At 42.7% G+C, this 56,686-nt stretch overlaps 6 protein-coding genes and 1 long non-coding RNA gene across 9 annotated transcripts; 5 read left to right on the forward strand and 2 right to left on the reverse strand.

Moving 5' to 3' along the window:
• The first annotated feature begins 3,467 nt into the window (after positions 1-3,467).
• On the forward strand, positions 3,468-8,580 carry LOC119361899. 2 transcript variants are annotated; one of them, XR_005173013.1, is made up of 4 exons: positions 3,468-3,628; positions 7,515-7,706; positions 7,843-8,092; positions 8,197-8,580. It is a non-coding gene; the product is annotated as an uncharacterized LOC119361899 (long non-coding RNA). The 2 variants fall into 2 exon arrangements; XR_005173012.1 differs by lacking the exon at positions 8,197-8,580 and having other exon boundaries at positions 7,843-8,179.
• Positions 4,407-7,310, reverse strand: LOC119361898 (L-type lectin-domain containing receptor kinase SIT2-like). The gene has a single exon (XM_037627068.1). The coding sequence runs from the start codon at positions 7,000-7,002 to the stop codon at positions 5,044-5,046; it is 1,959 nt and encodes a 652-aa protein (XP_037482965.1). The 5' UTR covers positions 7,003-7,310; the 3' UTR covers positions 4,407-5,043.
• Positions 8,581-10,643: 2,063 nt separating the features above from the next.
• Positions 10,644-15,472, reverse strand: LOC119361900 (dihydrolipoyllysine-residue succinyltransferase component of 2-oxoglutarate dehydrogenase complex 1, mitochondrial-like). Its single transcript, XM_037627069.1, has 13 exons — positions 15,322-15,472; positions 13,719-13,776; positions 13,597-13,636; positions 13,388-13,455; positions 13,208-13,282; positions 13,077-13,132; positions 12,930-12,974; positions 12,557-12,823; positions 12,369-12,463; positions 11,702-11,792; positions 11,515-11,625; positions 11,230-11,424; positions 10,644-11,129 (listed from the first exon to the last, which is right to left on the reverse strand). Exons 1-13 carry the CDS (start codon positions 15,364-15,366, stop codon positions 10,938-10,940), a joined length of 1,338 nt encoding a protein of 445 aa, XP_037482966.1. The 5' UTR covers positions 15,367-15,472; the 3' UTR covers positions 10,644-10,937.
• Positions 15,473-23,080: 7,608 nt separating this feature from the next.
• Positions 23,081-32,045, forward strand: LOC119361901 (fatty acid amide hydrolase-like). Of its 2 annotated transcripts, XM_037627071.1 has the most exons (19): positions 23,083-23,453; positions 23,544-23,604; positions 24,103-24,296; positions 24,389-24,518; positions 24,639-24,716; positions 24,801-24,948; positions 25,443-25,555; positions 25,641-25,716; positions 26,800-26,871; positions 27,118-27,169; positions 27,562-27,642; positions 27,714-27,797; positions 28,226-28,329; positions 28,534-28,626; positions 29,498-29,566; positions 30,029-30,090; positions 30,724-30,785; positions 31,028-31,123; positions 31,614-32,045. In XM_037627071.1, exons 1-19 carry the CDS (start codon positions 23,241-23,243, stop codon positions 31,671-31,673), a joined length of 1,848 nt encoding a protein of 615 aa, XP_037482968.1. In that variant the 5' UTR covers positions 23,083-23,240; the 3' UTR covers positions 31,674-32,045. The 2 variants fall into 2 exon arrangements, with proteins under 2 accessions (XP_037482967.1, XP_037482968.1); XM_037627070.1 differs by having other exon boundaries at positions 23,081-23,604.
• A 1,132-nt stretch (positions 32,046-33,177) lies between these two features.
• LOC119361902 (fatty acid amide hydrolase-like) lies at positions 33,178-44,306 on the forward strand. Its single transcript, XM_037627072.1, has 19 exons — positions 33,178-33,517; positions 33,616-33,676; positions 34,081-34,277; positions 34,366-34,495; positions 34,616-34,693; positions 34,777-34,924; positions 35,427-35,539; positions 35,625-35,700; positions 37,125-37,196; positions 37,443-37,494; positions 37,870-37,950; positions 38,021-38,104; positions 38,565-38,668; positions 38,862-38,954; positions 39,861-39,929; positions 42,255-42,316; positions 43,073-43,134; positions 43,469-43,564; positions 44,055-44,306. The coding sequence occupies exons 1-19, from the start codon at positions 33,326-33,328 to the stop codon at positions 44,112-44,114; spliced, it is 1,830 nt and encodes a 609-aa protein (XP_037482969.1). The 5' UTR covers positions 33,178-33,325; the 3' UTR covers positions 44,115-44,306.
• Positions 44,307-45,723: 1,417 nt separating this feature from the next.
• Positions 45,724-46,393, forward strand: LOC119366903 (ethylene-responsive transcription factor 15-like). The gene has a single exon (XM_037632586.1). It carries the CDS (start codon positions 45,724-45,726, stop codon positions 46,321-46,323), a length of 600 nt encoding a protein of 199 aa, XP_037488483.1. The 3' UTR covers positions 46,324-46,393.
• Positions 46,394-46,814: 421 nt separating this feature from the next.
• LOC119360292 (ethylene-response factor C3-like) lies at positions 46,815-48,275 on the forward strand. Its single transcript, XM_037625994.1, has 2 exons — positions 46,815-46,818; positions 47,428-48,275. The coding sequence occupies exons 1-2, from the start codon at positions 46,815-46,817 to the stop codon at positions 48,273-48,275; spliced, it is 852 nt and encodes a 283-aa protein (XP_037481891.1).
• Positions 48,276-56,686: the final 8,411 nt, after the last annotated feature.

Here is a 56,686-nt window from a genome sequence, read left to right on the forward strand (position 1 = left end):
TAGCCATTTTTCTCCCCTCTCTTCTCCCTCGTCTGTGCGGGGCCTCCCCTAGCTCCACTGCCACAACACTGCTCCCCTGCATTCTCGCCGCCATGGACACTGTCACGGCACGAACGCCGTTGTGGTACGTCCGGCTCCTCTGGGACTGCATCTTGCCCTCTATTGATGCTCTTATTTTGTGTGTTATTTTTGCAAGGAGTTGAACCTTATCCAATGATGTGTACGGTATGGTGACAACCGTATGAAGATCCACACAAGCTACTTGGTTGCTTTCATTCGATAACTTTCAACTTCGAGTGTCCTGTAATGTTTTCTAATTTGAATCTTGCTCAAATAAAAATTGTTTAGTAGTAAGTTTCTCACTTTAAGTGATAACCCTCTTTTAAATTACGCACCTAGAAGCTGCACACTTGTGTTTCATATTTTGTCTCTCATACACCTCACTTATTATCTAGGAGGTTTGAAACTTCTAGACTTAGTTTTTCAACTTGAGTGTGGTGCTTAGGTAGATAAACCAATCTTATTGAGACAGATGTTTTCACTTGTGTTGTTAATCCTTTGTGCCAAAAAAAAGATAAATGATAAAAACACGAGAATATTTTGTTTTCCTTTTAGTTCGTTTTCAAAAGGTTCTAGCTGGAGGGCAACCACCAGACCACAACAAGGAAATCAGAGAAGCAAGGTCCATGTCCATTCAAGGAGAGGTTATTTGAACTTCAACGGTAAAAGTGTCTAACCCTTGCTTTAACTTAAGCTTGGTGAGGCTCCACGCACTCACCCTGCACGATTTGAGCCAACCCATTGTGGGGTGCGGGCACCTTTTTTCCGTTTTTTTCTATTTTTTCATTTCCTTTTTTGTTCTCTACTTTTACGATTTAATTTTATAAAAACAAAAAAAATCCCAGGTTTTAACTTTCGTTTAGAAATTTAAAAAATGTTCGTCAATTCAAAAAATGAATTTTGAAAAAAATTAATGAATTCAAAAAATGATGGCCAAATTAAAAAAATAAAAAATTATTTAGGAATTTCATTTTTTTCCAAAATCAACAAATGTTGCGGAATTTCAAAAATGTTCACGATGAAAATAAATGTTCTTGAATTTAAAAACTGTTGACGAATTCATATAAATGGTCATGAATTCATAGCGTTCATGGTTTAAAAAATGTTTTTGGAATCTAAAAAATATTCATGAATTGGAAAATTGTTCTGTGGTCTCAAAAGAATGTTGACGAATTCATGAACTATTCACAAGTTTGAGAAATGTTAGCAAATTTCAAAAGACGTTCACGAATTTAAAAATTATTCCATATTTTAGAAAAGTTTCACAAATTTAAGAACTTCTTGCGTATTTTAGAAAAGTACACGAAATTAGAAAAAAGAAAAATTAGAAATAAAAAAAAGAAGGAAAGAAAAACGAAAAAAGCCGACAGACAAAACACAAAAACGTAACGATTCAGGAAACTGATTTTTTTAGGGGGGGGGGGAGCTCAGGAAACCGATGGGAGGGAACATAGTAGAGAGGAAAAATACTACAGAACTGACAAAATGGGCCGGCTCACTACCGTGGGCAAGGGTGTGCCTTTGGTTGCTATCCCTCGACCCGCGTGCGGAATAGGATACTCTAGACGTAACGCCATCAACCCTCAAAAGAAAAAAAACTGAACGCCATCAGCACCGGGGCTCGCACTCGTGCCCCAACCACCATCGTCCGTCCCCCAGCCTGACGCCGCCCCAGATCCTCGTCCCGCTCTCCATCCTCGGGGTCCTTAGCTCCGACACTACCGCCTGCGGCCAGCGCCCCCTTCTCCAGCTCCGCCGTCCGCCCGTGTCTTCCCCTGCATTGCATACAAGGTAACATTTACTCTGGAATGGGAAAACTCAGAGTATGGATTCGTTCCTGCCCTCCTTGATGCGGCGAGCTAGCCCGCCAACAACGGTCATATGCAAAAACTTGCATTTGGATACGGATTGTCTGGATACGACACTACTCTATATACAGTTAATGAGCATAAGTTGATTAAGGTTTTAGTATTATGCTTGTTTTTCACCCCCGAGGATTGGAGATAGGTCGAGACACAAAAGGAAAAGCTATGGTCGACAAGCTGAAAAGACCCCGATGCAACTTATGTGTTTGTTGGAGATCCTTATTGTCTGTGTGTTATTGTCAATAGTCTGTTTATAACAAGTCGCATCATTTTGCTCTTGCGCAGTTTCTCCAGATATTTTTTTGAGTTTTTCCAGATGTTCGTTTTTTATACAATTTTCCATATGTTGGTGGTATTGTCGTGTGTGGATCCAATTGGCCGACTAAGCCCAAGAGCAATTCTCCCTAGTGTCACACTAGTAAGGATTTGTTTCGGCAATAATATCGGACCGAGCAGAAAATTTTGCCCCAAAATACGGCCAGAGAAAGCCGCTCCGGCTAGAGCGTCTCCGCCAACACTAAAAGGGACATCCTAATCCACGCACGGGTCTGAGGATACCCTTCAAATGCACACCCCTTGCACGGTTTGAGCCAACCCATTGTGGGGCGCGGGCACCTTTTTTTAGGGTTTTTTTTCTTTTTGTTCTCTGTTTTTTACTGTTTAATTTTATAAAACCAGAAAATCCCCAGGTTTTTTCATAAATTTAAAAAATGTTCATGAATTCCAAAAATTGAATTTTAAAAAACTGTTAATGAATTCAATTTTTTGGTGAAATCAAGAAAATAAAAATTATACATGAATTTCAAAAATTGATTCCAAAATCAACAAATGTTGGGGAATTTCAAAAAAATGTTCAGGGTATCAATAAATGTTCTTAAATTTAAAAATCGTTGATTTTTTAAACAAATGTTCATGAATTCAGAAGCGTTCACCATTTCAAAAATGTTTTGGAATCTCAAAAAATATTCATGAATCTGAAAATTGTTGTTTGGTCTCAAAAGAATGTTCACGAATTCATGAACTATTCACAAGTTTGAGAAGTGTTATCAAATTTCAAAAGACGTTCATGAATTTAAGAAATATTCCCATATTTTAGAAAAGTTTCACAAAATTAAGAACTAGTCCCTCCGTCCCGTAAAATAAAAACATTTTTCAAGCTATGTCCGCTTAAAAAACGTTCTTATATTATGGGACGGAGGGAGTACTTATGCATTTTAAAAATGTTCATGAAATTAAGAAAAGGAAAATTTATTAAATAAAAGAAGAAGAAGAAGAAGAAGAAGAAGAAGAAGAAGAAGAAGAAAAGATAACCGAAAAAAGCCAATAGATAAAACACAGAAAAATGAAAAAAGAAACGGTTCAGGAAACCGATTTTTTTTAAGGGGGAGTTCAGGGTAGAGAGAAAAATACTACAGGACTGACAAAATGGACCGGCACACGACCACGGGCGTGCGCGTTTGTTCGCTATCCCCCGACCCGCGCGCGGAATAGGAGACTCCATCCAGACAGAACGCCATCAGCACCGGCGCCCGCACCCCTGCGGCCGTGCCCCAACCACCGCCGTCCGTCCCCCAGCCCGACGCCGCCCCATCTCCTCGTCCCATTCTCCAGCCTCGGGGTCCTTAGCTCCGGCGCCACCGTCCAGCCCCAGCGCCCCCTTCTCCAGCTCCGCCGTCCGTCCCTGTCTTCCCCTGCATACCAAGGTAATATTTTCTCCTGGAATGGGAAAACTCAGGGTACGGATTCGTTCCTCCCCTCCTTCATGCGGTGAGCTAGCCCGCCAGCAACGGTTATATGCAGAAACTTGCATTTGGATACGAATTGTGTGGATACGACAGTACACTATATACAGTCAGTTAGCACTTGGATGGTGGATACACCAGATGACTAGAACAGTAGAACTGGACACAGTTAGTTTTTTTTCTTTTTGAAACATATATACAGTTAGTTGGTAGTTGGAAGAACTGGATAGTCTATTATCCAGTGCTCCAGTAGTTGCTACACAAAAACTAGGACACTTAGTCAGATCTGGTGTTGAGCTGACACGAACCGTCTGAACTCTCATTGTTTTCTTAAATTGACTCCTAACTTTCGCAATTTGTTTTGTAATTTTTCAGTATGGTCTTGGCTGCTACTCCCTCCGTTCCAAAATAGATGACTCAACTTTGTTTTAACTTTAGAACAAAGTTGAGTCATCTATTTTGGAACGGAGGGAGTAAATGTCAGGTGTTAATCAAGCATGGGGGAACGCTTAGATTTTCAATTGCTTGCGGTGTCGTGGGTCGAGCCGATGATGCATGATGCCTGCTTTCAGGGCTTGCAATGTCAGTAACTAGAATGCAATGAACCCACTTATCACAGATAGATGGGCACCCTAGTGGTTTGCTCTAATTAAGAAATGGTCTTAAATAGGTCTTGGAGTGACGATTTAAGAATTCTTACAAGACATGATTGACCAGCCTACGGTGCAGAAAAGAAAAACCGACTCGGCCCTGCAGTGCAGTTAGTACAGTCTTGCAGAAGTTTTTATAAGTTTTCATCTGAATGTCATTTATTAGTTGTCCCTCTGATTGCATTAAAGCTTTGTTGTTTAAACCTAGAGAAACTAGTACAAATAGCATTAGTATGACAGGGAGGATAATTTATATCCTTATCTAACCGGGGGTACACCCATCGTGGTGGTTTCATCATCAAAATCATACTAGTGTATCCCAGATGGGAACTAAAACCGTGTAGCACAACTACAAAACCATCAAATAGACGACACAGAGGGCAGATTGCTTTAGTCATGCAAGAAACTTTAACCAAGAAGGCATCATATCTATTGATCCTGCACTGAAAATTAAAGCAAATAGTTTAGGGGACTACACCACGGAGCACAAGTTTAACACATAACTGCATCTGCAAAAGGATAAGCACAAAAGTATAACAAATATCCGCATCCACAAAAGGATATCAAATGAGAGGCATACAGAAAAGAAACTTTTATATGTACCCTTAGTTCATACAGCACTATACATGGTTTTCAGGCGTGTAACTAATCCTTTATGTGAAATTCTACTACATAGTAATATATTTCTAGTGAACACAGATTATTGCAAGCATAACTAAATATGCATCATCTTCCTCCAGAAAGTCCTGTTATGGTCGTCGCTACAGAAGGGCATGACAGGATATGCTGCCCAAATTCTTCATCCCTGCTAGTAAGGCTCAAAAAACTTGGTTGGAAATCCGGGAGTAGCACATCCTTTACAAGGTATTGCATCACTAGGCGCATGCATGGCCTAGCACTTTGTACTGGGTGTGAGCAGAGCAAGCCAAGCTTTAGTACCAACTCTGCTTCCTCACTGACATAATCTTCTAATTTTGGGTCTACTGTTCTGAGGATCGAACCACTCTCCCATGCATCGACCACCCAGTCTGTCAGCAGCACTGGCTCACCAGCAGAATCATTCACCTGTATTGGACGCCTCCCACAAGCAACCTCCAACATGAAGACACCAAATGCAAAGACGTCAGTTGCCTTGGTTGCCCTTCCTAGCCTAGCCAGCTCGGGAGCAATGTACCCCCAGGTGCCAGCCAAATGCGTGGTGTGGGCATCTGTGCCATGGTTGTGTAATCTTGCCAGACCAAAATCACCCAGTCTACCGTTCATTTCATTGTCGAGGAGCACGTTGCTCGCTTTGATGTCTCGATGGATGACCACCTTCTCCCAGTCCTCATGGAGGTAGCAAAGACCAGATGCAATGCCTTTTATGATGTTGAATCTCTGAACCCAGTCTATAGTCTGCTTACGTTGACCGTGCAGAACTCTGTCGAGACTACCATTTGGCATGTAATCGTAAACCAGAAGGAGCTCGCTCTTGTGTCGAGAATAACCGAGCAACTGCACAAGGTTGCGATGGCGGAGATGGCCTAGGATGGTTATCTCAGCTATGAATTCCTTCATCCCCTGCTTTGACTCTGGTGAAACCCGCTTGATGGCAACATTTTGCTTCGAGGTTTGTAGCACCCCCTTGTACACCTTTCCAAATCCTCCTCTCCCAAGAAGCATCCTGTCACTGAAATTATTGGTTGCAGCGGCAAGATCTTTATATGTGAAGGATGATGACCCACAATCGATTTCCCAATCACTACTTTTCCTTGCCTTTTTCATATAAACATAAAGAGCAATGATAATGACAATTGTGATGAACACTGACAGAATAACAACTGGTACAAGAACACCCTTAGGGATATGGGAGCGACTTTGACCATCGCGTCGAACATCCTGTATAACTTCAGACAGCACTGAGTAGTTAAGTGGCTTAGCCTCCCCATTTGGATTGAAACTCCAGCCGATAATGCGGTGTATGGACCTTAAAGTGCCGGTTGCAGAGGCAAAGCCAACATATACTGAGCTTGGTAAAACAGATGTAAGATTGACAGTGCTGGATAGCAGTGGGTGCTGAGGCTTGTGCTCTAAGTAAGGTGCTAAACTGACATTCACTTGGTGCGAACTGTCATCATAATCCACCCATACTTGCATCGGCTTTCCACTAATAAGTAGCAAATCAGAGAACGTGCCATCTGGTTTGTAGTACCCAGCAGGGGTGGAATTGATAGACACCAAGGTGTTTACATCGATTCCAACATGGTTATCATTAATATCCCCGAACTCTGTACTTTGGCTGGTATCAAGCTCAAGAGCAAAGAGTCGATTTGTGACATTACCTACATTTTCACGGTTGAACATGCCCATGTACTGAGACGGGAGGGCATCCAACAAAGAATCCGTCGTGGCGGAAATCGTAAAGGCGAGCCCGTATGCGCTCAAATCAGAGTAAGGAGGAGTGATGACGAACACAAAGGTTGTTGAGAATGAGGAAATAGAGTCGAACCGGCCTCCGAAGAAAGCGCGTCCTACACTCCGGGCAACACCATCGGTTAGCATGAGAGCTCTGCTTGCGATTGAAGCTACACCATCAAGCCGGAGCACGCCATTAGAGAAACCGTCGTAGGTGAAGCCGTCTTTGGTGTAGGAGGCGGAGGCTGGGGTGAGGAAGAGGAGGCAGAGTAATAGGGAGTGAGGCGGCATGGTGGAGGCACCTTTCTCTTAGGGATGGCCGGGTGGGTTATGAAATGTGAATAATTGAAGCAAGTGCCAATGAACTTAAGAGCAAATGGTCCTAGGGTCTTTTTCATGTTTGGTTTTTGGTCAATATGGTGGGTCCTACCGAAGAAAGGTGAGGCCAGTTGATTGGTACACAACTACACATCCAGCACATCAAAAGGGACACTGTATATTGTTGACTGACTTTTCCACTAAAGCACAAGGGAAAAGGATTACTTTCAGGAACGAATCAAGCTGCATTTTGTTTGTCTCAATGCACCAAATTTAAAGAATTTCACTTCGTTTCCAGAGATAGCTCAATATGTTTTTGGTCAGGAACACAGAAATAACTGCTTTTCCTGATGAAAAAGAAAGCCTTCAGCACATGATCAATCGGAGCAAAATAAACATGTTCTTCAACCAATTGCACATTTGTTTGCTTTTCTGCTCCTTAACTTCTTATATACTCCTGGCACAAATGACTTGTTCGCTGTCAGTCCTGGTATACATCTCCGGCTGTGTTGCGTCTCTGGTGTCTGTCCCCTGCTCTTGATGTCCTGAGATGTGGCGCTTCCGTCGGCCGCCACCAACCAACCACCATGTAGTACGCTGAGCCGCTGGACTGCACCATTGGCCGTCGCCACCGCCCACCAGTGTGTCTAATTTGGTGACATCGCAAAGCACAGCAGGTCAAATTTGGTAGACAACTCCTTAATTTATTCGAATTTGTTATTCAGCGAGTCAAAATTTGTTGGAAGTTGGTTGTCTTTGTTTCTGACGTGAACTGGAGTCAGATTGACATTTTTCCCCCCTTCCATGACGCAGAGCCGGAACTGAACCTGGAACCTGAAGCCCTTCTTCACACTTCAAATACGGAGTCCTTTATAGTCTTGTTCGAGCGAACTGAACTTGGTGTCGAAACCCGAAGCTTTCTCAGTATACAGTTTGATTTCTTTTGTGCATTTTCTGGGATATGGAGCCGTGTAACTCGAGCCTTCTGATCCAAGAGAAGAGACACTCAGGCTGGTCCAAACTCTGTTAATCATTTCAAGTCTTCGTTGTGTGCATTGGAGAGGTAAAACTGTTGGGCCGAAAATTTGTTTGAAAAGCCAACCTACTATTGCAGCCATTCAGGCCACAGATCGCATGCATATCAGCAATATAAGACGTTTTTTGCAGTTCAATTTGATCCGGAGAGAGTATTGTTCATCCGTCGGGTTGCTTTTGCCCAGGTGCGATACAGAAAGTAGAGATCAGAACTGAAGTTGGTCCCTGGAAAGCTCTGAATCCTGAGTGCCATGGAAGAAGAACGGAATGGGTTTGCAGCAAACTGAGACAAGCCTCCCCCTGTCCTCTGGAAAAACAGCCAACCTTCGTTTCAAAACAGAGAAAAGTTGAGGAGAATATCATGAAGTTAGCATCTGTAATTCTAGACAGCTCGAGAAAACAGGAGGCGGGAAAAAAGACACCAACAATGGGCCGAATTACCAACGCGATTTAAAATGTTGTGAGATACTCCTATATTGTGAGTAGTATATAGGATTACCAATAGTTTGATTTTTTTTCCTAGTTTCTTAGTAGCAACTTCCGGAGAGGAAAAAAAAAAGTTCGGGCGCACCCAAAATACGACGAAAGCAAGATAACTTTTTCACTTGGTGCACACTCTGCGCACGTGTAGCATTGATGGGTGCAATTCCCCGTCCAGAATTATTTGTCACAAAAATGGATATATCTAAAATTAAAATACATCTACAACAAGTAATTTTGGACGGAGCGAGTACAAGCAGTAGGGCCGGAATTGTTGAGCTGGGCGCCCTAATGCACTGCTCAAATTAAGAAACGGTCTTAAAAGAGATGAGACCACTGGATGCAGATGTACTGTTGTTGCTGGACCCGTCTTATCCTAATGTGGGCATCCTTGACCCTGCCACTTTGGTAGAACGGTTCATGAAGATAAGACACTGGTAGTACTATGTGATAAGCATTAATATAGTCGGGCCTCGCAGTCGTGAATTAAGAATTATTGCAAGTGTAAGACACGGTTGACCAGTCTACAGTGCAGCTGTGCAGAATAGAAAAACGACTGGGCCTACACTGGAGATTGCTATTGTTAGAGTATCTACAGCCGGACTTGGCAAATTCGGGCCCTCAAACGACCGCGAACGCGTCCGCGGGCAGTGACCGGGAACTCTTCAAATCGCGTCGTTCACATCCGCATCTCTTATATCCAAACCCCTATATCCATACTATATCATGCAACGTCGATGAAACTACGTAGACCAGCTTCGGACATAGAAATAGCACAATATTTCACTAAAAGATCCACCAAAGTTCACATAAACAACGGACAACTTTATACTACATCTAAAACTTGAAACTAAAATCAACTTCACCACTTCCGGGGCGGCCCTTTCCCCTTCTGGTCGCTGGCGTAGCTGTACCCGTTGGCGGCTGGTGGAGGATCATCCGATTCGTCGGAGGAGGAGCTGTGGTCGTCGGAGGAGGAGGAGTCGACGATGACGAGGCCCTTGAGGCGCTGGACGGCCCGGTCCTGATGGCGCCTGAGCTTGGCCAGCCGAACCGCCTCCTTCGCTTCTCCAACGCCTCCCGCTCGGACTGCTCTATGGCAAGCCGAAGAGCCTTGGCGTTCTTCCGGCGGAGCCGCCGAGCGTCCGTCTCTGCCACCGGAAGCAACCGGCGATAGACCCACGCGAGGAGCCGCTGGTCCTCGTCGGGCTCCGCTGGTAACCCACGCCGGCAGAGGACAGAGCTTTCCACAACCTCCCTCTCCCTTGCCCGCTGCCCAAGAGGGGGAGCAGCAGCCGGTGGGGCGAGGGGACGGTGTAGGGGAGGCGCCGATTGCGCTGGCCTCCTGTCGGAGATGCCCTTGGGCCGGGAGGGACCAGCGCCGGCGTCAGAGATGCGCCGATGGGGAAGTTGCGACTACGGCGAGGCTGCAGATCCGGAGCTGCCCCCGGTCTCCACCTTGGACCATTCCAAGGCAATGCGGAGGGCAAGCTCATACTCTGGATCCACCTCGTCGTCGGAGCGGCTGTCGGAGCTCGACATTGCGCCGAATTCGACCTAAATCGGTGAGGGGAGAGAAGATGACGGAGCGAGAAGAGAGTGAGTGAACTAGCGTTTCGGACCAACGAGGCCGATGGGGTTTTTTATGGGACATCTATGGAGTCGATGTGGTGGGCGGGCTTGTCAGGCGGACGGGCCCAGGCCGCCCCATATTTGAGCTGGATATGTGGGTGCCTATCACTCTGTCAGTCCGGACATTTGAGACTCGTTGGAAGCATCCTGTCTACAGTCTTAAAAACTTGACCGGACAGCCTATCCGGGTGTATGAGACGGCTTTGTGAGGTCCGGCTGGAGATGCTCTTAAAGTTGCAAGTTAACGTCTGCATCGTTTTTTTTTTTTGACATCAATCTTTATCGATTGTTTACTGTACCCAAGGCTCCGTCTTACAAAACCGACTGGATGAATGTCAGTAGTTCATTATATACCCAAGGCTCCGATTGCGTCAGGGCCTTGTTTACATCGACTAAACATTCAAACCTAGAGAAACTACATCCTAGTGTTTTCACGGGAAAGAACCATACTGGTTATTCATCTCACATGGAACTAAAACACCATTAAACAGATGCAGAGGGCACAATCCATTCGACAAACATTAACCAAAAGGGCACCATATATCTATTGCTCTTGCGTTGAAAATTAAAGCAAATTTTTTGTTTAGGGAACTACACCCCGAAGCTCTGAACAGAAACGGGACAAACGCGTTATCATATCCTCAACTCAAATCTTCGCCCTTCCCAGGACGCAACTCGTTGTATCAGTCAAAAATTTGCACGGTATTATTTTCCAGACAAGCACGAGGCACTTGGCAGCGAAGGAGATCAGCGCATGGGGCTTATATGTCGAGGAGCAGCCTCCGGGGGTCCTCGACGACGTCCTTGATGCGGCGCAGGAAGTAGACGGCCTCTCTGCCGTCGATCAGCCTGTGGTCGTATGTCAGCGCGAGGTACATCATGGGCCTGGCGAGGATGCTGCCGTCCACGACCACGGGGCGCTGCACGATGGAGTGCATCCCAAGAATCGCTGACTGCAAAAATAGACAAGGAGTTGTGTTTCGGATGAATATCTGCTATGGAATGCTGTTTCAAGAGATTCAGTTGAGCACCAGAAAAAAAAGGCAGCAGTACCTGTGGGGGGTTGATGATGGGCGTGCTGATAAGGCTTCCGTAGACACCACCGTTGGAGATGGTGAATGTTCCTCCCGCCATCTCGTCAATTGACAGCGCCCCCTCAGTAGCCTTCTTTGCAAGGTTGTTTATCCCTTTCTCGATGTCAGCAAAGTTCATTGTATCAGCATCTCGGATAACCGGCACCACAAGACCCTGAAATATATGAGATTTGCATTGTCAGTGAGATAATAGCCCTAAAACCAAGGAATGCAGCATGCTGGCAACTATACGTTATTCTAGTACCTTGGAAGTGCCAACAGCAACACTAACGTCGACATAGTCTCTGTATATGATGTCATCACCGTCAATGACAGCATTGACAATTGGCTGGTTCTGCAGCCCAGAAACAGCAGCCTGCGAAAGCCAAACAGAATCAGCATAATTGAACAAAATCAGCAATAGTTAGGCGATGCATGACATTGGACATTACCTTGACAAAGCAAGACATCAGACCCAGTTTGACACCATGCTTCTTGACAAATTCATCCTTGTAGTCCGACCGCAGCTTCATCAAATTGGTCCTGCATCACAATATCAATATTAAAGTGATAAACAGTATCTACAAATGTGAGTTATTTTAAATAACAGTTGATGGTGGAAAAAATATGATTGATTAAGTTCTTACACACGAAAAGATGAGCATATGCTGAATCACATACTGATACCCATTATTAACTACTACAAGAAAATAGTATTAATGTTTTGGTCAGGAAACAAGCAGACTTTTCTGTGAGCACTCTTGTATAAATCATTATATACTACAAGTGTACTGTTATATTGTTAGTGGATGGCAACCGGTAATATAGTGACATGCACCCTAACATGGTGTAGTTAAAAGTCCTCGTGATATGCTAGATGGGACCAGATGTCACCATCTCACCATGTTCAACAACTGTACAGTGAAGCATTCATACCACAAGAGTAACGACAAAAGATAAGATAAAAGTGAAAACTACCATGATAGCACACCACAAGAACAAATGTTACAATAAGAAAAGAGATTAGCAACATGCTTACATATCAACTTCAGTGAATGTGGTCAGCACCACACGAACTAATGTTAAATAAGAAAAAAAAAAGAGTATCAACACACTTACATGTCAACTTCATTGAATGTGGTCAGCATTGCAAATGTGTTCTGGGAATCCTTCAAACGGTTGGCAATGCGTTTCCTAAGCCTGGGCATTGGCACCTGCAGTTACCATTGTAAAAGATTACAGACAAATCCCTTTAAAACTGATTCCATGCAACTTTACAACTTTAAGTCATTGAAGATTAGCCTTACCCGTCGCTCTCGCTCTTTTGGAGGGAGCTGTGGTTCTGTAGGGGAGGTTTTCGAAGGAGTTGGCTTTGGTGCCTGCTTCTTGGGAGGTTCTACTTTTGTTGGTTTCTCTTCTGCTTTTGGTGATTTCTCTTCAGCTTTTGCTGGAGGTGATTCTTTTTGGGGCGCCTCCTCAGATGGGGCAACATGTGTTTCAGCGGGTGCTGCAGACTTTGATACGATAGCAACTATGGTGCCTGGAGTAACCGTATCACCTTCACTAGCAATAAACTGCGAAGCAATGGCATTAAGAAAATTAGCAATTTCGCTACAGCTCAGGTAGAGGCAGACCATGATAAGAAGCACAAGTGGAAGCTAAAAGAGAAAAATTATTCACCTTTTCAATAACACCAGCTTCAGGACTAGAAACATCTATTGTCACCTGGATTATGAAGGAAAGATATGTTTTGTGTTACAAATCATATGGACTAGATTCGGCACTTATTTAGAGTGAAATTCAAAATGATTAAGAGTGATGCCAAACCTTATCAGTTTCAATCTGGGCTATGGCCTCATCAGCCTCAACTCTATCGCCAGGTTCTGTATTGAAGAAGGGTTAATAGGAGAATATGAATGGCCTTCACTCAGAGAGAGAGAGAGAGAGAGCATGCATACTCTTTAAGAAGTTAGCAAGAGTTCCATCAGTTACAGATTCACCCATGAAAGGAACAACAGCTTCAAACTTGTCTCCTACAGAAGAAACAACAAGAATCGATTAGCACATCTCCGGCAGCAATTCAACAGTGGTTGCAATTCAACGATGTTGAACATAACCAAAAAAGCAGCTGCCATTACCACTGTCTGATGCAAATGACCTACTCCAGAGTTGGTAAGGAGAGGCATTTGGGAAGTAATAGTTCCTTCTGAAATTTAAAAGCAACAACCATTAGTAACTAGTTCATGTCTCAACAGGACAATATATCTAACAACATCTGCAATGAAGATAATAAACAATGAAGTCGTCAGAAATGCCTCTACAGAATACAACTAAATACAAAGGTTACCTTGTCAGCTTTGAGCTTTGGGGACCAGCTGGAATAAGACCTGGAAAGAGTACAAAGGTATTAGAGTCATCGGTAGTGAACCAGTTATCAATATCCAAATAGCAGCTGTTCAGCTAAATAACCTGAAAGTTGACTGCTGTAGTTTCTGACATGTGTATAGCTCCTCAGGAGGCCTAATGTCTGCAAGTAAATGGAAACAGTGAGCACGAAAAGAAAACATAAGAAAAGAATCCATGTACTCGTATACTCTGCGAACACATGTTGCATGAAGTATAACATCTTGTATCTGCTGTATTGCTACAAATGATCAAAAGAAGATAAAGTAAAGTAGTAAACCAATGTGACCAACAGTAGCAAGCAGGATTACCGCCAATATGAACATTACAACTTAAGAGTCTAGATCTTGTCAAATGCACACCAAAATGCCCTAGTTATTAGCAAAACACGGAATGGGGCAGGGACAAATCAAACTTTATGACAACAGATTGCATTTAACAAGTAGTGTAGGGTATGAAAAATGCAACAAAAGCATAAATCATATACTATGTAACTAGCAGCCAATCAGACATATCCAGCGTTTGTTAATTGCATGCCTTGATGAAACACAAATGAATTCATATCTACTGGCAAGAACTAGACAAAGCAAACAATCCTACCCCAGATATTCAAGCATGTGCAACCTATTCTAGATTCTCCGTTCCACACAAGCACGGAAATGGGGGTAAAAACAGCAGGGTGCTTACATACTCTGCGAAGATATGTAGTATAAAATATAGCATCTTACATATGATGTATTGCTACAATTGATCACATTAACATAAAGTAAGGTAGTAAACCAATGAGACCAATAGTGGCAATCAGGATTGGTGCCAATATGAACATTACAAGTTAGAGCCTAGGTCCTGTCAAAAGCACACCAAAATGCCCTAATTATTAGCACAACATGAAATGGGAAAGTGACAAGTCACGGTTGATGACAGCAGAGCAGATTGCACTTGACAGGTCGAGTAGGGTGTGAAAATTGCAACATAAGCATGAACGATAAACTACCTAACCAGCAGCCAATCCAACACATGAGATGGGACAAGGACAGGTCACATACATTTTATCACAACAGATTGCACTTAACAGGTAGGGCAGGGCACAAAAAAATGCAGCATAACCATGAACAATATAGTATGTAACTAGCAGCCAATCAGACGTATCCAGCGCTTGTCAATTGCATGCCTCCTGATAAAACACAGACGAATTCCTATCTGCTGCCACGGACTAGACAAAGCGAACGATCCTACCCCAGATATTCAGGCCTGTCTGCTGCGCAGCCGGTTCTAGGTTGACCGTTCAACGCAAGCACAAAAACGGGGGGAAACAGCGAGAGCACGAACTGGAACCCTAATCTGCGGGGAGACGCCGAATCACGCCGAGCGAGGCGCGTCCCGGTGTTCTCGCCGAGCGCCCATCAGCCCGACCTTACCAAACGGCAACCATCAATTCCCCACCCCAACCCGACCAGAGATCCCCAATCGCCCGCGGAGACCAGCCCGCGGAACCACGTCGAGCGAACCGGGCCCGTCGCATCGAGGCGCGGAACCGCCGCGCAAACCCTAAATCCCTTTCCCCCGCGCGAAATCCCAAAATCGCACGGGCGGCCGCGGCGAATCGATCGGGGCCCCGTGGCGCGGGTGCGCGGGGAGGAGGGAGGAGGGAGAGGGCGCGGGGACTTACGGGGCTGGAGCGTCGGAGGAGGCGGGAGGCGATGCGGGACGCCATTTCGCCGGCGGCGGTGGCGGCGGCGTCGGGAGGGCGGGCTGTCGTGCGGGAGAAGAAAGGCTGGCTGGCTGGCTGGCCGAGAGAGAATGAGGGATTTGGTCCTCCTCCTCTGTCTGACTTGCGGATCGGGCGCAGGAAGGATGGAAGGCGCCGTGCAATAATGAGATCTGGAAAATGAGAAAGGGGAATGGGAGACGCTTCTCCCGGCCCCACCCGTCGGTGGCCGCGGGGGGCGCTCCTCCCGGTCTGGCCCGCGAATGGAAATGTCGGTGCTTCCAAAATTCCAATCCTCGGTTCGGCCCACATTTGTTTCCTCTTTTTCCTGTCACTACCTTTTTTTTCTCGCGAATATGCAAATCACGTAACATTCCATTTATTTTCCAAAATTTTTTTGGAAGTATATAGTGAGGGTAGAGGTCTTTTAGAAGTCATGATATCTAGTACTTATTATTTCTTTACTTGCAATTTTCTTATTGGTAGCTTACCAAGCTGGCCGCTTGGTTTACGGTCATTATTTTTGCCACCCTCGATAAATAACCGAAGACATTACAGATATTTCAATTATTTTTATTGTCTGAGTGCAAAATAAAGTATTGTCAAATTATTGCTATTAGAGCTTCATTAGCCATACTGTATACTTTATTTTACAAAAATGTTAAAATTAAGCTTTAAAGGTATAGTTGATGTTAATAATTTGTTTTCCCCTAAAATTCAGGTCAGCTTATACTTTGATTGATCGCTTTACAATTAATTGATCCTTAAATATGTCATAAACATGGTTTCAATGTATCCTAAAAACTTTTTAATTTCCGAGATTGTATGATTCAGTTTGCTTTATAGTTGACTAGACTATACATGGGCACGGCTACGTTTCACAACATGTTTTTTCCTAGAATACGCATAAGCATGTGTATATATTGATAGGAGAAGAGGGTACAAAAACCCACCCACCAAGTTACAAGCAAGGTTCAAAGGCCTTGTTACAAGAAAGCTTGCATGTCCCGCTTGAACAACCTAGCCGTTTGCCAAACTTTGCCCTCCTCGATGATCCTCATGGCAACGGTTTGGATCCGCGGCGATTTGTTGGTGAAGACAATGTCATTACGGTGTTTCCATATCTCCCAAACAACCAAGAGCTTAAGTGTGTTCAAGTCCTTCCTATACGGCTGCCATGCTACATGTGTTGTGCTCCATGGAAGCAACCGATCCACGTTTGTGGGTGTCTAATTGTCATGACCCCAAGCCCCCATTACAACACTACATTTCATAATTGATTCCACATTCTTACGACACTACAAGAAATCTGTTAATCCATGAGGATTTCGGATGACGTTCTTGAAAATGTCATGGAAACCGTCATGGATCAGTAAGATGGAGACGATCCCCAAAATGGTAGCCCCCGGATGACGGACATTGGGGGATCGTCACGGAAACCGTCACGTATCGACCAACTACCTCCCATTTTTGCTTCTTTATATGCAATCTGAACCGTCATGAATGGCCTCTGCTGATGTGTCGGTTGTGCCCATTTATCTGACCCATTTGTCAGTCAGTCATTTCAACGATATATAGAGATTGTAAAGAAAAGGGCGCGCCTGAAGTTTGAGAGAGGGCGCGAAGATGCAAAATTTTAAGTGGCCAACGCGCCAGGGTGGCAAAATTTTGAGCCAGTCCATTTAATTCCACAACACACACACACACACACACACACACACACACACACACACACACACACACACACCTAACCCTAATTCCCCATTCTCTCCTCCCCTCCCCTCAGCCGCCATCACTCAACCAATCTCCCTCCGCCTGCTCCACGCCGGTGCCGCCACAGAACAGGCCTTACCTGTCCCGATCCGTCGATGCCCTTTCTTCTCCACTCTATATGTGTTGCCCCATCCCCATCTTTCCCATCGCTACGGCCACCAGCACGTACCTCCCACCCCATTCCAGATCACACCCTTGAGCTGCGGCGACAGTGGTGGCGGCGGGTCCAACTGCTGTGGCTGGACGACGGTCGACCCCGTCTGCGCAGATCAGTTCGCCTTCCTGGGTCGCAGTCAAGCAGAGCACGTGCCACGACGATCTACACTGGCCATCTCAACCAGATCGACGCCGATGAGAGGTCTCTAATGTCCCTTGCGGTGGCCACGGGTCCATCTTCGGTCCACGGCGAACTATGGTGAGGTACACATGGCACTGATGGATGCAGTGTACAGCGGCGCCACCGCCACACAGCTGGCCACCGGCTTCTGCCTGCTGCGGTACCGCGACGGGCACTGCCTTCTCGGCTTTGCCAGGGCCCTCCTGCCCCGTGTTTATGTGCTGCTCCTCGTCATCATCTTCGTCGGTGGGTTCCTCCCCTGTAAGCTCTGATCCCAGTTGTTATCTGTTTAGTTATTTATGGGTACATCTGCACTAGATAGATTATGTTTCTTGGTACTCTGTAACTCAGAAGATATGTCATGTTAGAGAATGCAAGTCCGTAAGTCATGGTCGTGTCCTCAATCTGCAAACAAGTAAATCCTTATCATATATTTTGTCCATGTGTCCCATGTATCAACTCTTCTTCCATGCATACGAGGAGGGTTCATGAGTATGAATTTCATATTTGGCTCTGCTTAGATTCCGATTGGCCTAGTACTGGATACATGTTTTGAGTACATTAATTGGTCTGGTATTGGATTTGAGTGCATTAAAAGTGACCTGATATTGAATTCAGATTTTTGAGTACACATTATTTGGCCTCGTATTTAGATTCAGATCTCATGTGTATGTGTTGAGTAATGCTACTGTCCCAAGGGACGACTGAACAAGCAACCCATGCTCTTATGCATGTGAATTTTGACATATGCCATGGTTAGTAATCTTCCTCATGTATTATGGTGTAGTCTATGGTGTAATCTTCCTCAGATTATGTAACCCCTGCAAAAAAAAAAAAACAGACTATAAGTATTCATCGCATTTTAGTAGTATATATTTTCTACTAACCTCTATCATTACTTTTCTCCTTCCTCAGTCAACGGATGATGGAGATCCTTTTTCCTCCATTTATTTAGAAAAGGAAAGGGACTACAATTAACCATACAAGAAGCAGGTGGACAAATTGCACCGCGTCTAGTAACCACGCACTCTTAATTACGATGTCAAACTTTTGAGAGGAAGTGTTGAAGGGAGGAGTGATAACACGTCTACAAGAGGCAAAGAGAGCCGCATGCAACGGAGGTTTGGTCATGGTGCAATCGCGACTGAGGAACCTTTGCTTCTAGAACGAGAATGGCTTGCCAAGGCGGGTCGGAAAATAATAAAAACCATATATTTACGGATGCTCCAACAAGATGTGTCATGCTGATCCTCGTTGGTGTGCGTGCGTGCGTGCGTGCTTGGTTCTAGAAGGACGCAAAAGTCCAGAGGATAGGGCCTAGTTGAGTGCCAGCTCGCTCCTTTTCTCACGAATCGAGTCGAGTCTGCCGCCGAGTCTGTCCCGTGTGTCCACCGAATTGGGAAGACTCGACGAAACTTTTCTTTACGGCTGCAGTCCTTGTCACGGACAACGTACGGGGAGGTGCTGGGTCGAGCCAGACGAAAGCTTTCCCGGTTTCTTGCTAGCTAGCGTCCCGTTTATTTTTTCCCTCGCTGGCTTGGCCCCGTTGGAGTCCATACTCGTCGCCGCCCTCCTCATCTCGCTACCACGTGTCCCCTCAAAAAAAAAAAATGTCGCTACCACGTGGATTTTTTTAACCGTCAGTTGATTTTATGTTCGTCCCTTAACTTTTGACGGAGTCTAGATTTGATCCCTTACCTTTGAAACCGGACAACTTGCACCCCCAACGACTGAAACCTGACAAGATTCATCCCAGGTCTCGATTTTGAGCGGTTTTGGTGCTGGCTCACCCCGGTTTTGAATGGTGCTACTTAAATACATGTACTTTTTCCAAATGTCTACTTTTCAAGTTCGCGCGCCTTTTTGAAATCCGCACTATTTTCAAATCCACGTACTTTTTCAAGTTCACATAATTTCCCAAATTCGCAGTCTTTTTTCATGTTCGTGTACTGCTTTCAAACCGCGTACTTTTTCAAATTCATGAACTTTTATAGAAAGTACGCGGATTTGAAAAAAAAAACACTTGAACTTGAAAATGGTATGCAGACCTGAATGAAATAAACGGATTTAAAGAAAGTACGCGAATTTGAGTCAAAACCGGCAAAAGCCAGCACAAAAAACCGGTCAAAACCGTGTCCAGTGATGAACCTTGTCCGGTTTTAGTAGTTCCGGGTGCAAGTTGTCCGATTTCGGAGTTGAGGGACCAAATCTAGACTCTGCCAAGAGTTGAGGGGCGAGAAGTATACTTTTCTCTTTTATGGGCCGTCCCATCCAAATCCAATGGCCACTGTGCGCCACTGTTCTTCTTCCTCCGCCCGCGCAGTGGTTCATTCTCCTCACTCTCGACCTATCCAGCCTTAGCCACGTACCTCCGTCCCATGCGACTGGGCGGGTGCTGCCGTGCGCCGCCCCCACTTACGTGCTTGTTTGTCACCCAAGGCCATCCGTCCAAGCCCCACCGCCCTCCTGGTCCGACGTAGACAGTAATCGCACCCGTCAGCCTGCTTCCTCGTCTCCGCATGAGACAACGCAAATCGCAACATCGTCCCGTCTCTAGCATGTCGTGGCTTGGCCTCGTTGGAGTTGAAAATTGATGCCGCCCTCTCCTCTTGTCTCCCCCACCTATGGCCTCATTCGAAATCGACCGACGCGACATTTAGCAAAAGGGAATTTAACATGGTTTCCTCAGGCTATACAGACTAGCAGTATCATGTAGCAATTCAGAAATTCATTTATGAGCCCGAGCTCAGATGCTCCTGTAATCAGGGTGTTCCATTTACCCCGAGATGGGCGTCGCAGCTCGTATTCACTGCCGTATATTCTCTATGCTCCTAAATAAGTGTAATTGATTTAATAAAAAAATTATGCTAGATCAGCAACGCTTATTTTATGACAGAGGAATCAGTACTTTGTAACGATAGTGCTTATCATTGCACACATGCTGCCTACACCAACGCTTTTTAGGCCCCGCATAGGAAACACCAACGACGCGATGACCACGTATTGACGGCGGCGCGCCACCTTGTTGATGCAACAGCAACAACAACAGCAACATCATCCGCGTTGCTATCTCCGCCCGCGTTGCGCGACGTCATGCAAGCCTCCATTTGTGCCCGTCTCCGTTCTCCCGGCGATAGATCGATGCAACCAACGCCTACGTCAGTTAACAGACGCCCCTCTAGAAGTTGGATGACGATCGATTGTGGAATATATACACGGAGTATACTATATTCTTCCTTCATGCATATCTTCTCTTCTTTTTCTTTTCAATCGATCCATCGACCAGTTTACATTTTTTTTAGCATGCGTATGCGTCAGATGCCGATTTTTTTCCGGCCCACGGCGGGGTACGTACGTGACCAGGAGAACCTCATCAGCAAGGAAAATCCCAAATTTCTTCTAGAACATGTGACGCATGCATCTTGTCCATTCGTTTTGAAAACCAGGCGTCGTGTTAGATTTGGGCATAAGAAAATGAAGCCTTCGTGCGCGTTCCCGCTTGGCGTGTACCCATGCGTGGTCACCGGAACACGATAGACGGCTTCTATTATGGAGCCGGTGGCTGTGGGCGGTTCAGGAGGAAAAGAGGCAGGAGGTAGAAGACGACACAACAGCCGTCCGATGAAGATCAAACGGCCAAAAGATTTGGCTTATATCATGTTCTTCTCAAATGGCTTACAAATAGTCCGTCCTTATCTACTGACCTATGTTTTTCAATGTTCAAAATATCACCCGATTCAGCAATTTGTCAGCCGATTAATCGCTTATCAATAGGTGACCGTTAAGATCATATCTTATCTTTGCTATTTATCATTTGGATTGATTTATCGCCCTGACAAGCAAGTAATCTAGAATCTAGTGATTAATTGGGTCGGCCCCCTGCGGTCAAAAACCCAAAACATGGCCTCTCTTCAACAGCCTCCCGCACATCACACTTCACCCTCCCGTTCCATAGGACATGTGTTGTCGTGTTGTCCTTTATTTGTCATTAACTTATTGTTTGACATATAATATGTAGTTATGTATTTTTTGTAATATTTTCCTATTTAAAGGCTGATAACAAACTGATGGTTCTTTCCAGTTTTACCTTATCAGTGCTTGGATCCTGAGAATTGCAAGCAAAAACTATTCGATTAACAGTAGGCCAATAAAATCGATTAATCAATTGATTTTTGATTAATCTCTAATCCCTAGCTGACCGAAACGCTAATGATAAGTGATACCTTGAGCATTTTTTCCTTCGCCTACTTTGCGGGTGAATGAGAAGGAATTGACCTGATAGTGGTTTCAAGTTTAATTCGAGAAAGACAATGCAATTAGACCTTAAGTCATGTGACTTTGACGTCACTGACACATGGGTCTACACATTAGTGACCGCTAACTCACCTGACTTAACTCATGGAACAAGAGTCCTCCGAGTATCATTGTGGTGTCATGGAATTCTCTTACATATACACTAGAATAGCGTTATATTTCAGTAGCCTAGAATTCCCCCTAATCTAAAGAGGCGTTCATACTTTATTAAAACGTTTGAAATTAAACTCTTGACGGTGGATTTCAATTTTAAAGCCATCCATGTAGAAACTATTGATATGGTTCAAACCTAGCCCTATGTTTGCCTTTTCCCTCTCGGGTTCAATTGGACTCTCTTTATCCTTCTCATGTTGACCTGTCGCGTCCATGTGTAGCTAACTTTCTCCCATCTTCCGCCATACACCACTCTCCCTATTGAAATCGATGGATCATGTGTATTAGGACTGCCATTGACTTGAAATATGTAGAGGATTAGGTGTTGGTGTTAAACACATATAACTCCAACCTAACATATAAATGTACAACGGGGTAGCTGAAAATAGGCTAGACAGAGCGAGTAGGCTACACATGAGACCATGAAATGGAACAATCGGGTTGCCCGTGGCAGGGTGACCGAACCGACCATGACGCAATGGTCAAGATGTTTGTCTTGACCCAGAAGGTTTTGTCGTGGTTGTAATACGTCGACTTAGTAGATGGGTGGAGCGAACATTGTGATGCCTTATAGATGTTGGTGTTGATAAGTGAATCTTGTTAACAAATATTTTCTACCCTAAGGTGGGGCTGGAGTGGCCTACTTTAGCGGCGCCAACAAATGTAAGATCGAAGGGTGCATCAACAAAGAAGACGTTTTTGAGCATGGCTAGTCAAAACACGACCCTATGGCAACGACGTCACCGACGATCGATGGCGACCAGATTGTTCCTGTGATGACTCCATCAATCGCAAGATATTATGCCGGCCCAGTCTCTGGGCTGTGCTCATCGGAGCAGGGGTGTGCGTGCGTCCGATCATAGTGATGATTGTCTTTGATTGTATTGCGTTTAGAAAAAAAAATATCTGTAAGTTTTCTTATACCTAGCTGATGCCACGAGCTTGGGTGGTCCTAGAGGCGAATTGATCGCCTTGTCGTGGAGTCAGACTGGGTCGCTGGTACATTTACATGTGCGTGCACCACCCTAATTCTGGCCGGACAAAGCTGTACGTAATTTTTAGTCCGCAGCACCGCTACTCCTACCTCGGCTGCAAGTGGCAGCTGCAACGGCCATTATTTCCTCGCCATCCATCCAATCCATCCCCCCTTCATTCCCCCCGTCCCCGGTCATCGTCTCCCCTCCCCCATAAAACCCCACTCGCCGGAGCCCGCGGCCGCGCATTACTTCCCGCCGCGCGCTCGCAGCTCCGCATTCACTCCGCCCGCGGAGAGCGGCCAAGAAAACGACCCGGGATCGATCGGATGGGCGGCGGATCCGGCGGCAGGGGGAAGGGGCCGCGGGCGATGGCGCCGGCGGAGGAGGTGGACGTGGCCGCCGTGCGGTACAGGCCGGCGGAGCTGCAGGCGCCGCACCTCACGGGCTTCCCGCTCCGGGCCTTCGTCTGGCTCCTCGAGTCCCCGCTCCTCGGGCCCCTCGTCACCTCCCTCCTCAAGAAGCAGAACAACATGACGCAGGTCCGTCACCTCCTTGCCCAATTTTCGTTTTTTACCCGGCGTTTCCGTCGCGCTCATCGCGGTTTTCGGTCTTGCTCGGGGGCGGCGCAGATGCTGCAGCACACGGTGATCCCGGAGCGGCCCATGTTCTACCCGGAGTACCCGCCGCAGGGTACGTTCTCTTCTCTGGTCCTATCCCCTGTCTCTGTCTGTTCCTTTGAAATTGTCGACGGTCGTTGTTCAGCTCCACAAGCAAGCAAACAATAATTGTTTTTTTATAATATAAATGTTCTAGTACTACTTTTGATTCAGTCAAGTTCAGCTGGAGCTCTCGGCGGAAAAAATAAGCTCTGCTGCTGGAACTGAATAAGCCACAGAAAGATATATGTTTCCTGCAGAAACGCACCTGAATAGTTTGCTCGATTTTGTCTACACAAATAATCTGCCCAATTCAGTTATTCAGATTTTTTTGAGCAAAATTCAGTTATTCAGATGTCGCAGCGATATTTTGAAGCACCCCTGTTTTTGGGCCTCTTGCATCTTTTTTTGACTGGAAACAGAGAAAAAATTCCCTATTGCAGCTTTTTTAATCATCATGTGAAAGTTATATGTAGTATAAGGTAAAAAATGGGTATGCTGTTGTTAATTGCTGTTGCTCCCAATTTACCAGAGCCTGAACAAGGGGTTCTGACCCTCGAGGAAGACAGGGGCCCTGTGGACAGAGTTGAGGAGGCACTGAGTTGCCTCGCTCCGTATGACCCGTCGGGGCGTTTCACATCGACCGATGAGAAAAACCCCTTCCTCTACTGGAAGATCCGCGACTTTGCGTATGCGTACCGGTCTGGGATCACGACGCCGTCAGCTGTGAGTAGCTCACTGGAATGTATTGTATTTGTACAGAACAACGCTGCTTGCTCTCCTTGCGTTTGTGGTGTTAAACCTTGACCGCTGCGTAGGTTGCAGAGCTTGTCATAGCAGGCGTGGAGGAGTGGAACAATAAGAAGCCTCCGATGCCAATGCTGATCCATTTTAACGCCAACGACCTGAGGAAGCAAGCCGTTGCTTCTACAAAGAGATTTGAGCAAGGTCTACACCCAACCCAACCCTGCTGCTTTTGTTCATCATTGTTGAAACGAACAGACATCAGGTGGTAGGTCCATTTACCTCAATCGTGTTTTCTTGATATGTGTTGTTTCTTGTGCCCAGGAAGCCCGATTTCCGTTCTGGATGGGATCTTTTTCGCCGTTAAGGATGACATTGACTGCTTGCCATATCCATCAAAGAGTTAGTTCACTCGACTGTACTAGCCATTTTTTTTACTGTGTCCGAGATGTACATTCTATATTATGTTCCTCTATTTGAATTCAGGTGCCACCACATTTTTTGACGAAATCCGCCCTGTGGAGAAAGACGCTGTCTCTGTTTCTCGTTTACGGAAATGTGGAGTGATCTTTATTGGGAAAGCAAATATGCACGAGCTAGGCCTTGGGGTCACTGGAAACAATCCAAACTATGGGTACGGTTAATAATTGAGCTTCTGCTGATTCTGTCTGAAATGCTGACTTAAATGGAATCTACAGTCTAGGGACACATGAGTTCTATTGAAGGTGTTAAAACTTATCATGTTCTCATCTATGTTGAACTGGTGGAATGTTACCTGGTTAACATTTCGTACTCCTTTTTTTTGACACGCTGCAAACATGAATGTCTAGAAACATCTAGATCATTCTTTTGCCCTGCCTAAAGTCTTGCAATGGAAAAGGGGAACATTTTTGTTAGCTATTTACTAGAAGCAAACTCAGCTGAGTAATTGTAAAGCTTGACAATGAATCAGAACTCTCGATGCCTACAAACATTATGCTCTAGCAGTATCATCGGAAACGATCGCATTATGAAAAGGAAATGGAAAATGAATTTGCAATTTGAAGTCATCCTATATTGTTTATCTAGTCTACTTATTTTCTGATGTTTGTCATTTTATCTTAATATTTTCATAATTATTTATTGCAGGACAGTAAGAAACCCACATTCAATCGATAGATATACTGGTGGTTCTTCATCTGGTCCAGCTGCACTTGTCTCATCAGGGTTATGCTCAGGAGCGATTGGAACAGACGGCGGAGGTTTGTACATATAAAGCTGTGACATTCATTGACACTACATTCTTTTCAGTACTAGTCTCTAATTGGGACCTTTTCTTTCTTACAGGCTCGGTTCGAATACCATCCTCCCTATGTGGCGTTGTTGGTTTGAAGACAACATTCGGGCGCACAGATATGACTGGGTAACTAAGAGAAGTTCCTGCATTTGCTTTGCTACAGATAAAAGTATATATCCGATCAAGTCACTGTCACTGTCACCATCTAAGGCTGCTCTGCACCTCAGCTATGCCTTCACGCTCATCCGAGTCCCACATAGGCCAGTGTCACTCGATTAACGCCTCTGCACTCTTATTCCTGTGATGCTCCATTTTCGTTAAGTCAGTTTGTGGGGGAGATTCGTGTCTTTCAGTTAGTTTATTTGTTTTTTAAGAGACTTTTAGCAAGGTGATAAACAAAGATGGGAGATGGGCCGCGCCTCACCAACTCCAGTTTATAAGATAGAGTAAACTTTGTGAAACTACAAGTATTCTTATAAACTGTCACAAGGCTCCAGTTTTAAGTCTGGACTGTAAGTGGCCCACCTGTCAGCCTCTTGGCCTAGTACCTACCTGTAATGTAGGTTTCAGCAAGGGTGTACGGGTTGCAATGTGTTGATCAATATTGTTGCATGTGACGGTTCAACTTTAAATATGGGGTATTGCTATGCGAAAAAGCTTCTTGCTAGCTATGTGCAATAGATACATAAATCCATGGTGTTGAATAGTCTGCAAAATACCTGTAGTTTTGTGATTTTACGGTTACATTTCTTCTGGGCTTCATAATTTACTTGGATTAGGATAACCTTTTTAAGCCATTTAAGCAAGTGCGCGTAGCCTTTCGTTAACACTCCATATGTTCTTAAACCAGGGAAACACCGGTTACCGGATTTACTGGTACCCTGTTCAGGATTTTGGTTTAAATTTAATTTAAAAATATAAAGAGCACCACCAATTCGAAGAAAAATAAGAAGGAACATAGTTCCAATAAAGGGAACCCAGGGACCATATTCTTCTCCAATCTGAGTTTTGCTCAAGTCTCGAATAAACTGAAGGACATGTTCAAAAATTCTGACCGTCGGTCAGGATGCTTTGTGGATTCCGAACAGCTATGACAACTAAACCTAGCATACAACCCAAGATGGCTTGGTTGCCTTTTGTTTTAATAATAATATAATAGATTGTGAGTACGCATAATTTTATACGCATAATTTTATATCTTATTTGCAGGGTTGTTTGTGATGCTGGGACAGTTGAAGTTGCTTCACCTCTTACATCATCAGTAGAGGATTCTGTGCTATTGTAAGCATTTTGGCTTGCTAGATGACACCGTGAGGTTGCATGAGTCTGTTTAGCTATCTTTGTTAAAGTTGGAAGTTTGTCAACTCTCTTATTTCCCTTAATGATATAAGTTATATATCTAACTATCTGGTTGGGTAGGTACAACTGAATACTTGTCATTTATGAACACTCAACAGTCAATACCCTCTGCTTGTAAGTTATGTATTTACTACTTACAGTCTTACACCATGTCTTATGGTATTTCAGGTATTCTGCACTAGCAGGCTCTAGACCTATGGACAAACTTACTCTGAGACCTGTAAGATATTTCTTCTTTTAGCATTTCCCATCTGGTAAATACTAGAAGCACTGAATGTCTGTTAAAAAACCCCTAAAATATCTTTAGTATCACTTTTATGTCATTGCACTATACTAGCACTATACTAGTCAGTTTTTTTTTTCTTAAATTGGAAACAGTATGGATGTCAGTCATTACTGAATCGTAGGAAAAAAAAAGATTGTGATTGTTTTTCTAAAATGAAATGTAAAATTTTAGACTCCAACAGTACGGTAATCACAATACAGCAACAGTCACATGTTAATCTTCTCCATTATTACCAGGATGGATCATAATCTATGATCTAAAGCTGGCCTTATTGCATCCTATCAGCCTCATAGCTTCTTCATCTCTTCCCCTTTTCCTCTGTACAGTCCCCGCTGTGTGTTCCTAACTTGGTGTCCTCCGAAAATAGCAAGATCCTGCAATCAGTGAAAGTGGGAAAATATACAGAGGTACAAATTTTCACGTGAAATATTATTTTTGTACACATGTGCCTTTTCTTAGATAAAATTGGCTTCTGCAGTGGTTTCATGATGTCCCTGATAATGAGGTCTCAAATACATGTGAAGATGCACTTAACCTCCTATGCAGCACCTTTGGATGTCAGGTATAGCCATTTATATCGCAAACACATCTTATTATCACACCTATCTAGGTCTCGTAACTTTGAATGTACAATCTCTTCTTTAGATGAAAGCAATTGATCGTTAATCAGATTTTCCATGTGTAAGGTGTATGCCTCTGTGCTCTCCAATAACTGCGACCATAGTTCTGTTGATGATTACGTCAAAACAATTAAGTGTTAATTAGAAAAATGTCCATCTTGACAACTCCTATAAGATGTAACTGATTATTGATGAGCATCATTTGGAGCTTCTAGCTATTCAACAAGCAGTATTAGTTAAGCTTATTTTTTCCCAGCTGCTAAATGATTATGGTGAGATGCCTTTTCTGTTAGTGTGGTATCTACTATATATGCATGTTCTATTGTTTTTCGACATCTCAGCTGACTAGTATTGTTTAATATTTTTCAAGATAGAAGAGATAATCTTACCAGAGCTTGAGGAGATGCGTACAGCCCATCTTGTCTCTATTGGCTCAGAAGCATTCTCCGACATGAATGCTCATTACCAAGCAGGGTACCTATTTATCTATCTATATGTATTCACACAAATATCACCATCAGATTATCACTATTGCTCTCAGCATGAGTTATATAATTTTTTTCCTTTCAAGACGAGATAGAACTTGAAATTGCTGGTCCCCGAGAGACTGGAATTAATTCTTTTTAGCTACTCTTTACTATTCTGTAATATCAATCTCACAATGCTACTATCTTCCAGGAGGCGAACTGAAATGACGTTAGATACTCGAGCAAGTTTGGCACTTTTCAAGTCATTCACTTCAGCAGATTATGTTGCTTCTCAATGTCTGAGGTGAATATGAGTATAAATGTAGCGGAGGAATTTATGTTTCCATTACAGCAATTCATTCATATGAAGTAGGTTTTTCGTTCTGCAGTTTTATTTGGTTATGGGAACCACCTTGAATGTGATTGTAGATAGGAAAGATAAAGTAAAACCTATTTAGATTGTAAGATTGTTTCAGGTAACACAGAAAGATGACCAATCAAGCTAATAAGAAAGGAAACATGTCTATTCTTATGATCCCACAGGTTTCCACAAGCCTTATCCAGTGCATCTGATTTAGATTGATTCGATAATATCAGTTATTTCTAGTAACAACCCTAGTTATTATTAAATATGAAAATTCAATTCTGATTGTTATAATATGACATCCTACATATATGTCATATTCTAGTTAGGAGTTCTTTCTTTAGCATTATAGTTTGCAAACAAATAGGGGATTAGAGATAAGTAAACAAATAGGACTTGCATTACAGAGCATACCTAACGCCAGGTGATGGGGCATACTTATAGTGTAGAAATTGTGTGGACATTTATACCAAGTTATAATAATTCAATAATTTCTAGAAAGTTGTGCAGCTCCTGTCTCATCATTATCTGCTACCAGAAAGTGCTGCTATTTTCTTTAAAATCTGTCGTGGTCTTCTTGACTAGACTCCTAGTTTGTCACAGACCGAGTTACTGAAATTTTCTAGATGTGCTGGCTGTTGCACAAATCGTGGAAATTGAGGTGTTACTATAAATCACATGCCACATAGTTGTTGTATGACAAATACAATTAAGTCTGAAATCTGAACTATGAACTGCCAAGTGTGTATTTCTTTCTCCCACGGCAGATGTTCTGGCGGTTGTGTGCTTACGGTATCTGTGGCTTTTATAGGAGAAGGATAATGTACTATCACATGGAAGCTTTCAAGAAGGTTGACGTCATAGCAACCCCTACAACCGGGTAAGAGATTTTGAAGTTTATTACAGTCTGTCAATAGATGTTTTATATCATCGTACTTGTTTCTGCTAATGCTGTGTATGCATGATTCCTCATTCTTACTTGTTTTTGTCTAGTCAAAGAGGCTAGTGCATGAGGAAAGTTCTGCTTTCTAGCTTCCAGTAGATAGTTAGTAGTTCTAGGCGACACATACTTTTCTAATAGTTTCAGGGTATATAGGGCTACACAAGCATGTCGGGTTCTGACTTAAATACAAGATAATATCTGTAAATTACCGAATTGACAATACTAATTCACATTTGGGATTATACGGAGCATCTGACATAAACTCTGTTTATCTATGCTCCCTAGATTGCTGCATACCTAGTTTGACCTTGTTGCACCAGTTTTCAAGAAATTATAGTGTACCCATGCTTATCATATATGTTACGATAACAACTAAGGAGATGTGCTGTTTTTTTCCAGCATGACCGCGCCAAAAATACCACCAAGTGCTCTGAAAGGAGAGTCTGATTATGTTGTATCAGGTAGATTCTTTTCACTATATTATGCTGTGCATCTTCATTAGCTTTTGAACACGTGGATTTGTATCTTATCTCAAACTCAACTTTGAACCATGCTAACATCCTGGATAAAACCTGCTGAAATGTTGATGTGAAACAATTCTTAATTAACACAACAACTGCTGTCATTGTCTTGTCTTGAGAAAGAAGTTTGTAATAAGAAAAATAAAATAATGACAGCTCTACATGTGAAATTTGTAGGGGAATCAAAGTTTTAAACACGGTTTCACGCCTTAGCGGCGAAGATACTAAAAAGATATGGCTGAGCTATCAGTTGCTATTTCCTTATTTAGATCATGGATATCATGCTTTTGTGGTGGGAATGCACAAAGCTACTCAATATCACAAGCTATTTAGAACCTTGTTGAAATCAGATATACAGGGGGCATTTCTTCCTATTTGAAATCCAATAGCATAAAGTAGCTATGCAATATGGAAGTACATGAGTTGTGTTTATAGTTTATATGAGTTTAGCAGTTTGCTAAGCAAGCCATATTAATGCCTGTTTTGATGCCAACCTGCCAAGTCAATTGTTGGTACTTTGCTCTACAGAGATCAATTACACCATTTCTGTTCCTGATTCTCTCTTTATTGCAGCCAAGCTGATGCAATTCATTTTTGCCGGGAACCTTCTTGGCTTGCCTGCCATTTCTGTTCCTGTAAGTGTGGTGTCACAACTCATAACGAGTATTAATTGTATCTTCTACTCCCTCTGTAGATTAATGTAAGACGTTTGAGGTCACTACTTTATAGTGACCTAAAACGTCTTATATTAGTTTACAGAGGGAGTAGTTAGCAATAATTATAGGAAACATTCAGGATTTTGTTACAATATAGCTCAAAAACATGCAGGGAAATTATTAATTGCTAATATGTGCTGCTACTCGTGTCCTGTACTCAGGTTGGTCATGACAAGCAAGGCCTTCCTATCGGCTTGCAACTGATAGGCCGTCCGTGGGGCGAGGCTAGCTTACTGAGGGTGGCTTCGGCAGTAGAGGTACTGTTTGCATTCATCATAACTGTTCTGCATTTGCGTTTTGCCATCTGAGAATGTGCTCATATTTAATAAGAGTCCATGTGCTTTCTAAGGCCGCATTCTGTATGAACCCGAGTGAATCTCTGGACATTCGCCAATTTTAATCCATTAGCATTAGGCATCGGGGAGACTTTATTTACACCACTAGTTGTTTACGGGCATTTATTTATATCGTGGCATAAGTACACTTAAGCTGCAGATTACTTTGAGTGATTTTTAACGGGAAAATATGCTAAGGCCAAAAAATGTTAGGGAAGAAATAGTAATTTATGAAATATCGTAAATCTGGCCCAAATTTGGCATGTCTACAGAATGTGAAAAGCACTATTCAGTGGCATCACCATTATGAGTGCGAGCATTATTTTCATCAAGTCTTTTGTAGTCCGTCTTTGTCTCCTTCTGGGCCCTCATCATGAACTGAAAACGTGACCTTATTTTCCCCTGCTTTCAGGAGCTCTGCCTGAAGAGAAGAAATCGGCCATCCACATTTTACGACATCCTGAAGACCTGAAACATCAGCAGTATGCAATGCTATCAATAGTATGTGAGAGGTTTGTCATTTGTCAGGACTCAGGATAGACACAACAAACCTTTCTCCAGTTTGAAAATAATTTTACCAGAGATATTGTAGCAGCAATAAGCAAGTGAGGTACAGTAGTGTATAAAAAAATTTCGTTTGGACGTTTGGGATATCTCTGCCGGTCTTTTCTTCTTGTTGTGATTCATCTGTTAGCAATGTTCATGATCTGGCTCGTCTCTGCCCGTCCAGAAAGCGGAGACAGAGATGTAACCGAGATATCCATTACTGACAAATGTGAGTGAATCATGAATTTGTATCTCATCACAACTAGAAAAAAAACCTTGATGACAGGTTCAAAATGAAGTGGAGTGTGTGACGCAAAACAAAATCTGTACCGCTCATTTCGTGTTTAGAAGCACCTCCTATCGTTTTGTGGTTTCGTTTGTCCCTGCGAAGAAACTAGACGAGATGAATTCGTGAAACATCAGGTTTTCATGTTCTTCATGCGAAGCAGTGCTACAGTAGCACAATGGCTTTGGTATCTACGCGATGGACATGGCTGGAGCCTGATAGGGCTAAACTAAAGGGGCCTACCTTGGTGATTCATACGGTACTATTTGTCGAAATATATTGTCTGTCTCTCTCCATCAGTTCAGGCTTTTAAATGAAATGAACTGCTTGAAGCATCGGTTTCATACTATCAAATCCGTTGGTAAAAAAAAAACTGTTATTTTGTTTTGTTTCTTCATCCTACAACAGAGAACGACCAAGACAAAGAAGAATGACCGAGAATGTTGAGCATTGACCATACACAGAAAGAAAAGAGAATTCAGAGAGCAAGAACAAGGAAGTCAGTCTATGGTGCACAACCCTGAGCCCTCAACTTTTTCTAGTTCACCACGAGTTCACATTTTCATAGAGGCATTTCAAATCCAGCATTAAGTGTGTGCGACGAAAGAACGTTCATCAGAACTACAACATAGCGGTGCCCTGATATTTGGTGAATCCGGTTGGATGGCTAGTGCCCCAATAGCTTTCGGGCCGTGGACACGTTTGATGATACTCCCACTATTTCATAACGTAGTGCGTATAGATTTTTTATAAAGTCAAATTGTGCAAACTTTGACCAAGTTTACAGGAGATCCTATTTATATCTACAATACCAAATATATAAAAATATGAAACTACATCTTATGATGAATCTAATGACATATGTTTGACATTATAGATGCATATGTTTTTCTTCACAAACTTGGTCAAATTTTGTGAGGTTTGACTTTTCAAAAAAATCTATATGCACTGCATTTTGGAACGGAGGAAGTATCTGTTTCGGCGATCCGCATTGGAGTTGCCCTGACGTAGAATCTGGGGAAAAAATTTATTTGGCTGATGTCAGAGATCCTGGAGGCAAAATTTATCGTCTTGTCGCCGGAGTCCACTGAATCGCTGGCACATTTACGTGTGCACAGTCCTAGTACTACTTCAGTGCTACGTACGTACCCCGGCCCCGGCCGGCAACAACGCCCCATTATTTTCTCGCCACCCTCCCCTTCCTCCGTCGTCGTCGTCGTCGTCGTCTTCGTCTACATTATCCGCATTCACTCTGCCTCCGCCCCTGCACCGGAGAGAGGGAAACGGAGGAGATGGGCGGCAAGGTGAAGGCGATGGCGCCGGTGGAGGAGGTGGACGTCTCCGCCGCGCGGTACGAGCCGCTGGTGCTGCGGGCGCCGCGCCTCACGGGGTTCCCGCTCAGGGCCTTCGTCTGGCTCCTCGAGTCGCCGCTCCTTTGCCCCATCGTCACCTCCGTCCTCAAGAAGCAGAACAACATGACGCAGGTCCTCTCCTCCCTTGCCGGTTTCTATTTTTGCTTCAGATTATTTTGCTTCCGGTGCACTCAGCACAACCCTGGTCTTGCCGGGGGACGAGCGAGCAGATGCTGCAGCACACGGTGATCCCCGACCGGCCCATGTTCTTCCCGGAGTTCCCGCCGCAGGGTACGACAGTGTGTTTCCCTTTGAAATTGTCACTTGAATTTTGTATATACAGTTCAGAATTCAGATAGATGTTCTACTTCTTTCATTCAGTCAAGTTCTACTGAAACTTTCCGCAAAAAAAAAAGAAAGAGAAAAAGTTCTGCTTAAACTGAAAAAAGGCACAGAGACATGAATGTTTGCTGCAGAAGCACAACCCCACATGAATAATTTGCTCGGTTTCGTCTACAAAATAATTTGCTCAATTCAGTTACACCACCCTGTTTTTACATATTTTTTGACTGGAGACAGTAAGAAAATTTCCCACTGCAGATTTTCTAATCATGTGAAAGTTATATGCACGGTTGAACAAAATGCAAAAAAAAGGGGTGTATTAATGTTAATTGCTGCTGCTCCTAATTTGCCAGAGCCGGAGAAAGGGGTTATGATCCTGGGGGAAGACAGGGACCCTGTGGAGAGAGTGGAGGAAGCACTGCAGTGCCTCGCTCCGTATGACCCGTCTCGGCGTTTCACATCATCGGTCGATGAGAATAATCCCTTTCTCTACTGGAAGATCCGTGACTTTGCGCATGCATACCGGTCCGGGATCACGACACCGTCAGCTGTGAGTAGCTCACTGGAATGTACTGTATTTGTACAAACATTGCTTGCTCTGCTTGCATTTGTGGTGTTAACCAGGGACCTTTGGCTAGGTTGCGGAGCATGTCATTGTGGGCGTGGAAGAGTGGAACAATAAGAAGCCTCCGATGCCAATGCTCATCTATTTTGACGCTCATGACCTCAGGAAGCAAGCTGATGCTTCCACAAAGAGATTTGCGCAAGGTTTACGCGGAACCTATCTTTGCTGCTTTATCCAATCATTGTTGAAATGAACAGACATCAGGTGGAAACTCCATTTACCTCTATCCTGTTTTCTTGGTATGTGTTGCCTCTTGTGCTCAGGAAGCCCGATTTCCATTTTGGATGGGATCTTTTTTGCCATTAAGGATGACATTGACTGCTTCCCATATCCATCAAAGAGTTAGCTCATTCGACTGAAGTATCCATTTTTTTATTGTGCCCGAGCAGCACATTCTATATTATGTTCCTCTTTTTGAATTCAGGTGCTACCACATTTTTCGACAAAATCCGCCCTGTGGAGAAAGACGCAGTCTTAGTTGCTCGTTTACGGAAATGTGGAGTTATTTTTATTGGGAAAGCAAATATGCACGAGCTAGGCATTGGGGTCACCGGAAACAATCCAAACTATGGGTACGGTTAATAATTGAGCGGCTGTTAGTTCTGTTCGAAATGCTTACTTACATGGAGTCTAGGGACACATGAGTTTTATTGGAGCTGTTAAAACTTAAGTCATGGTTTTCACCTATGTTGACCTGGTGGAACTCGAGCGTTACCAGATTAAATATCTTTTGTCCCTGTTTTTTGAAATGCTGCAAACATGAATATCCAAAAACGTCTAGGAGATTCTTTCGCTTTGCATAAAGTTTTGTAAAGGAAAAGGGTAACTATAATATTTGTTAGCTATTTCCTAGAAGCAAACTCAGCTCAGTAATTGTAAAGCTTGACAAGGAATCAGAACTCTCGGATGCCTACAAACATTATGCTCTAGCAGTATCATCAGAAACCATCACATTATGAAAAAGAAATGGAAAACAGAATTGGAATTTGCAGTCATCCAATATTGTTCATCGAGTCTACTTATGTTCTGATGTTTGCTACTTTATATTCGTAATTTCATAATTATTTATTGCAGGACAGTAAGAAATCCACATTCAATCGATAGATATACTGGTGCTTCTTCATCTGGTCCAGCTGCACTTGTCTCATCAGGGTTATGCTCAGCAGCGATTGGAACAGACGCCGGAGGTTTGTACATATAGAGCTGTGACATTCATTGACACTACATTCTTTTCGGCACTAGTCTCTAATTGGGATCTTTTCTTTCTTACAGGCTCAGTTCGAATACCATCCTCCCTATGTGGCATTGTTGGTTTGAAGACAACATTCGGGCGCACAGATATGACTGGGTAACTAAGAGAAGTTCCTATTTGATATGTACTACTAGCACTTGCTTTGCTACTCTGATCCATATTAAGCTTCATGCACTAGGCAACACAACTGAAGGTCTGAACTGATGAGAAGGGCTAGAAAATCCACATATACACTTCAACAGACCACTCATGCTTGCATGAATTATATGTTATAGTACTGTGAAAAATATCCATGATGGATAAAATGATATTGTTTTAGTTTGATCAAACCAGATATTTTTCATATATTAAAACAAAAGTTCAGAAAATATCTTGAGCTTGTCAACCCGGTCGCTAAATATTTCATGTCATCAGATGTAAATCAAAATGCCAACTTGTTTAATTTCATATAATGAACCCAAGTGCTAATTTCTATTTAAATGTTATTATCAAACAGTTATTTATTGACTCTACGGGGTGTTTCACAAAATCTATTTTCCTTATTTATTATTTTGAGTTTCATATAAAATACATTATTTTTTTATTCGGTTGTTTCCTATGTATTGTTACATTTGTCTTTTAGATTTTGACATGATATTCGATGCATACCTTTGGCAGTTACTTTTAATAAAAATGTGTTTGTATATAAAATTATAAAGTATTAGTATAATTTGAATAAAGTGATGTTAATTTTACAGGACCAATGCAAATATTTTTTAGATATACTACTAAGGGCCAAAGATGTGTGTTGCCCTGCACATTTGCGTGGCTATTTTTTACATGAGTGTTACGTGTTTCTTCAAATTAGGATAATATGAATGGAATACGTTTTGATCATTGGATTTATTTGATTTGCCATTAGGATTAATAATAGATATTTGTGTTTTATTTGATCTTGTTTCAGCCTATGTAAACTACAGGGCTTAGTCATCTTTTATAGATTTATTTTAGTCTAATTTTTGCAATGTCATTTGCACTATGCTCCCACACACTCAAATGCCTAGCATGTTTAATTTCTCAACCCATATGGTGTTGCACGTGCCCATTAGCCAGCTCAAACCGTATTGCTTGGGCCCAAACTGCATTTGAGTGCCCAAAGCCATACCAACCTAATTTTTCTGTTTTTTTCTCCTCCTGCATTTGAGTGCCCAAAGCCAGCCCAAACTGCTAGCTATGATTGGTTTGAGAGGCTCGTATCGGATACAAATATGCATGTTTTTTCTGATTGGTTTGGTGTGCTCGTATCGGATACTAATACATACATGTTATGTGTGGTAGCATCTTGTACGTGTCAGGTGCCAAAATTCATATATGATGTTGTTCTCTGTAACTTTACACCTTTTAATATCAACCATTCTAATCTAAATCTACAGAGCCTATATTTTTAGCCTATGTGGGCGAATGTGTCGGCATTTACCTTTTTTTTAGTATATAAATATAGATAGATTGTGAGTAGGCATAATTATATATCTTATTTGCAGGGTGCTTTGCGATGGTGGGACTGCTGAAGTTGCTTCACCTCTTACAGCATCGGTGGAGGATTCTATGCTGGTGTAAGTACTTTGGCTTGCTAAATGAGATCGTGAGGTTGCATAAACCTGTTTAGCCATCTTGTTGGCAACGTTGAAGTTTGTCAACTCTCTTATTTACGTTATTTATATGAGATATAAATTTAACTACCTCATGGGTAGTGGCCTAGTGGGCACAACTGAATACTTGTCATTTATGAACACTCAACTCTGCTTGTACTTCATCTATTTACTACTTACAGTCTTACACCTGGTCGTGTGGCATTTTAGGTATTCTGCACTTGCAGGCTGTAGACCTACGGATAAGCTTACTCTGAGACCTGTAAGATATTTCCTGTTTTAACACTTCCCATCTGTTAAGTACCAGAAACATTGAAATGCATGTTGAATAAACTCTAAAATGTCTTTCATGTCACTTCTACGTCATTATACTATACTAGTCGGTTCTTTCTTAAATGTGAAGCAGTACAAATGTCAGCATTAATGAATTGTGGGAAACAAGAATGTGATTATTTTTTTCTGAAATGAAATGTATTTTTTTAACTCCAAAGTACGGTAATCATAATATAGCAACATTCATATGTTAACCTTCTCCATTATTACCCAGGATGTATCATAACTTATGATCTAAATTTAACCTTATTACATCCTATCAGGCTCACAGCTTCTACATCTCTTTCCCTTTTTTGCTGTACAGTTGCCGCTGTGTGTTCCTAACTTGATGTCCTCTGAGAACAGCGATATCCTGCAATCAGTGAAAGTGGGAAAATATACAGAGGTACAACTTTTAACATGAAATGTTATCTTGTACAGATGTAATTTTTCTGATATAAACTTGGCTTTTTCAGTGGTTTCATGATGTTTCTGATATTGAGATCTCCAATACATGTGAGGATGCACTTAGCCTCCTGCGCAACACCTTCGGATGTCAGGTATGGCCATTTCTACCGCAACACATCTTATATTATTGTATTACTCTTATGTCTATTTATACCAACTGTTTAGGTGTTGTACCTTTGAATGTACAATCTCTTCTTTAGATGAAGGCATTTTCTCATTAATAAGATTTCCATGTGTAAGGTGAATGCTTCTGTGCTCACCAATAACTACTACCATAGTTCTGTTGATGGTTGTGTCAAAACAATTGTGAAGTGTTAATTAGAAAAATGTCCATCTTACTATTGTTAACAATTCCTGTAAGTTTTAACTGATCTGTATCATTTAGAGCTGTTAGACATCCAACAAGCAGTAATAGTTAAGCTTAATTTTTCCCACCTGCTAAATGATTATGACGAGATGCCTTTTCTGATGACGTGGGATCTACTATATATAGATGCATATTTTGTTGTTTTTGACATCTCAGCTGACTAGTATTGTTTAACATTTTTCAAGATAGAAGAGATAATATTACCAGAGCTTTTGGAGATGCGTACTGCCCATCTTGTCACTATTGGCTCAGAAGGATTCTGCCAGCTGAATGCTCATTACCAAGAAGGGTACCGATCTATATCTATCAACACAAATATCGGATTCTCCATAATGCTCTTAGCATGAGTTATAATTTTTTTTTCCTTTCAAGTTTCAATAGGAGGTAGAACTTCAAATTTTTGGTCCCTGAGAGACTGGAAATATTATTGTTAGCTAGTCTTTACTATTCCGTACTATCAATCTCACTATACTATCTTCCAGGAGGCGAACTGAAATGACGTTAGATACTCGAGGAAGTTTGGCACTTTTTGGGTCATTCACTTCAGCAGATTATGTTGCTTCTCAACGTCTGAGGTAAATATGAGTATAAATGTAGCTGATCCATTTATGATTTCCATTATAGCACTCGTTCATGAGTATGAAGTAGGTTTTTTTCGTCATGCAATCTTATTCAGATCTTGGAAGTTCTCTTAGAACCATGTTGACTGTGATTGTAGATAAGAATGATAAAATAAAACCTATGTAGATTGTAAGAATTTTTCCAGGTAACACAGAGAGATGACCAATGTATCTAATGATCCCACAGGCTTCCACAAGCCCTTATCCAGTGCATTTTTGTTGGATTTAATTTGACAATATCTGTCATTTCTAGTATAACCGTAGTTATTGCTAAATCACAATTCCATCTAACTGAATTATTCTAATATGTCGTATCCTATATATGCCTTATTTTAGTTAGTTCTTTCTTTATCATTTTATTTTGAAAACAAATAGGAGATTATAGACAAGTACAAAAAGGACATGCATTACAGTACAGAGCATACCTAACGCCAGGTATGGGGCATACTTATTGACTTATTCGTATTAATTGTGTGGACATTTTTGTACTAAGTAACAATACATCATTAGCTGCTAGAAGTTGTGTGGCTTCAATTTTATCCTTATCTGCTACCAGAAGGTGCTGCTAACTCAAATTTCTTATTCTTTTCTTTAAAAGATACCATGTCTTGACTTTTAGAGAAGTCCATTTGGGCATCCCAGTTTGTCACATATACCGAGTTACTGAAATTTCCTAGATCTGCTACCCATTGCACAAATGGTGGGCATTGAGGTGTTGTTATAAATGACATGACACATAGTTGTCGTATGACAAATCAATTAAGTCTGGGATATGAACCGGCGACTATCAAGTATATATTTCTTTTCCCCATGGCAGATGTTCTGCCGGTTGTGTGCTTACTGTATCCATGTCTTATATAGGAGAAGGATGATGTACTATCACATAGAAGCTTTCAGGAAGGTTGACGTCATAGCAACCCCTACAACCGGGTAAAAGATTTTAAAGTCTATTACAATCGGTTCATAGACATTTGATATCATCTTAGTCAGTTATGCTAATAGTGTATATGCATGCTTCTTCCTTGGTACTTGTTTTTGTCTAGTCAAAGAGGCTAGTGCATGAGGAAAATTCTGCCTTCTAGCTTCGAGTAGATGGTTAGTGGTTCTAAGCGACCTAGTTTTCTAATTGTTGGGATCGAGAGAGAGGCGCCTGGTCGTTGGTCTCTGGTGTCGGCACTTCTCCGCTTTTATTTCATTCTTTGATGCATTTTGGTTCTTCATTTTTTTTCATTTTCTTTTTTCTTTTGTTTATTTTTTGGTTTTCTTTGTTCTTTTGGTTATTATTCTACATTTTTTATATATGTCAACAACATTTTTCTAATACACGTCTAACGTTTTTTGGATACAAATTAAATATTTGGTAATACATGGTCAACATTTTCTGCATAGACATTTTTAACATTTTCAAATGCTTAATTAACCTTTTTCAAATAAAAGATTAACATTTTTTAATAAATGGTCAATATTTTTTGATACAATTTTTATATTTTTTAAAAGCTTAACTAAAAGTTCTGAAATAAAAAGATGAACATTTTCTTATGACATGATCAACATTTTTTTATAAAAATTTAACATTTGCCAAATGCTTGATTAACATTTTTTGAAACACTGGTTCAATAATTTTTAAATGCTTGATTGATATTTTTATATACATGATCAAAAAAAATTTCATCTTATGTTAATACATGGTCAACTTTTTTTCTACTCACATTTAACATTTTCCAAATGTTTGATTAAATTTTTTCAAATACTTGTTCAACATTGTTTCAAATGATTAACATTTTTATGTACAATTTTTTTCATCATTTTATTAATAAATGGTCAAAAAAATTTCTATACACATTTAACATTTCCCAAATGCCTGATTAACACTTTTCAAATACTTGTTCAACAATTTTTTTTCAAATGCTTGATTAACATTTTTATGTACATGATAATTTTTTTTATCATTTTTTAATACATGAACAATATTTTTCCTATATACATTCCACATTTTTTGAATGCTTGTTCAACATTTTTCAAATATTTATATAACATTTTTCAGTTATTTGTTGTGGAGTGTTTTTGTAACATATACATTTAGAATATTTTACAAAATGTGCAAAAATGAAGCAAAAAAAGAAAACAGAAAATATAAAAAAACAAATAGAAAAATGTGGCTGTGGCTGATTTTGTTAGACTGGTTTTTGTTGCGCAAGCGTTCATGTACACGCGCATACAGACGCAAGTGCTAACATATACATTTTTTAGTTTTCTAGACTGGTTTTTGTTGGTTTTATCCGTTTTTCATTGTTTTCATATGCGAGAACCTTTTCAAATTCATGAACTTTTCGCAAAATGTTGCGAACTTTTTTCAAGTTTAAGATTTTTTCAAATTCGTGAACTCTTTTCCTTTTTGTGAAGTTTTTTCAAATTATGGACTTTTCCAAGCCATGAAGTTTCCTCAAATTCGAGAACTTTTTTCCAAAATTTGTCAGCTTTTTCAAATTTGCGAAATTATTTTATTTTTTTTGAATTTTGTAAATACATGAAATTTTTTGAATTAATCAAAAATTTCCAATTTTGGGAACATTTCGAAATTGCATGAACTCTTTTAGGATCATTATTTTCTTTTGAAATTTGTGAGCATTTTTCAAGTTCATGGACATTTTTATATTCATGATTTTTTCTAAAATTTGTGAACATTTTTCAAATTCACGAACTTTTTCAAAATTTTAATTATTTTTAAAAATCGTGAACTCTTTCACATTTTATGAACTTTTTTAAAGGGTGCGAAATTTGTAAACTTTTCTGGATTTTATGATTCTTCCAGGTTCATGATTTTTTGGGAAACTCAACGGATAACTAGTCATGGTCAACCAGGTCTACTGTTGACCGATCAACTTTTTTTGAGCATATGTTGACCGATGAACTGATGGAACGATCAAGCTGTTCAAAAAGAAAAAAAAACTGAGCGTACGAAAGGGACACTCGGTTTGTTGGTCTGGCCTATGCGAGAACCAGGAGAGGCGTGCGAGGGCCAAGTAGCTTAATTAGCACTGAACGTGCCAATTAGGAGGTCTCGGTGGTTTCTGACTTAAATGGGAGATACTATGTGTGAATTACTGAATTGACAAACACTAATTCACATTTGGGATTACACGGAGCAACTGATATGAGTCTGCTTATCTTTGCTCCCTAGAATGCCGCATACCTAATTTTACCAGGTTGCTCCAGTTTATAATAACAACTAAGGAGATGTGTTGTTTTTCCCAGCATTACTGCACCAAGAATACCACCAAGTGCTCTGAAAGGAGAGTCTGATTATATTGTATCAGGTAGATTCTTTTCACTATATTATGTTATGCATTTCATTAGCCGTTCAACATGTGGATTTACAATTTATCACAAACTGAGCTCTGAACCATGCTAACATCCTGCATAAAAACTACTGAAATCTTGATTTGGAAATTGTTATTTGACACAACAACTGTTGTCTTTGTCTTGTATTGAGAAAAAAGTTTGTAATAAGAAAAATAAAATTAACGACAACTCTATATGTGAAATTTGTAGGGGAGATTGAGGTCATAAACACATTTTTCACACCTTAGCCGCAAAGATCCTAAAAAGCTAAAGCTGAGCTATCACTAGCTATTTCCTTATTTAGATCACGGGTTTCATGGTTTTGTGGTGGGACCGCACAAAGCTATAACGGAATATGGCAAGCTATTTAGAAACTTGTTGGAGTCAAATATACGGGGGCATTTCTTCCTTTTTGGAATCTCATACTAGTATAGAGTACTCCCTCCGTCCGAAAATACTTGTCATCAAAATGGATAAAAAGAGATGTAGAACTAAAATACATCTAGATACATCCCATTTTATCCATTTTGATGACAAGTATTTCCGGACGGAGGGAGTATCTATGCAATATGTAAGTTCACGAGTTCACGAGTCTAATAGTTTGCATGAGTTCAGCAGTTCACTAAGCAAACTAAATATATGCCTCTTTTGGTGCCAACTTGCCAAGGTTGGTACTTCTACAGAGATCAAATACACCTTTTTATGTTTCTGATTCTGTCTCTTTATTCCAGCTAAGTTGATGCAATTCATTGTTGCGGGGAATTTTCTTGGCTTTCCTGCCATAACTGTTCCAGTAAGTGGTGTCACAACTCATGATGAGTATTAACTGTATCTTCTAATTAACGTTATGAGATTGTGTATGGAATACTAACTTTAGTATTATTGATGTACATTCAGAAAAGATGGTGTTATTTCGAACATAATGAACGGTTTACAGATAATTATAGAAAAATATTCAGAATTTTGGTAGTACTCCCTCTGCAAACTAATATAAGAGCATTTAGATCACTAAAGTAGTAATCTAAACGCTCTTATATTAGTTTACGGAGGGAGTATAATATAGCTCAAAAACATGGAGGGAAAGTATTATTTTCTAATATGAGCTGCTACTCCTGTGCTGTACTCAGGTTGGTCATGACAAGCAAGGCCTTCCTATCGGTTTGCAACTGATAGGCCGTCCATGGGGTGAGGCTAGCTTACTGAGGGTGGCTTCAGCAGTAGAGGTACTGTTCACATTCATCATAAAGGTTCTGTATTTTTAATTTGCCACCTTAGAATGTGCTCTTGTTCAATACGAGTCTATGTGCCTTTTAAACCTGTATGAACCGAGTGATTCTCTGAACATTCGCCAATTTTCCCAGTTAGGTTTAGGAGTTGCGAAAACTTTATTTATACTACTATGCTGTCTGGGGCCTTTTGTTTATCGTGACGCTAATACACTGAAGCAGTAGATTACTCTGAGTCATTTTAACGGGGAAAAGACGCTAATGCAGATAAAAATGTTGGGGAAGAATCAGTAATTTATGAAACATGGTAAATTTAGCATGTCTACGGAATCTGAAAAATGTTTTGCTATGTTTTCTTGTGTGGGTGCACTGTGGGTGCGCCGAGCTGGGGTTCAGCCACTACTTTCCCTATTTTCATCAAGTATTTTGTACTGTCTTTGTCTGCTTCTGGACCCTCATAAATTGCAAACATTTCCCCTGCTTTCAGGAGCTCTGCCTAAAGAGAAGGAATTGTCCGTCCACATTCTATGACATCCTACAGACCTGAAACATCATCAGTGTGTAATATCAATAGTATGTAAGAGGTTTGTCATTTGTCATTTGTGAGGACTCAGGATAGACATGGCAAACCCTTCTCCAGTTTATGTAAACCGAGAAAACAGTTCTACCAGAGATATTGCAGCAACAAATAAGTAAGCGAGGTACTAGTATATAAAAAATCGGTTGGATGCTTGGGATATCTCTGCCGGTTTGCTTGTTCTTTTCTTCCGGATTGCGATTCATCTGCTTGTAAGTTCTTGATCTGGCTCGTCTCTGTCTGTCGAACAGAGGCAGAGATGTAACTGGGATATCCATTACTGACAAATGATAATCTCTGGTCTAAGTGAGAGTTAGTACGTTGTTGGATTTTACCTACCCAGGTTCATTAGTTGTACATGTACGCGTGCCTTGCGCTGTCGAAAAAAAAGCCAATATATAAAATGCGAGTGGATCGTGAATTTGTATCTCAATAAAAAACTTGATAGGTCCAAAATGAAGCGGATTATGCGACACAAAACAAAATATATACTGCTCATTTCATGTTTAGAAGCACTTCCCATGGTTGTGGTTTCGATTGTTGCTTGCGATGAAACTAGAAGAGATGAATTCTTGAAATATCAGGTTCATGTATTTGCTGTTAAATAAATCTATCTTGGCGATACATACGGTACTATTATTAAATACAACGTATGTTGGTATTCTACGTCCTAGTAGATACTAAAAGAAACGGACCAAGACGAAGAAGAGGGGTTGACTTGTTCTACTTCTGACCGAGAACGTTGAGCATTGACCATATGTAGAAAGAATGAGAACTGAAGGAGCAAGAACAAGGAAGTCAATCTGTGGTGGACAACCCTGAACCCTTTTTCTTTTCTTATTCTGAAGGTAACACTGAACTTTTTCTGGTCCACTTCTGCATAGAATAGATGGCTTCCAATTCAGCATCAAAGTTAAGTTGGTGAGCCAAAGAACGTTCACCAGATACTACAAGTCTACAGCGCAGCGCAGCCCTTGATTTTAATCTGAATGGTTTTATCTACCGGTGAGGTGACTGCAGTAGCTAGCTCAATTTGGGGCGGTCGTCGGAGCGAAAAGTCGGGAGGGAGGCTGCCGCCGGCGGCCTGTAAGTGTCGCACCACCGCGGAGCCATCCCCGAAGCTTCTCTAGGTGTCGACCTGTCGCCGTCTCCGCGAGACTACGACGGAGGAGCTACAAATTAGCAGGATATTCCGATGGCGACGCCCACCAGCCGCCCTACGTGAGCCTTCCCTCTCATCCCTTTACCCAACCCCAAAATGAAGGCCCCTTTTTGCAATGAAAACGACGCCCATCTCACGTACCGCTAAGCCCAACTTGTCATTTCTAGAGCTGATCGATACCGATGGTGGCACCACCGCGGGCCACCGCCGCCCTACGTACTATTCCATTATACATACACTACTACTCCTTTTTGCCAGCACAAAGTTTAATTTCCTCTTGTCAATTCAAACCCCACGCGCGCTCCATCAGCTGCCCTATATATTCCATCCGCGCGCCCAGCTTGTGAACAAAAGCACCCTCAGCCATAGCCTATATGTAAACCCCATCTCACAGGGAGCACGCCAACTGACACCCACATGGACAACCATGGTGATATGTGCTACTACAGCGGCGTCGGCATGGGCGCCGCGGCCGACCCCTCCTGCTCCTCCACCTCCTACTCGTCCTTGGACTCATTTCCATCCGACTTGAGCAGCGGCGAGACGATTGAGGAGGAAAGGAGGCGGCCCAAGAAGCCAGCAGCCTACATCGGCGTGCGCGCGCGGCCGTGGGGACGGTTTGCGGCAGAGATCCGGGACTCCACGCGGGGCGGCGCGCGGGTGTGGTTAGGCACGTTCGCCACGGCCGAGGCCGCCGCCATGGCCTACGACCAGGCGGCGCTCTCCTCGCGGGGCGCGGCCACGGCGCTCAACTTCCCCGTGGAGCGCGTCAAGGAGTCACTCTACGCCCTCGGCGCCACGGCCACAGGCATGGGTGGATCACCCGTTTTGGCGCTCAAACGCCGCCACTCCAAGAGAAAGAGGCGCAGCAAGGCCGAGATAGCCAACGACGCGGCGACATGCACGAGGAGGAGGAGCAAAACGATGGCCACGCAGGAGCGGTTCATCGTGGAGCTGGAGGACCTCGGCGTCGACTACCTGGATGAGCTTCTGAGGATCACGTGTAACACTACTTAGTTACTAGTCCCTCCGTCCCGAGGTAGCAGTACGTACTGAGTACGTCGGTTGTAGGTTTGCAGCTAGCTTTGAGGCGGTGCCATTTCAAATTGGAGCACATGGGTTTTGTGCAGTTAATTGGTGAACTAATTACACGTGATAAACGCCCAACTTTTCAAAGTCAATAGCCCCAAAAGGCCGAAAGATATGTACAAACAACCCTACAAGGCTATAACACTTTGCACGAAGCAAGCAAACAAACTGATAGAAAATCAAAGTGCAACTTGACGACAACCTACAAACTTGGGCATCGTAGAATAAAGAGATACAAGTACAAAGCAGCACCCAACCCACTTTAAAGTTGATCTCGCTGACGCCTGCTTGCTTCAGGGAAACAAGACACCAAGCCTTGCTTAGTTGACGAGCATTCCTTCAGAGCCTCGTAATGGTCACTTGTGGTGGCTGAGAGCGTGCCACTTGGCGTGCTTTGAGCCGCTGCAACGTGTCGCGTTATGGGTGCTTTCATCAGATTTTGTTTTTTATACGCGTTTTCGGCTTAATAGATGATTTTTTTTTCAATTTTTCGGTTTTTCATCGGTTTTCTTAGCCTTTCGACACAAAACTTGATTTGTTTGCACGAAAAAATACGTTTTTTTTCTTTCACGAGAGGCATGATTTTGCTTCGGTGCGAGGCACAACCGTGCCTCTTGAAAACGGAAAAATAAACGCGTTTTCACTTTTTTTCTTCGGTTAGTGGCACAGCCGTGCCTTTTGGAAACAGAAAAAAAATGTGTTTTCTTTTTTTTTCGTGAGAGGCACGTTTTTGCTTCTGCGAGAGGCATGGTCGTGCCTGTCGGAAACGAAAAAAACACATTTTCTCTTTTTTCTTCTTCCGCCGTGCCTCTCGGAAACGAAAAAGTTTTTTTTCCTTTCATGAGAGGCACGCTCGTGCCTCTCGGAAAATAAAAAAAACTTATTTTTTTCTTCCGTGAGAGGCACTGCCGTGCTTCTTGGAAACGAAAAAAACATGTTTTTTCTTTTTGTGAGAGGCACGTTTTTGCTTCCGCGAGAGGCCCGCTCTCAGAATGAAAAAAAACACATTTTCTCTTTTTCTTTCTCCGCGAGTGCCTCTCGGAAACGGCTTCCGGAAAGGGAAAAAGAAACGTGCTCCATTTCCATCCCGGCTGCTCCTCAATCAGGGCGATATGTACTACTACTGCACCGGCTGCACCGATCCCTCCTGCTCCTCAATCTCATCTCTGGACTCGTTTCCATCCCACGACTTGAGCAGCGATGAGATGGCTGAAACAAGGCTGCAGAGCTCAGCTGGCCTGGCCGCCGCTGCCGCTCCAGCTTCTTGGAATCATTTCCAGGCCGGATGCATGGGCGCCGCTGCTAATAGTAATCCCTCCCCCAGCTCCTCCTCCTCCTCCTTCTCGTCCTTGGACTCGTTTCCCTCCGACATGAGCAGCGGCGAGACGGTTGGCGCCGAAACGAGTCCTCGGCGCAAGAGGCCAGCAGCGTCGGCTGCGCCGTCCTACATCGGCGTGCGCGCACGGCCGTGGGGGCGGTTCGCGGCGGAGATCCGGGACTCCACGCGGGGCGGGGCGCCGGTCTGGCTGGGCACCTTCGGCACCGCCGAAGCCGCCGCCATGGCCTACGACCAGGCAGCGCTCTCCTCGCGGGGCGTGGCCACGGCGCTCAACTTCCCACTGGAGAGCGTCCAGGAGTCGCTCTGCGCCCTCGGCGCCACGTCCACGGGCATGGACGGATCGCCCGTTCTGGCGCTCAAACGGCGCCACTCCAAGAGAAGAAGGCGCAACAAGGCCGAGATAGCGAACGACGCGGCGACGGCCAGGATGAGGAAGAACAAGACGATGGCCATGCAGGAGCGGCCCGTCGTGGAGCTGGAGGACCTCGGCGCCGACTACCTGGACGAGCTTCTCAGGATTACGTGTGGTACAGCTTACTAGCTACAATAGTACTACATACGGCTGTTCTAGCTAAGCTTGGGTAACCGTACTTGTGTGAATTTTTACACGCTTGTTTTCTTAGTTCCCATGAATACTTTCCATTTCTGAGATAATTTACTGAGAAGATTTGCCTTGGTACAAAATAATACTGAGTGTTGTTTTGTGTAGCTTGAGCTACACGGTGCCCCTTATCTTAGCCATCCATTTTGGCATCAAGATTCATGCAGGCACATTTGTCATTTTTGTTTCTTTCAAACAAAACAATGTATAAACTTCAAACTTTGCAGGACAACAAAAGCTCCTAATTACTATGTGGGAAAAAACTTTCAGATTTTTTCATGCATTTAAAATGCTAAAAATTATTTTTTTAATAAAAAAATCCTCAGTTTTTTCACACAATGAAGTTGTAAAGTTTGTTTGATCTGCAAAGTTTGAAATTCATATGTTCTTTCATTTCAGAGAAACAAAAAAGAGAAATCTGCTTGTTGCAAGTTAGTTGGAGAGTACGGATCTCAAAGCAGTGTTGAAGGGCTGAAGATAAGATGTTCCATGTAGGACGAGCTACAAAGGAACTGTGTGATACTTTAAGCACACATCCAAAATCTGCATAAATAGTATTCACGCGGCAAACATAAATCCATACACAGAAAAGGAAGAAGACAAAAAAAAACATGACATTCGGAAGTCTGTCAAAGCAAATTACATCATGCAGCAACAACCACTGACATGAACCACTTCTAAGGACAACCCCTGGACAGTAAGAAATGTGCTTCAGCAATGCGGCCTTTAAGAAGGGAATGACGTTCATGTGCGCCGTCACCAAATCCATCTACGGGAAGTTTGATCTTGGGTTTCCTGGAAGAAGAAGTATGTGTAAATGCCTGCAAATGATTCCAACAAAGGGATGATGGAACGCCACCGCTGCAGGTGAAACCTAGAGTTTTCACTCTGGGACTCAGAGACCCTATGCGCAAGAGCAGCACCAAACCTAAGTCACAATGTATTTTCACGCCCACTTTTGGATGAAGATATCAATGCTACAAGTCAGATCATCATGCCTAGGCAGTCGTACACGATCACATACCTGATATAGACATCAGCATGCAACGGGACATACAACGAATACTGGGTGTAGAACAGAGCATGTCCACTAGCATCAACAAGGTCACTAATGCGCCCTCCCCCGGTCTTCCACACTGATTGGACGCAAACTACAAACATATAGGCGTCAGTACCGCCAAGAGCTCACATTTTGTTATTTGACAGTCCTGCCCCATCTTCATGAAAGTCATCATGCGGAAGTTTACGACACGACATGGAGCATTTATGTGGGCGAAATTGACAAGGAGACCTCGTCATGCCCCACCACCCGCCATCTGCTACCTCGTGTCACACAACTTCTACCTAATGCCTCTTGTATGTTGTTATTGTGCACAAAGCCGAGAATCTATGCGCCACCCTCGGTCTGATCCATCATGGCCGCACACCTTGTGTCCACCGCCAACATGACATTCTCACCACCATTGCAAGACCAAGTGCCACCATTGCTGGCCTTCGTCATTGACCAACCACCACCGCATGTGCCGCGAACGCCATCGGCCCCAATAAACGGTGGAGATAGCCGACCACCTACAAATGCAACACAACCCCTGAATATGGCATGAGGTGCTGTCTTGGTGCCGCTCTACCGCTCCTTACCATGAGGAGATGGGGATTTTCTGGACTAGTGCCTACTTCAACCCTATCAGCTCCTAACAGCCCCAGGAAGGCTGACACTCACCTAGTGGCTTTGGAAACATCAACAATTGTGTCCTCAATGGCGAGTGTCCTTCGGTACATTGCCTTGTGCATATCATCTAATTGGAGGCACGTTTGTGGGCAAGATCGGAAGCAAAGGGATTGACTATCCTTCTGTCGGTGTCTTAAGAGTTTTTTTTTGGGGGCCAAGCAACCTCTTCGATCCACTCTTCGGTTCCATTCACAGTTGTGTTGCCTCTTATGTGTAGTGGTTGTGTAGCACTAGCTAAAATCTAAAATTTTCCTTCTATCAGTGAAAAGATATAAAGGTCTTTTGCATATTCCAATTCAAAAATTGGAATATCTAACTGGAATACGGTGCCTACACCAGTAAGCTTATTAAGCGACTCGAGATGTGGCTTGCGTACCCCAAGGGAACAATCCCAACTTTTATGACCATCAAAGGACAGTAGGGATTGAGTCGGAGAAAGGTTAAGTCATAATTTGCTAACTGGTCGATTCCTTTTTAGCAACCGCCTCCTAATTTCGTGTACTATCAGAGCTTGTGGATGAATCATGTCGAAGTAGTAGAGGTACAAAACCTAGGACGTGGATAGAGTGAGTCGAGCATAGAGTACCTAGGGACTCATGGGGCCCACACCCAGCCATGTAGAAGTAGCTAGGAAGAAATAAGGATGAACACCTTATATATGGGATCATATCATGACTAGAATATACTTCACTAGGGGATCATATCGTATCATGCGAAAGATATAACACTTTCCATCGAAGAAGACCAAGATTAAGTGAAAAATCAATACATCCCACATTAAGTGGATTATGTGATAAAATCGATGTCACTCATTGTATATTTTAAACCACATTCCCACTGTCGTGGTTTTGTAGTTATGAAGAAACTAGAAAGATACATGGAATATCAGGTTCCATTTCTCGTTGTCTAAGTAAACCTGAAAATGCACTTTTTTAGCATCGTAAATTGCTTTAGTATGTACACAATGGGAATGGGTGGATCCTAATTACTAGGGTAGGGGTGTAATTGTTTTCATCCCATATTTCTGAATTTGTTGGCCAAACTGTATTCGATTATAATTCTTTTGTTTATTCATGTGACAGGAGCACAACAAGACGAAGAACGGGGAATTTCTTCTCTTTCTGACTAAGAATGTTGAGCATTGACCATGCCTCGAGAGAGAATTCATGTAGGACGCGACAAGGAAAGTCATTATATGCACTCAACCGAACCCTTATAGTTCACCTGGAGTCGCTTTCTGTATGTAGATGCAGTCCACTTCAGCATGATAGGATATATGAGCCCATACGATATAGTAATACTCGAAGGGAAAGGGTGTGGATGCGCACCATCACTAAATAAACAAGTCCTTGATTTTTTTGGTCTGTTCCGACTAAATACATCAGTGTTTAACAAACAGAAAAAATTAAGTTAATCTAGTAGTAGTTGACTGGAATAATCATGAGCTAATTAAATGAATGATGCAGCCGCCACCCCGCCTGAAAAAGGAGTTTCATGCAGCTGGATGTATAGATAGCACTGCCCGGATGGATCTATGAGAAACCATATCCTTGTTTTTCAGGATAGTTTTGGCTACCTGTGACAGCACTCGATTTGGACCGGCGCGGCTGGAAAATAGCGAACGTACTTACGTCAGGGAGAAAACGAGGGAGGAAGGTGGCTGCCGCTAGCTGCTGTTCACTTCACCCCAACCGAGCCATGCATGCATCTCGGAAGCTTCCCTTCGCTCGACTCCGATCTCTCTCATTCGAATTGATGCCTCCACAAACTCCGCGACCGTTCGAATAATTGATGGTTTTTGTATTGGCTTGGATTTTAAGGAAGTAGTGATTAGCTTCTTTTAGATCTCACGGATGGTCATGAACGACAAGGACGAGTCCGCCTGCATCCATACTTGACGACTGCTGTGGTTTTCTAGATACGAAAAAGCTAGAAGCTGATACAAATTCATGAAATACCATATTCATGTTTTTGCTGTTCACTGGCATGTCGTCTTTGCCTTTTCATGTCTTAAAAAAATCTGAACGTGATGGACATGGGCGGAGCCCAATGCTACGGGAGCAAGTTTTTTTAGCAATATGCTAAACATTTAGGTGCTAAAGGGGTGATTTATATGATGCTTTTGCATTTGTTGGTCAAAGAATATCGGGTTATAATTATTTTTTTGGTTCTTCATCTCAAATGAGTAGGAGCAAGACGAAGAATGGGGAATTTCTTCTATTTTTCACCAAGAACGTTGAGCTTTGACCAAACCAGGGGAGATAATTCGCGGAGCAAAAACATGGAAGTTAACACGTGCACTCAATGGAACATTTCTAGTTCTCCAAGAATACTTTCTTTGAAAAATATAGATGCCTTCCAATTCTGAATGGTAGAATATATAACTCAATATTATATCAGACACGATATGGGAGCAGTGTGGCCCGGTTAGCAGCATCTATTCGCCATATTTTGGCACAAGTTCATAGAATTTTGTGTGAAATTTGATCACATTTGAGTGAATATTTTTTTGGGCGAAATGCAGTAGCACTGCTTTCATTTTGATCGAGTAGAAGTAGCAAAGAGAACAAACTAGGAAAAGGAAAATACAGTGTCCTATCTGCAGAGTCAGCTAGCTACCACGTCATCATAGCCAGCAAATAGTTCTAAATCGTCAGTTGAGAAAATAAACAAAATGGTATAAAGCGACTAAAGAACGTCGCTAGATATATATATGCCGGCCGGTCCTTGATTTTGTTTTTTGATTATGTGTTGCGAGAACACACTAGGGCTTAACAAACTGGAAGTTATATTACAGTTGGCTCTGCTGGAATAATCTTATAATCATGAGCTGTCTAGCACTAATGGCATAATGATGCAGCCACCTGAGCTGAAAAATAGTTGTCCGGAGATGGCGTGTTTGTCACCGATAGATGGGTAGCACTGTCCGGATGAACCTATGAGATATCATAAACTTTTCAAATTGATGGTTTTTGTATTAGCTTGGATTTTAAGAAAGTAGTGATTAACTTATTTTAGATCTCACGGACGGTCAAGAACGACGCTGACAAGTCCGCCTGCATCCATACTTGTTGACTAATGTGGTTTTGCAGATACGAAGAAACTAGAAGATACAAATTCATGAAATACCATATTCATGTTTTTGTTGTTCACTGGCATGTCGTCTTTGCATTTTCATGTCTTAAAAAATCTGAACGTGATTGACATGGGCGGAGCCCAACGCTAGGGAGCAAATCTATTTTAGCGATCTGTTAAACATTTATGTGCTTCCTTTTAAAAGGAGGAATATGTTGAGGAACGTAATAATTTTAAAAAAATTCCTACGCACACGCAAGATCATGGTGATGCATATCAGAGTGTGTCCACATACCCTCGTAAACCGAAAGCGGAAGCGTAGCACAACACGGTTGATGTAGTTGTACGTCTTCACGATCCGACCGATCAAGTACCGAACGCACGGCACCTCCGAGTTCAGCACACGTTCAACTCGATGATGTCCCTCGAACTCCGATCCAACTGAGCTTTGAGGGAGAGTTCCGTCAGCACGACGGTGTGGTGGCGATGATGATGTTCTACCGATGCAGGGCTTCGCCTAAGCACCGCTACGATACTATCGAGGTGGACTATGGTGGAGGGGGGCACCGCACACGGCTAAGAGATCCAAGGGATCAATTGTTGTGTCTAGAGGTGCCCCCTGCCCCCGTATATAAAGGAGGGAGGGAGAGGCCGGCCCTAGAGGAGGGCGCGCCAAGTGTGGAGAGTCCTACTAGGACTCCCAAGTCCTAGTAGGATTCTCCTTTCCTTTCCGGAGTAGGAGAGAAGGAAAGAGGGGGAGAGGGAGAAGGAAAAGGGGGCGGCACCCCTTGTCCAATTCAAACCAGAGGGGGGGGGGGGCGGACGCGCCTCCTTCCTCTTGGCCTCTCTCCTCTATTCCCGTATGACCCAATAAGGCCCATATACTCCCCGGCGAATTCTCGTAACTCTCCGGTACTCCAAAAAATATCCGAATCACTCGGAACCTTTCTGAAGTCCGAATATAGTCGTTCAATATATTGATCTTTACGTATCGACCATTTTCAGACTCCTCGTCATGTCCCCGATCTCATCCCGAACTCCGAACTACCTTCGGTACATCAAAACACATAAACTCATAATACCGATCGTCACCGAACTTTAAGCATGCGGACCCTACGGGTTCGAGAACAATGTAGACATGACAGAGACATGTCTCCAGTCAATAACTAATAGCGGAACCTGGATGCTCATATTGGCTCCCACATATTCTACGAAGATCTTTATCGGTCAAACCGCATAACAACATACGTTGTTCCCTTTGTCATCCGTATGTTACTTGTCCGAGATTCAATCATCGGTATCACAATACCTAGTTCAATCTCGTTACTGGCAAGTCTCTTTAGTCGTTCCGTAATACATCATCCCGCAACTAACTCATTAGTTACAATGCTTGCAAGGCTTATAGTGATGTGCATTACCGAGTGGGCTCAGAGATACCTCTCCGACAATCGGAGTGACAAATCCTAATCTCGAGATGCGCCAACTCAACAAGTACCCTCGGAGACACCTGTAGAGCACCTTTATAATCACCCAGTTACGTTGTGACGTTTGATAGCACACAAAGTGTTCCTCCGGTAAACGGGGGTTGCATAATCTCATAGTCATAGGAACATGTATAAGTCATGAAGAAAGTAATAACAACATACTAAATGATCAAGTGCTATGCTAACGGACTGGTTCAAGTCAATCACATCATTCTCTAATGATGTGATCCCGTTAATCAAATGACAACTCATGTCTATGGCTACGAAACTTAACCATATTTGATTCAACGAGCTAGTCAAGTAGAGGCATACTAGTGACACTATGTTTGTCTATGTATTCATACATGTATTATGTTTTCGGTTAATACAATTCTAGCATGAATAATAAACATTTATCATGAAATAAGGAAATAAATAATAACTTTATTATTGCCTCTAGGGCATATTTCCTTCTGAAGACCCCCAACCTCTGCATCTGGGCGATGCATGCAGTCTTTTTTTAGCGATCCGTTAAACCTTTATGTGCTAAAGGGGTTGTAATTTTTCATTTTTGAGTTCTTCATCTCAAATGAGTAGGAGCAAGACTAAGAATGGGGAATTTCTTCTCCTTGTGACCAAGAACATTGAGCGATGACCATACTAGGGGCATCTCCAACAGTCGTAAGATAGGTGTTGGTTAATTTGCCACCTAGGACATAGTGATGATGTGACATGTAAAAAATGTGGAGAGAGAGCAAAGTTGTATGTAGATTAACTACCAATCTTTGCACAAGCTCCAAGGTGAAATAGAGAGCAATCACATTTATTTTCTCACCATCTATTGGATAGCTTACATACAACCTATTGGAGTAGTTGTATGATAGCTTGTTGGTTGATGACATGGACATTTTACCAACAAGATTAACATACAACCTGTTGAAGATGCCAAGAGAGAGAGAATTCATTTAGCAAGAACAAGGAAGTCAACGTCATGTGCACTCAATGGAACATTGCAGTTCCCCTAGAATCCTTTTCCTATACATACATAGATTCCCTTTCAATATTATACTCCCTCCTCCCGAAATAATTGTCGCAGATTTAGTACTAACTACTAAGTTAATACAAATTTAATACTAAATCAGCGACACGTGGGATGGAGGAAGTATTAGACACGATGTGGGAGCAGTGCGGCCCGGCTAACAGCAATTGGTGTGGTTTGATCAGATTTGACTTTTTTTTTTGACGAAATAGAGTAGCATTGCTTTCATTTCAATAAGAAGGGGCAAAGATTACAGACTAGGAAATACAGTACAACACAAGAAAGATACATGTTTTATCAGCCCAGTGAGCTGCCAGGTCATCTTTGCAAATGGTTCAGTTGAGAAAATAATCAAAATTTCATAAAAGGGCGAGACTAAAGAACATTCTCTAGATATACACCAGTCCTTGATTTTGTTATGTGTTGTTGTGTGTACACACTAGGGCTTAACAAACCGGAAGTTTATGCTAGTTGACTCTGCTGGGATAATCATGAGCTAGCTTAGCACTAATGGCATAATGATGCAGCCACCTGAGCTGAAAAATAGTTGTCCGGATATGGCGTGTGTTTGTCGCCCATAGATGGGTAGCACTGTCCAGATGAACCTATGATGAGATATCATAAACTTTTCGTTTTCAGGCTTGTTTTGGCTACCTGTGACTGAACCCGATTTGGATCGGTGGGGCGTGCGTACCTACGTCAGGGAGAAAAGTAGGGGGAACGCGGCTGCTGCCCGTAGGTGTTCACGTCGTGGCCGAGGCATCTCCAAAGGTTCCCCTTTGAGAGCATCTCCAACAGCCGCGCTAAACTAGCGCTGCGCCGTAAATTAGTTGGTTTTAGCGTGCTCGCAACGCGGCGGGTCGCTCTAGCGGGAGCGCAAAAACGGCGCGCGCTATATAACGAGTTGGGCGCGTTGTCGGAAACACTGCCCCGCGCGGTGTATTTCGGGCGCCTGCTACAGCGCGCGGCACACTCGACCGCTCGTGCCGCACTCTCTCCTCTCCTCCTCCTACGCCCCGCGCGTGCCGGCGCCGGCGCCCTGCCA

The sequence above is a fragment of the Triticum dicoccoides genome, chromosome 2B, assembly GCF_002162155.2.
Source record: "Triticum dicoccoides isolate Atlit2015 ecotype Zavitan chromosome 2B, WEW_v2.0, whole genome shotgun sequence".
NCBI classification, from domain to species: domain Eukaryota; kingdom Viridiplantae; phylum Streptophyta; class Magnoliopsida; order Poales; family Poaceae; genus Triticum; species Triticum dicoccoides.

Bases quoted from the DNA above. Each gene is read 5' to 3' on its own strand.
- LOC119361902 (XM_037627072.1), top strand. From the start codon at position 33,326: ATGGGCGGCAAGGTGAAGGCGATGGCGCCGGTGGAGGAGGTGGACGTC. The intron at 35,540-35,624 runs GTTTGTACATAT...TCTTTCTTACAG, and splicing joins GATTGGAACAGACGCCGGAG to GCTCAGTTCGAATACCATCC. The intron at 38,955-39,860 runs GTAAATATGAGT...TGTCTTATATAG, and splicing joins GTTGCTTCTCAACGTCTGAG to GAGAAGGATGATGTACTATC.
- LOC119361901 (XM_037627070.1), top strand. From the start codon at position 23,241: ATGGGCGGCGGATCCGGCGGCAGGGGGAAGGGGCCGCGGGCGATGGCG. The intron at 27,170-27,561 runs GTAAGATATTTC...TCCTCTGTACAG, and splicing joins ACAAACTTACTCTGAGACCT to TCCCCGCTGTGTGTTCCTAA. The intron at 30,091-30,723 runs GTAGATTCTTTT...TCTTTATTGCAG, and splicing joins GTCTGATTATGTTGTATCAG to CCAAGCTGATGCAATTCATT.
- LOC119361898 (XM_037627068.1), bottom strand. From the start codon at position 7,002: ATGCCGCCTCACTCCCTATTACTCTGCCTCCTCTTCCTCACCCCAGCC.
- LOC119361900 (XM_037627069.1), bottom strand. From the start codon at position 15,366: ATGGCGTCCCGCATCGCCTCCCGCCTCCTCCGACGCTCCAGCCCC. The intron at 11,793-12,368 runs GTAAGTGTGTTG...ATTGTGATGCAG, and splicing joins ACATTCAATGAAGTTGACAT to GACCAATTTGATGAAGCTGC. The intron at 11,626-11,701 runs GTAATGTCCAAT...TGGCTTTCGCAG, and splicing joins TGATGTCTTGCTTTGTCAAG to GCTGCTGTTTCTGGGCTGCA.
- LOC119366903 (XM_037632586.1), top strand. From the start codon at position 45,724: ATGGACAACCATGGTGATATGTGCTACTACAGCGGCGTCGGCATGGGC.